Here is a 56,190-nt window from a genome sequence, read left to right as displayed (position 1 = left end):
CTGCAGGCTCACCTCACCACTGCAGCATGTGTGCTATATATATATATATGAAGTATGAAAAATCAAACAGAAATAATGAGAAAAAAACAAAGACTTCCCAGAAAACGCTCAGATACCATATGCCATTATTCCTTCCTGAGTCTTCAGCGAGTTCCTCTTGTTTAATTTGCAACATCGATCTAGCAATTGAGCACAGGCATTTGTATAGTTTCAGTTCATATAATGAGACCACAACGACCTGGCCGGCCGGTCACCCTGACACCGAATGCATTTTATATTTTTATTTCTGATCAACCATGCATACCACACCCTGACATTCCCATTCTTCATTTAATACATTTGATTCGTTGATGATTATGTAAGTAACTCCCTTGACCACCTTGAACCACCAACTGGTGTAGTAGTAGACTGAGGTGCTGCAGCGAGCGAACATTCTCCAGCTAGTGATAAGATACCACAAATGATGCAGCCACCTGTGTTTTTAGTGATATAGAGAAAATATACAAAGTGCTATTAACACTTTCGTACAAAATGCCATCGATAAACATGAGTTGTACAATATGCATTCTACCAGACAAGTGTATATCTTTACTTTCTGACATCACAATTACCAACTTTATCAAAAAAAGAACTAACCAATATATTTTTTTGAAAAAGTGTGGGTAAAAGACAAACTATCACCAATACTGAACTTTTAAAAAGTTGCATTCTTTAGTCATGGTATACCAACATGGTTTGTTCTTTTTCAAGCTATAGTTTCAAGAAAAACATCCATATATGAATTTCTAGAGGAATACAACCATTCCATTCAGCAATTTTCACAAAATCAGCAATATTCAAAAAAAAACTCTTCGTATATGAATATGTTAGAAAACTTATTTAAATACATTTTTCTATCTTATAGCAGTTAGTTATTTGTTTGTGCCCATGAATGGTTATAAAAAACCAGCCATCACCGAGCCACTAATTCCCAACCATGGACTCGTCCGCTACGAGACACATTCAGCAAGTGAAGTATGAGTACATAAAGTATAACTACGAGACACATGTTTTGCTAGTCAAACAAATTAACAAGATACAAATTTGCCACACAGCAAAAAGGTTCAAAGCTCCTTTCCTAAATAAACAAAACAATTTTGTCCACTCATCACATCACTCTAGCTACATCGTCACTCAAGCTATCTGGTGCCATAAATGTGCCTAGAGATCATATGCTCTTGCTTGTTACTTAGTGCCTGTTCGAATTAGCACGTTTGTTTAGCTAAATGAGACGAGTCATTAGTATAAGACTAGTTAAGTATTAACTATTATAAACTTCAAAATATTTTTGATTTATTTAAAAGAAAACTTTTATATAAAATTTTTTTTACATAAAACCCATACCGTTTAACTGGTTCGAAAGTGTTTTTAGTAAACAAGGCAGTTGAAAAAAATCTAAACGTCCTTGAGAACTCAGTCTTAATATACTAATAATATTCCTCCATTTGTTTTGCAATGAATATAGTGGTTTAGTCGTGTAATCTGAGATCAAACCAGATGTGCCATCATGGGAACTCCTTTACTAACTGGCTACGTACGCCGCTGCTGATTCTGCAGGCTCACGCACCAAACCCCTCAAAAAGAGAAATAATGGGAGAAAAGACAAATTTCTTCCCAGAAAACGCTCACATATCTTTTGCCATTATTCCTTATCCTGAGTCTTTTCACCGATCGAGTTCCTCTGTTGCTTCTAACATACATTCCTCGGTTTCATCGGAGCAGAGAGCGAATTCTCCCCAAATTAATCCTCAGTTCACGAAATATCGCCCCTCCTATAAACATAGGGGAGCCAAGGCTGATTAAAAGGAATCAATCAAAAGTGTTTTTTGCATTGGTCATATAAACATCCTCAAAAGTGTCTCTGCATTGGTTGAAATGTCTCAAGAAAATATCTTTTATATATTAGGCATAAAAGATGCCTCTATAAGATAGACTTAATAAAATATGCTAAAAACATCTCTAAAGTATATATACAGTAAAGTATTATATGTAAATTTTAAATTGTTTGTACTAAGTGTCTCTACACATTATAACTCGTAATTTTAGAGGCAATATGAAAATTGTCAAAAACAAAAATGGATGATATGAAAATTGCCAAAAATAAAAATGCATCTTCATGGTGAGGTGAGCATAGCTTAACTGGTTAAGTTTCTTCTGCCGGAACCAACCCACCCAAGTTTGAGTCCTAGATTTGACACAGGTGCTCGCATTTACAGCTAATTATTCTTTTGGTGGTAGGCGACCCGTCGACAGCGAGACGTCTATATATGTTGACTTTATCTGTCTTAAGATATGCTGGCCCATATGGGTAAAGTGTTTTTTCATAGAGGTGAGTGTACGTGTATTATAAATGCCTGCATTTGTACTATATTTAAAGAAAATGTTTTTACATGGGGTTGTTTTTAGTGCCTGCATCCTCCGAGATATGCATCTTGCACGACACTTAATGTAGTAATACTTCATATCTTTTGTATTGAATGTAGTGGTTTAATCACATAATCCGAGATCAACCAGATGTGTCATTATGGACAACCATCGAAACATCAGTTACAGTCCTTTAAGAACTGGCTACGCCGCTGATTCTGAAGGCTCACCTCACCACTGCAGCATGTGTTATGAAGTATGAAAAAACAAACAGAAATAATGAGAAAAAAAAAGACAAAGATTTCCCACAAATGATGCAGCCACCTGTGTTTTTAGTGATATAGAGAAATTATACAAAATGTTATCAACACTTTGCTCATACAAAATGCTATCGATAAACATGAGTTGTACAATATACATGCTATCAGACAAGTGTATATATTTACTTTTTGACATCACCATTACCAAATTTATCAAAAAACATTAACCAATTTTTTTTTGTGAAAAGTATGGGTAAAAGACAAACCATCACAAATACCGAACTTTTAAAAGTTGTATTCTTTTAGTCATGGTATACCAACATGGTTTGTTCTTTTGCAAACTATAGTTACAAAAACCTTCCATATTCGAATATCTAAAGGAATAGAACCATTCAATTCAGCAATTTTCAAAAAAAAAAAAAGAACTTTCCGTATATGAATTTCTTAGAAAACTTATTTAAATACATTTTTCTATCTTATAACAGTTAGTTTATTTGTTTGTGCCCATGAATAGTTTATCAAAAACCAACTATCTATGGAGCCTGGTTTGCAGTATAAATCATGCACGGATCCACCAGATCCACTAATTCTCAAACATGGACTCGTCCGCTAAGACACATGCAGCAAGTTAAGTATGAGTACATAAAGTATGATTGCGAGACACATGTTTTGCTAGTGAAACAACAAGATACAAACTTGCCACACAGCAAAAAGTTCAAAGCTCCTTTCCCATATAAACAAAACAATTTTGTCCATACTTATCGCATAAAATGACACACTTGCTCAGTGTTGCCCGGTCGCTCTGTCCCGGGGGCGACGCGGGCGGCGAACAAGTTGTGCCATCCCCGCCCTTCTCTTCCCCTCCCTAGCCTCGCCGCCGCCTGAGCCGCCGTCGGCAAAGCCAGGCGGCTGCAAGGACGGCGGCGGCGGGGCTCTCTCTCCCTCGCTCGCGGTCAAGACGATCGGGACATCGGCACGGCAGGAGCTCAGGGCATGGCGTCGGCGCCGACCAGCAGCGTCCAAATCCGGTGCCGTGGTTCCCAGATCCGGTCCCCCAGCGACAGGCGGCGGTGTCCTGGTAGCTCGGCGGCGAGGTTTGGCGGTGGGTTTGGGCAGCGGCGACCTGGCGACGACGACCTGGCGGGAGACGCTGCCGGAGCTGGCTCTAGTAGCCGAGCACGGAGGCATGGCCAGACGACGGGTGTGGCGGTGGAGGTGCCGCGAGAGCCGGTGGTGACGTCGGTGATGCGGGAGGAGGCAACGACGCCTCTAGCCAGATCTGGCTGGCGGCGGCTGCGGCTGCCGACGGCGACAGTGACGGCGGCGGCGGCTGCTGCTGCCGATGGCGACAGTGACGGCGGCGGCGGTTGTGGCGACATCGACTACGGCGGCTGGCTGGCGAGGCAGCGGCCGTCGTGGTCGAGGCGTCATGGAGGCGGTCGTGCAGCCTCTTGGGTGGCGAGGCCTGCCGTGCAGGCGTCGTGGAGGGCAGCGGTGTGAGGAGGAGACAGCCGGCGGCAACAGCGGGTGCTTGTGGCGACGGCGGACGGCTTGTGGCGATGAATGTGGCGACCGTGGACGTGGCTGCGGCGGAGGATGTGAGGATGGCGACGGCGAGGTGGCTGGGCGTTCGGCAGCAGCGGCTGCGGTGGCGGTGACCGCGGTCACCGGAGGCATGGCGGCTTCGGACGGCTAGCCGAGGGCGTGGCAGACAGCTGCTTCTGGCCGGTGTGGCATCGTTTGGAGGAGGGGTCGGAGACCGGCTTGGCGTAGAGAGGCACAACCGATGGTAGCGGAAGCTGGCTCGGCACGAGAGGCGCGGGCGGCGGAGATGGAGGCCGGCTTGGCGCGAGAGGTGCAGCCGATGGAGGGAGGCCTAATTGGCGCGAGAGACGCGTCCAGTGGAGGAGGCTGGCTTGGCGCGAGAGGCACGGCCGGCGGTGGAGGAGGTGACCTCGGTGTGAGGAGGAGCTGCCGAGGTGGGTGTGGCTTTGGCACGAAGGCTGGCCGGCAGGGGACGCCGGTGCTGGGTCCCACATGTCGGCAGAGCTTGAGTTGTGGTGGAGCATCGGTGCGTCAGCCGTGGATTCGCAGGTGGTGAGCGGCGGGTGAAAACCTAGCCTGGCCTTAGCCGGACCGACAACGATTGTTCATTCCCCCTCCTAAGGGCGTTGTCGTGCTGTCTCACCCCTCAAGAGTGGTTGCCGGGCGAAAGCCTAGTCTTGGCTCCTTTGAGCCCGACAGACGGCGGCAACGGTTTTTCCGTCGCTTCTCTTCTTGAAGACGTCGTTTTGGCATCCCCTAGAGGGCGATGTCATCTGTGTTCCTTTGTTGGTCTAGCGGCGGCCGGTTCCATGCTAGCCTTCTCCCGGGTTGTGTGTTGACGCTGTCAGTGTGTGGGTGGTGGTATATTTTTTTCATTTTTCCTTGTTACGACCCGCCAGGGTTATAATCTTATAATTTTTTTCCTGCTCTGTCAATAGAACTTCGTACCGTCTCGTGCGAGTCATTAAAAAAAATACTAATCACATCACTCTAGCTACATCGTCACTCTAGCTATGTGGTGCCATAAATGTGCCCGGAGATATGCTCTTGCTTGTTACTTAGTGCCCGTTCGAACTAGCACGTTCGGTTAGCTAAATGACCATATGCAAAACGAGAGGAATCACTAGCAAATAACTAATTAAGTATTAATTTTTATAAACTTAAAAAATAGGTCTATATTTGAATTTTTTAAAAAAAAACTTTTATATAAATTTTTTCTTTTTAAGAAAACACATCGTTTATAGGTTTCCAGTAAACGAGGCAGTTGATAAAAAATCCTCATCAATATGTTTTGTAATGAATCTGGTGGTTTATTCGTGTCATCATGGCAGGGTTTTAAATTTCGAAAGCAGCAGTTATGCCGCTGCTGAGCGATAGAACCGAAATTTCTGAAATTTCAGAAAAATTTCGTAGGATATTTTTTGAATTTTTGACGGATTTTGAATAAATTTGAATAAAATTTGACCAAATTCATAAAAAATTGCAAAAAATCGAAATTTTCAGGCGATATGTTAGCATTTCGGTGGGGGCCGAAATTTCAAACACTGCATCATGGAACCATCGGAAGTTCGGAACATCAGTTACGTAAACTCCTTTACTAACTGGCTACGTACGCCGCTGATTCAGCAGCAGGCTCTCACGCACCTCACCCCTCAGAGCATGCGATGAAGAATCAAAAAGCAAAGACAAAAAATGGGAGAAAAGACAAATTTCTTCCCACAAAACGCTCACATATATCTTTTGCCATTATTACTTTTCCTGACTCTTTTCACCGATCGAGTTCCTCTCTTGCATACATTCCTCGGTTTCATCGGAGCTGAGAGATCGAATTCTCCCCAAATCCGTGTTTCTCAGGTTGCGTAGTCTCTCACTCAGCCAAATTCTTGCTCGTACGTGAATCCGTTTGTTCGAGCGCTGAATCTCCTTTTTGCATCATCAAATCGAATCCCCTTTCTGCATCCTCCTGAATCCGTTTGTTTGAGCTGAATCCCCTTTCTGCATCTTCTTGGGCATCATCAGTTTCTTGCTCCTCGTCCTCGTCCATGGCTGCGCTTGCTGAGAAGAGATCGGAGCCGGACTGGAGCTCGGGCCTCCCACGGAAGCTGCTCGAGAGCATCGCCAAGAAGCTGCCGTCCGGGCGCGACGCCGCCTCCTTCCGCCTGGTCTGCTCGCCGTGGTGCGCCGCGCTGCCGCTGGGGACGTTCTACCCGATGCTGATGCTCCCCTTCGATCCGGACTCACCGGACGACGACGCCGCCGTCATCACCTTCTACTGCGCCATGGACGACGACGACGAGGCCACCATCGACCTCCGCCTCCCCGAGGTACGCGGCAAGGTCGCCTGCGGCGTGTCCCACGGGTGGCTGGCGCTCATGGACGGCGCCGCGGCCGTCACGCTGCTGAACCCGTTCACCGGCGCCGCCGTCGCACTCCCGCCGGCCGACAGGAACGTCGCCATGGCGTCCTACAAGACGGTGTCCATGGTCGACGGGGCGTGGATTCTGCACTACATTTCTGGAGCCACCAAGCCCATCAAGTTGAGCAACATGAGGGATGTTTTTTTCCGTGAGATCGTGTTGTCTGCGTCGCCGATGAACTCCAGAGGTGTCGATTGCATGGCCATGGCCGTGCTCGCGAGCTCGACGTTGGTCGCCTTCTGCCGGGTCGGGGACACCAGATGGACACTGGTAGATTCCAAGCTAGAGTACCCAGTGACTTGTGTGGTGCACTGCCAGGACAGGTTTGTCGCGATTGGCTCCCTCGGAGAGATCTCAATCTTTAGTGTCGATAACACTGATGGTGCAGCTCCTCTCACGGCGAGCTTGTTGCTCTTGATGCCTCCGCCGGCACATATCTGCCAGCGTAGCTACATGGACATAAATGGCGAGTTGTACCTCGTCGGCGCCATTTTACGGATCACTACCTGGACAAGGTATGAGATAGTGGTCTACAAGTGTAACCTCCTCGATGAGAATCCGTTGTGGTCCAAGGTTGAAGATTCCGAGGACATTGCATTTTTCGTGTCGAAGTACTTCAACACTGGTTTTGGTGTAGCAAGCACCTCCAACATTAGATGGAGCTGTGTTTACTTATCTGAACCGAGGTTGTGTACTCATGAAGATCAAAAAGGCACAGTCGACAGTTATCTGGAAATGGTCGATATTAACACTAATGAATCAGCATTGCAAGCTTACCGCCCCAGTATTCAGGGTTTAGGGGCTCTATGTTGGATTCGTCCGAATCTCTGGAGTTGAGGTATGTTATCAAATTAAATGTGGACATATTTGCCTTTTTTTTTTCTAAAGGAAAATTGCTCTATGAGATGGATATGTTTGCTTCATGAATTTAAATTCAGTTGATCGCTGCTTAACTAAATCAACTATTTTAGCATCATGGGAGCGTGGACAGAAGAAAAATATAGAAATGGAATTCATCTTCTAGGATTGTGTTCATGATCAGCACAAAACACATTTTTCAGACATAAATTCCTGAAATATTGAGTTTACTGGTGTATCGCGGACTTCTCAGGCGGTAGGGTGTTTTCTGCCCAAGCCCAAATTAAAATCATTTTTTTAATCTAGCAAAAGAATAATTATATTTATCAAAATCTGTTCTGAAATTCCAGACTTTAAATATTCTTATTGTTTACAGGAATCCTCATCAAAATATATTTTGTGGATTAATTTGTTGTTTTCTGATTATGTGCAGGTGAGTGATGCTGAAAACAGCGAAAGATCAGAAGAGAAGCATGCATTCGCAGTCTGAGACCGAGCACAATGAAGTCCAGGACTGAAATTATGCTATCCAATGGTAGATCATCGCTGCTTCATCGATCCAAGGCTCGGTTTGGAGGGCTCAGTTTCTCTTAATCGCACATTTCGTAATCCCTTTTAATAAACCAAACTTTTCCTTTTTATCATCATGAGAGGAGTATCCTTGATAGACAAATGGTGATTTCCAAGCATGCCTGTAAACATTTCCAGGGTCTATTTAATTTTGGTACCAATAGGGTTTGTACATTTTCAAGATTGCTATACAACTTTTTTCAGCAGAATTTTGCTGCCAGCAGATTACATTGTGTTTTGTCTGAAATGCATTTGATTTTCCATTGTTTTGGAAAAGTGCATATTGTGATTGAGCTGTATACCAAGGACTGCCCAGAATTTGTGCTTCACCTGGGCATATCTCAAAAGCTTAATTAATAGTTTTACTCGAGAAGAAAGAATGCACACTGTCCTTTGTCTATGTCATTTTGAATGTGTTCCATATAGAGAATAGCTGTTTATTCAGCGGAGGAAGGGTCTCAAAGATAAAGTGGATTTTTGTATGGTGAGCAGTAAGATTGAATATTGTATATTGTCCAGAGATGGTTGTTGATATTGCCCTTTATGATACATCAGATGTGCTACTTTATCACCCAATGTAAAACATGCAGGGGAGACTCTATGTGGATTTAACCCTATCTCCGGAGATGAGGTGCGTGACCGGTTATTCCATGTGGTTTGCAGGTCTTAGGGTTTATGCATGAGCGTAATCGAATGTACACTTGTTTGATTTATATTCACAAGCCGGCGGCCTGCCATAAAGTCAGACATGCCATTTTGGTTGGATCGACCATTAGACCCACCACCCCCCCCCCCCCCCAATTCGGAATTTAATTTATAGGTATTCACATATTATAGTTAATGTGAGCCAACTATGAAATATGAATATAGAGAACGTAGGTGAATGCTTGACAAAGGATTGGCATTTATCTGGCCAACATGAAGCACAACACATATTCCCTTATAAACGTTCACGGTGCTTTTTCTCATTAGGCTCAAGTTTTTCTTTTAATTCTGCACTTCGGTGTTCAGAATTTGCAAAGAAATTTCAGTTCACCTCCACACAGGTTGCTACTAACAAAATTGGCTACTGTGGCATCCTCACACGTGCATAAGGGCTTAACAATTCAATGAAGAAACATAAATCGTCTATATATCATGTCTCCATTGTTTGTTTGTAGCAAGTGAATAAACAGCCACTTTAAAGGTTCTGTTCAGGACCAGAATTAACACACCAACGAAGTCACATTGATATCCTGTAAAGTGTTCATTTTTATATTTTCGTTTGTGATTAATCATGTAGACCAACACCTTGACAACGGCATATGCATATATATTTTGAGTTTTTTTTCTCATCCTTTAACTATGCATGTATAACCTCCTCCTACTTCAGATATAACTCTCCATATATAAAGAGATGTACCAAAACTAATTTTATAGGTTGGAATATGATTGGAATTTCATCTTTTATATATATATGTGATCTGTGGGTTTTTGTTCCATTTTTTTAGGCACGGATATTTGTATTATTCAAGAGGTATACACCTTTAGGATGGAGGTATATATCTCCTGACTACCACTATGGATATATTATATACCTCTCAAAGACTAGAAAAATCTTGACATTGTCATGATAAACATGAGTAAAACTGATTTTTTTTACCTCTCAATTAGTTGGGAGTTATACACCTCTCCAAGCTAGGGACAAGGGAAAGCCTCATATTATTCATTTCTTATGATTTACAAGTGTTCTTCCCATCATTTTTTAGGTGGCTTAGTTAATCGATGATTATGTGTAGGGGGGAGGGGGGCATCACTGATCAACAAGAAATTATCAGAAGAGAAGTAATTCCCAGTCTGTGATGGTGCTAAGCTAAATAAGAGATCAAAGACTGGTATAATACATGCAATGGAGGGCTGTTAGAGATCTGCCTTGCGTCATCCAAGTTTCGATTTTGCTTATATAGTTTTATTTAACTGCACATTCCTCAATCCTTCTTAATAAACCAAACTTTTCCATTATATCTCTGTGACCGAAGTGGATGAAAGCCAAGACATTGATTTCAATGGCATGATTTGCAAGTTAGCTAGATAACATTTTCAGACGGATTTTGATTTGCTCAAAATTGCATTATGTTTGCTCTGAAATGCATTTGTTTTCCCATTTTGTTGGGACAAGAGAATTAATGCACCCTATGCTCCGCACCGGAGTCACATGTATCCAATCACGAAGTACCAAATATTGCCAAAAACAAAAAAAAAGAATAAAACTCTAAAACACATATGGTACTTCTTACCAATAAATATCGATTTAAGATTAATCGAGGAAATGAACTTTCAATTTTGTGAAGAAGGTTGCGAAAGTTTTCACCAATTAAAGCTTAAAATACAGTCAAATTTGAAACTTACTGTTCTCTCATTGAATTACTGAAAATTTGTATTATGGTAGTATATGTGTCAAAGAATTCCAAGGACATTGCATTTTTCATGTCAAAGAATTTCAATACAGTTTTTGGTGTAGCAAGCACCTCCAACATTAGATGAAACAGCGTTTACTTATTTGAACCTAGGTTGTGTACTCATCAAGATAAAAAAGGCACAACCGACTATTATCTGGAAATGGTTGATATTAACACTAATGAATTAGAATCGCAAGCTTTCCACCCCAGTATTCAGGATATAGGGGCTCTATATGCTAGATTCATCCGAATCTCAATTGAGGTATGTTATCAAATCAAATGTGGACTTGTTTGCCTTTAATTCTAAAGGAAAATTGCACTAGGAAATGGACATGTTTGCTCCATGCAGTTAAATTCAGTTGATCTGCTTCCACGCATAGGTAGAAACAAAATTAGCTATTTTAGCATCATGAGGGCATGGCTTGAAGATAAATGAGAAATGGAAATCATCTTCTAGGGTTGTGTTCATGATCAGCACAAAACACATTTCAGACATAAATTCCTGAAATGTTGAGTTTAATGGTGTATTGCGGGCTTCTCAGGTGGTAGGGTGTTTTCCACCCAAGCCCAAATTAAAATCAATTTTTAATCTAGCAAAATAGATAACTATACTAATCAAAATCTTTTCTAAAATTCTAGAATTTAAACATTCTTATTGTTTATAGGAGTCCTCATCAAAATATTTGTGGATTAATTTATTGCATTGTCAATGTCATTTTGAAAGTGTTCCATACAGAGAATAGCTGTTCATTCAGCGGAGAAAAGGTCTCAAAGATCAAGTGGAATTTTGTATGGTGACCAATAAGACTGAATATTATATATTGTCCAGAGATGGTTGACATTGCCCTTTATAATACGTCAGATATGCTACCTTATCACCCAATGTAAAACATGCAGGGGAAACTCTATGTGGATTTGACCCAATCTCCGGAGATGAGGTGCATGACCGGTTATTCCATGTGGTTTGCAGGTCTTAGGGTTTATGCGTGAGCGTAATCAAATGTACGCTTGTTTGATTCATATCCACAAGCCGGTGGCCTGCTATTAATTAAAGTCAGACATGCAATTTTGGTTGGATCGACCATTATACCTGATTTGGAATTTAATTTATAGGTATTCACTTAACATATTATAATTAATGTGAGCCGACTATGAAATATGAATATAGAGAACATAGGTGAATGCTTGACAAAGGTTTGGCATTTATCTGGCCAACATGAAGCACAAGACATATTCCAATATAAACGTTCACAGTTCTTTTCCTCATTAGGCTCAAGTTTTTCTTTTAATTCTGCACTTCGGTGTTCAGAGTTTGCAAAGAAAATTCAGTTCATCTATTCATCGCCACATAAGTATAACTGCTAACAAAATTGGCTACTGTGGCATCATCGCACGTGCATAAGGGCTTAACAATTAATGAAGAAACAGAAATCGTCTATATATCATGTCTACCTTTTTAGTTTGTACTTCTTCTGTTTCACAATGTAAGTCATTCTAATATTTCCCACATTCATATTGATGTTAATGAATCAATATAGATATATATGTCTAGATTCATTAACATCAATATGAATATGGGAAATGCTAAAATGACTTACATTGTGAAATGGAGGGAGTAGCAACTAAATAAAACAGCCAATTTAAAGGTTCTGTTCAGGATCAGAATTAAACACAGCAACGAAGTCACATTGACATCCTGTGCAGTGTTCATGTATATATGTTCGTTTGTGATCAATCATGTAGCAGACCAACACCTTGACATGGCATATGCATATATATTTTGAGGTTTTTTCTCATACTTGAATATGTATTACCTCATATGTCATACTTCAGATATACCTCTCCATGAATAAAGAGATGTACCAAAACTAATTTTATAGGTTGGAATATGGTTAGAATTTCATCAAAATATTTGTGGATTAACTTGTTCTACGGATTTTGTTCCATTCTTTAAGGCACGGATATTTGTATTATTCAATTAGAGATATACATCTTTAGGATAGAGGTATATATCTCCTGACTGTCACTATGAATATAGTATATACCTCCCAATGACTAGAAAAATCTTGACATTGTCATGATAAACATGTCTTTAATCAGTACAATTGATTTTTCTTTTACATCTCAATTAGTTGGGAGTTATATATACCTCTCCAAGCTAGGAACGAGGGAAAGCCTCATATTATTTATTTCTTATAGTTTACAAGTGTTCTTCCCATCATTTTTTTAAGGGGGACGGGGGACATTGCTGATCAACAAGAAATTATCAATTAAAGAGAAGTAATTCCCAGTCTGTGATGGTGCTAAGCTCAATACAAGTTAAAGGCTGGTATAATACATCCAATGGAAGGTGTTAGAGATCTCCCTTGCTTCACCAAGTTTTGATTTTGGACGGCTTATATAGTTTTATTTAACCGCATCTTCGTCCATAATCCTTTTCAATAAACCAAACTTTTGCATTATATCTCCGTGACAGAAGTGGATGAGCCAAGACATGGATGAATCATTGGCATGATTTGCAAGCTAGCTAGGCAACATTTTCCAGATGGACTTTGATTAATTGCTCTGAAATGCATTTGGTTTCCCATTGTGTTGGGACAGCAAAATTAATGCACCCTATGCTCTGTACCGGAGTCACATGTATCCAATCACCAAATACCAAATAATGCCAAAAAAACAAAAAAAAATCTCTAAAACACATAGGGTAGTTCTAACCAGTAAATATCGATTTTAAATTAATAAAGGAAAGAAATTTTCAATTTTCGGATTAAAGCTTAAAATACAGTCAAATTTGAAAGTTATTGCTCTCTTATTGAATTATTAAAATATTGTATGATGGTGGTACCATAGTTGTTGAATTAGCAGTATTAGAGACAGTATTGCATGGATTCCAGAAATTTTTGGTTCACCTCAATCAGAGTTAAAAATAATTTTATGTGATTTTTCAAAATTTCAGCCTTTTACAGTACAGAAGTAATACACATTAATCTTTTACTCAGGTTTTTTATTTCATTCCTTCTTTGTAACAGAGAGTTACCCATTTTCTTACCACATCTTCCAAATGCAGACATGTATTTCTAGTTATCGTCGGTCCAGATTTTTGAAAACCTATGTGTAGCTACAAATTGGCTTGAGGTCTCACTGTTTCAGTATTTTTGTATTAGTTAAATGACATATTGTTCGGGTTGTTCCATTAGAGTTTTAGATTTCTGGCTTGTCATATACTAGTATTAATAAGATTATATTCCGCTAACGGGTTTTGGCGAGTCTATGTGCTGTCTGTGCAAATTAGTAATGGGTTTTTTCATGCTCAATTATAATGGTTTTGTCAATTGCAAATGGCTCCGTTGTCAGGCTAATAGATTATTTTGATTTCTGAATAGTTTTATCATGCGCACCTTTGTTTTCTAATGCCCACTCATTTTGAAGGTTTTATGTGCTTACAATCATATTTGTCTACCTCAATATCTCCATACTTTTTTCAAATAGTTTAATTTTCTCTAGCATTCATTTCATTACTGCTTACTCATTCGAATGTTTTGTTGTGCATATATAGACTAAAGTTGATATGCTCATTTAGTTATGGTTTTTGTCAATGGCGAATGTAGGATTATTGTCAACCTCAATTAATACTTGTACCCAGTTTTATTGGTACCTATAGTTTTGTCTATACAACTTTATTTCCTGATGCTTACTGAATCAAAGGTTTTGCGTGCTTAAAGTTTTCGATTGTCGATGGAAAATACTAGGTTTTTCAGCATTTGTCAGCCTTGATATCTCAAATATTTTTCCTCATTAGTTTTGTCAGCTCAGTTATATGAGATATGTTTCCTACAATATTTCAATTTCAATTCAGAATATACTTGGTCTTTTTCTCCTTGGCTTTTTGAGTATTGTTTTATTTCCTGGGTCAATTAACACTAACTCGTACCGAAGATTTTGTGATGCACATTTGGCATGGTTTTCTCATTTGAGAATGGTAGGTTTGTTAGCCTTAAAGATTTTTGCTGACACCACCTCATTTTTTTAAGGCAGACTAAAAGATCGTCTGTATGCACAAATATACTGAAGGCCCAATAGAAACCTACGTGAGAAAATCCATTTTCGTAAACGAACCAGATCCGTCTACGAAAATAGGTTTATTTTTGTTGATGGTCCTATTACGAGATCTGCATATAAAATATCTTTCACAGCCTCACTTCCACTCCTTCTGTTTTTATTAAATCCTCCCTCCTCACCCAGAGGGGCGTGGCGGTGGACTTCAAGCGGTGGTGTCAGTCTTCAGGAGGCGTCGAGGAGCTTAGGAACGGTGGACTCCCTGGCGACAGCAATAGGAACGGTGGATCTGGTGATGGCAATTGGTGACCTCAGGTGGGGCCTCAAGGCTCTGTGCGGCTGCTGCTGCGGTGGCAGGGTCCATCGACCTCGACCATGACGACAACGGCGGGGCTGCGGCCAGGGTTAGCATGTTCTAGATCTGAATATATAGGGTAGGATTTTAAGATTCCTTTTCTTTTTGGGGGAAAAAGGTTTGCAGGGAGATGACTTGATATATGCACTTGGGAAATAAGAAAACTAGGTTTGCTATCATCAGATTTATTACAGTTGGCCAAATGGACAGCACGGCCTAGGCCTTCATCGGCATGCTCACACGTAAACCCGCGTGCGTAGGATCCTGAGGAAAATGCCGGGCGACCGACCGGGGGGGAGCCGGATCGGGCGCTCCCTCCCTCCCTAACACGAAGTATCTCTCCTCATGGCCCCACCATGTATAACCCCACATATTTTGGAAACCCTATATTAAGGGCATTTGGTTTATTTTTTATTCCACCAAAAATGTTTCACCTAGTATACTCACAATTTTTCACTATGTATAGATCTAATGTTGCAGTGAACTGAAATATTCCATTGCAACAAAAAAAAACCCACATATTTTGGAAACCCCCTATTAAGGGAATTCATTTATTTTTTGTTCCACCGAAAAATGTTTCACCTAGTGCACTTATAATGTTTCACTATGTACGGATCAAATGTTGCAATGAACTGAAACATTCTTTCGCTATTTGCTGAAACACTGTTTTTATATAAGGTGAAACAACACCCGATTTAAACAAGTGAAACATTTTCGATCTACTTGGTGAAACAATTCCGATATACCTGGTGGAACATCGTGCAATATTTAAAATAATTCAATAATAAGCTAAACAAATTTTTTCATCGGAATATATCCATGTATGGTCTTATTTTGAAGATTTAATTGCAACGAATTTAATGGTGCAATCGGATCATGATTTGGATAAGTAATCTAAGAGAAAAATCAGTTTAAAATAGTTTTGCACGTAAATCGGGTGCTGACGTCAGCACCCGATTTTTCTCCAAATCGATCGGACGTCCGACCCATAGACTCGTCCAAAAAAAGGAAAAAATCAGCAAAAAGGAGAGAAGTCGGAAGGGGAAATGGGTTGGATGGGCCTGCAGCAGTACATGCATGCTTGGGCCGGGACAGGTCAGCACGGCCCATTGGACACTAATAACCTTATTTGTTCTTAGAATATAGAGGAAAGCTTACTGACCATCTCCCGTTGGAACCGCCTACGCATCACTAAGAAAAAATCACACGACAGACATGTATCAAAACCGCCTATGCATCACTCGGGTGATTTTTGAGAAAAAATCACCCAGATTTTTTCTTCTGTTGGATTTGCATCCAATGAACTATAAAATAAAATAACTAATATAAATTTACTTACACAATATTTTTATCAAAATTACAGTGCACTTACATATCATATCAACTAAATTTACATATGTAATTTTAGTTATATAAGACTGTAATTTTATATTTGAAATAAAATAACTAATACAAATTTACTTACACAATATTTTTATTAAAATTACAGTGCACTTACATATCATATTAACTAAATTTACATATGTAATTTTAGTTATATAGGACTGTAATTTTATATTTGAAATAAAATAACTAATACAAATTTACTTACACAATATTTTTATCAAAATTACAGTGCACTTACATATCATATCAACTAAATTTACATATGTAATTTTAGTTATATAGGACTGTAATTTTATATTTTAAATAAAATAACTAATATAAATTTACTTACACAACATTTTTATTAAAATTATAGTGCACTTACATGTCATATCAACTAAATTTACATTTGTAATTTTATTTATATAGAACTGTAATTTTATATTTTAGTTTCAAATGTCTTAATTTTTTAACCGTTAAAGAAATCAATTTTTATTTAGAAAAGAACTGGGCCTAAGCATCCAACGCACAGCCTATCCATGCATGCAGCCCCACCAATTCTTGCATAAATCTTGGCCCACATATGGTGCGACTAAAAAAACGTGAAATGCCTAAGAAAAAATCACACGACAGACGTGTAGCAAAATCGTCTCCCGTTATTATTGAGTTGAACATCCCTATTGGGTTGTATAGGTTGGAACAGATTCCGATTATATGGATGCAATGCTATGGTAATTAACAAAAGTCACAGGACTCATTTCGTATGAATCATTATGATATTTTGTTATGCTAACTGATCCTAGTGTTTATAATCAACTCAGAACAACGATGGGACTTGCAGAGTTCATATATGCCCAACCTGACATCAAGGGCAACCAACCCAGGTAACGTACATATGACCGTTGCTCTGTTAACCCAACTAGGAAGTTAGCCCGCGCGGATGCGCAGGCATCTTATTTATTATGTTTATATAAATAATGTTAAGAGAATTAAGTCATATCTCACCATACGTCCATACGCATATAAGAAATTGTATATTTTACCTCATAATAATAAAAATCTATGTCGTGAAATATACTGCAGACTTTAATATAAATGAAAAGAATGTTTCTTATATTAAAACAAATCGCTTTTGTCCAAATTATGTAAACTCACCTATTGTCTCCATTGCTTATTATCATTGTTGCTAGATGCCTTTTTAATAAATGTAACTGCATCTGTACCACCAAAATAAGCCTAATACATTATTAATACATAAAACATTTGTCTCCACTTCATACCTAAATGTTTATGTTAACACTTATTTCTAAATCTATAAGTAAATATTCTTAAAATGATGCTTCTATTGGTTAATGGGATATTACCGTTAACAATTAGACATGAATGTCCTCTCTAATAGGTCGAGCTACCAACTCTTTATTTCTTTGTTGCCTTTAAATATGGGTTCCGTATCGGCATACTTGTGCTTCTCAAGGCCAGCGTATAATGTAATTTTAAGGCTTAATTCACTATCAGCACCCTCAAAGACGATTGCATCGGTAAGTAGTAGGAAGTTGAGCACTATTATCAACGGTATCAACGGTGGTCTCCACTGGGGATACCTCAACTCAACCATATGTATGCCCCTATTATATTTGTAAAAGCTGCTTAATGCCCTTTAGAGAAAGCAAGAAAAGATGGATGTAATGAGAATAATTCTTCACATAAAAATAGTTGATTTTACATTTTGTGTAGTCATAATTTGTTTATAGTATTAATCAGTACTGCCCAAATTTTTATGGTATAGATACAATATTCTCTTTTGAAATGAGTGAGATTGATCATTAAAAAATATATCGCTAAACAGATATATGACCGTAACCATCTTCAAAGTATCATATTATTATATCATTGTTTATATTTTGACAAAGATCTATATTTTAGCGTCTAGTTTGTTTTTGTCACTTGTTGTTCATAATTGCATCAAACACCTTTACTCATTTTAAAATTTATTTACTTTTCAAAATTATTTACAACAACTAATTTATTGTAGTGCGCTTGTAGTCACGTCAGTGGGGTGTATATGACATACATCTATCAATTATCACTTATGCCCGATATATTAGAATTAATCGAGTATAAAAAAAAATATATCATGAGTAGTTTAATCCACATGTTATATGATTGTTCGTTTTTTACCAAACCAATTCGATAAAGGGAAAATGTATGGATTAAGGGGGTCGTATTATAGCAAAATCATTGTCTAGAAATACCAATGAAATAGTTTTGAAAAATCTGAAACAAAACATTTGAGAATCTTAGTCTCCATCAATTAAAATTAAATCATATATAACTGACAAAACATAGCGTTGTTTCGCTTTCACCCATGTAGCGTTATTAAATTATATATTTGCCAAGTGATATTTGACACCACAAAATATGATGTGAAATTATTCAAAGATTATGATGAAATTAATTATTATATGTCGCCTAAATTATTTGAAAATTACTATAGTATTAATTATTATATATTATCTCCATGTGTTGTAATGTATTTAGCATCGTAATACAACTATGATAAGTCATCAACATTTGAATACAATGGATTATAATTTGATCTTATAATTTAAAAATGGGTGTTTAAATACCTTTGATTTGATATTTATATTGATCTAGTTTAACTTGAATATTTCTGGAGTAATAAATTTGGTTTTATAGTATAGAAAATCCTATCTTGAGGACTGTCTATATTTTTTTCCTATGGTTATACGAACACACATATGTATTTTTATTGGGTTTTATAGCTTGTTTAATGGTATGTACGTATGTTATTTTGGTTCTATTAATCGAATATCCGGTAAATAGTTTCTCTCATATAAAAAGGAGATTAAAAGGAAGCGAGCTAATGTAATGGTATAAAATAACGGGTCCATTAATTTAAATAAAAATCGATGGTGAAATTAAATAGTGTCACATGGCGGTTTATGAGTGCTTGTAGAAGCACCAAATGACCATGTTTGTAGAGTAATAAATTTTGTTTTATAGTATATAAGATTTTATTTTAAAAAGGCCTGAATGGTTATATAACACTGTACATATATTTTCCTTTAGAGTTTTAATCGTGTGTACATGATACATATCCTTTGTTTTTTCTCAGGTGAACAGTACATATTAATTTTTGTTTTTGTTTTTATAATTTTTTTATCGTATTAAATACTACGTTCTTTGTTATTTATGTTTTTATATAGTTTTTTTATCGTATTAATTACTACGTTCTTTGTTATTATTGTTATTCTTTTTTTTCATTCAACTTACGTACATAAATATTTTTGGTAAATGGATTATCTCGGATATAGAAAGCATAAACTTTTTAAATAGATCTAATCTAACGGTGTAAAATAATGGATCCACCGATTTAAATGAAAATACACATGGCGGTCTAGGAGCACAAAGACATCGGCGGGTAAAAATTAGTTATATGATTTCAATATCGTTGTTACTTTAATTTTGTTAATATAAAATTTTTCTTTAAAAAGGAATGGTGGGATACAGAAGGAGGGAATAGAAGGAAGTGAAGGTACGTATATATAACGTACGTATCTATACATATTTAATGTACGTACGCGCGACCAAGATGCTCGGTGGGGCTGGATCGATTTAGGAGGTGGACTTTTTTTAAAATATAAATCTAATGGTTATAAATGATGGGCCCACCAAATTTAATGAAAATCAACGGTTATTTGTTAGAGTGCCACATGGCGGTTTAGGAGTGTTTATAGGATGCCACATGGCGATTTAAGAGTGTTTGTAGGAAGTTTAATGGACTTTTAGTATATAATAGATAGAAGATATAGATATATTAATCAGATAGTTTGTACTACCTCCGTATTTTAATGTATGACGTTATTGACTTTTTGTCCAACGTTCGACCATTCGTCTTATTCAAAAAATTTACGTAATTATTATTTATTTTATTGTGACTTGACTCATCATCAAATGTTCTTTAAACATAACATAAATATTTTCATATTTACACAAATTTTGAATAAAACGAATGGTCAAATGTTGGTCGAAAAGTCAACGTCGTTATACACCGTAGTTTTCTAATCAGAACTCGGTAGTCGGATCGATGCAGTGAAACATCCAGCGTAGGCGTAGCAGGTGGAAAATGGAGTAAGCCAAACCAAGATTACCAGTGAAATATCATCCTACTGTGATAAAGCTGATTTACATTGTCCAAAAGAGGAGAAAAGAGAAACAATCTCGCCGCAAAATCCTACAAATTGAAAATAGCCATCTCACCAGAAATCAACTGACCATATCCTAAAGACGACTTAAGAGGTGGTATGGATGAAAATTCCCCATCCCAGAGATGCATGCAATTTGCGAACACCAGAACGACACACTTCCTGCTTGATTGATCCAGAGGCCCTTGCAACAGCAACTTGAGATTGTCATGCACTTGAAGCACCTTCTATTGCCCCCTCTCTTGTAGAAGCATCATCAATTCCTTTCAAAAATACAGGGAAAAAGAAAAGAAATTGCATCAGTTACAGCAGAAATGCAGAGAGAGAAAGAAAATCACATCAACAGGGTGATCGATGAACACTTTGCCCTTAAGCCGTATTAGTAGGAACAACAATGTACGAGGACCATATAATTATAACAATCTGCTAATTGTATGAGAAAATGGTAAATTTACAACTTATACTAATCCCAAAGCAACTAGAGTGCCATCAATGAACAACTCTGTTTTTTTGAGCTAGCACTGATACCTTCTCCATGCAAGTCTGTTGCTAACACTTGGAGTACTATTTACTTACAATCCAGACATTAACAAATCATATTGCATAGATAAAGAGTGATTTTACTGTTCTTGAGGAAGTAACTGTAGAGTAACCTTTTTACTGTTCTTGAGGAAGTAACTGTAGAGTAACTTTTAAACTAGAAAATGTGCTATCTGTCAGTACCTTCTCAAGAATTGTAGTCAGCTAGTTAGCTAAAGGATTTATAATTAACGGAGCAGCACACATTGACATAAGCAGCAGATTTTTTTTATTATTTTTTTAAAAAAAATAAATAAGCAGCAGATACTTAGCTATATATACCTGGAATGCAGAAGCTTGTGTAGGGAACAACTGAAGTGCATTTGTCAAACACCTTCCTGGACCTCCTTGAATTGAGTTGGACCATATAGACAGCAGCAGGGTGATCAGGCGAGTGTGTGCCCACAAAGATGACATCGGTGCCCTCCACGGCGCCGAGCAATTGCACACTACTGGGAATCCATGGAGTTTGGAGGGCGCCATCGGGGAGTAGCGGCTCGAGCTCAATTGCCCTTCCCCTGATCCACTGCGCGACTCCGTTGTCGTCCACATTCCTCGACCACAGGCGTAATCGAAGACGGAGGCACAATTTCTCGTCCTCCGGCTCCACCTCGACGCATCGCAGCACGGCGTCGTCACCCATGGACATCATGAAAATGGGGGAACTGCTTTCGATCAATGGCGGCGGGCGTGGCGGGCCGTAGACGATCGACAGCCGCCGCTGCGCGCCGCCAAGCCGGAGCTCGAAGGCGTGCGTGGAGCTCCAGGTGAAGTAGAGCGTGTCCCCGACGAGGACGCTGCGGCACGGCAATGGCGACCTGTCCTCGAGGTAGTTGAACACGTCATGGTGTTCGACGGTGGTCGTGTCGCTCCACTCCACCGTGTCGGAGGAGTAGACACGAGCGGAGGTGGCACCTGGTAGGTGCGGGAGGAACGGGCTAGGGCTGTGGCTCCAGATCAGGGCCACGTGGAATGGGCCGCCATGGCAGCTGCGCTGGTCGCAGCCCCCGCCGGCGGCGGCGGCGCAGAGCACCGCGGCGTTGAAGCCGCGGCCGGTGATTGCGGGTGGCGGCGACGGCCGCGGCAGGAGGCGGTGCTCGTTCGTGAAGGGGTCCCAGACGACGAGGTCGTGGCCTAGGCTGGTGGTGGCGGCGGCGCCGCGGCGTGGGCATGGCGTGGCGAAGAGGGCGCGGCCGTGGCGGCAGTCGAGGACGAGCCACAGCGGGAGGTCGCGGCTGCCGGCGGCGGGGCGGCGGGAGGAGGCGGCGCCGTTGTTGGGGGTGTAGCGGGAGCCGTAGCGCATGTCCCCCTCTCCCATGCCGATGCGGAGGAAACCGACGACGGGGGGAGCACGGTGGAGGCGGCGGCGGAGTGCGCGGTCGGCGAGGATGCGGCGCCAGGCCTTGCAGGCGAGGGAGGCGCGGAGGAGGCAGGCGGGGTCGTCGGGCGGGAGGCGGACGAGGATCTCGCCGACGAGCTCGTCGGAGAGATCCCGCAGCGACGGCGACGGCGGCGGCATGGGTTTTGGGAATGGATTGCGACGGTTTGGGGTATGGAATTTTGCTACTTCTCAACAAAACAAAAAAAATAAAATCGATAGTACTTAACAAAGAAAGAAGAAGAGATCGATATTTACCGAACAAACAAATTACTAGCATTAAGCCCTTAACAATAGGAATGAGAATCGGTATCTCCAATCAGATCAATACTTTCCATCAGTGTATACTTTCTCCGTTTCACAACGTAAGACTTTCTAGCATTACCCACATTTATTTAGATGTTAATGAATCTAGACATATATATGTGTTTAGATTCATTAACATCTATATGTATGTGAACAATGCTAGAAAGTATTACATTGTGAAACGGATGGATTATTACATTCATGCTATCCTTATTATCATGACAAGCTTAATTGTTAAAACTCTAATTGGATATTGAGGTTTTGTTTTAGGGCAGATCGTAGAAACAGTTCAGGGTGTTCTTAAAAGCTACTTTCTCCGTTTCACAATATAAGACTTTCTAACATTGCCCACATTTATTTAGATGCTAATGAATCTAGACATATGTATGTGTTTAGATTCCTTAACATTTATAACATTTATATGTATGTGAGTAATGCTAGAAAGTCTTATATTATAAAACGGAGGAAGTAAGCGCTAGTGTAACGTATATGCCAAAGTCAAAAAAAAATTAAAAAAATTAATTTTGGAGTTGGTTTTAAGGGTTTTCTTTTATCGTATTTTCTATTTCAACATTACCATTTTAAGTCATTTAGAGCACATAGGTAAAAGTTTTAACTATAAATTATTTTCTTATCGCTAATACGCTGATTAATTGGCCAACCGATGGCAGCCTACACATAACGCTTGTGAATTTACTGGGCTTATCGGAGAGTTAGTACCAAAGTCTATTCGAAAAGCCGAAAACGCTCCCTTAAAGTTGTCTATTTCCCATGAATTAAAATTTTAAATTGGAATTCGAATATGAAACCAAATCATCCTCCAAATCAATCCAATATTAAAGAGAGTGGTTTATTCCTACTCGACGCCTGGGCTGATGAAAGCCTTTCTCTCCCTCCTCCAGCATGGCCCAGCCCATAATAGCAGCACGGGCCGGTTTTTCTATTGTGGGCTTCCTCCAGCAGCCCACAATAGCACCAAAGGCCCTGTACGTCGCTGCCGACGCTGTCATCACCGTGCCTGTTACTTGTATGAGACCTTAAATTTTTTTAAGAAAATGTTTTGGCTGGAACATTAAAATTTCACGGTAGTTTTGTAAGTTATGGGTAGATTAGGGAATGTAGTAGACTGACGCTGAAAGTTTTGGAAATTTAGAACTTCTTTTTTCCAAAAACAAGATAATTAGTAAATACTAAAACTATACTAAATCTTTTGGTTTCTTTTTTTTTTAAAACTAAATCGGCAGGCAGAGGCTGCCAATTATATTTTCAATAAACAGGAGTAAAAACCCAGACGGGTTACGAGAAAAAGAAAACAAAGGACGCTATTGTTGTCGGCCGAACAAGTTCACAACACGCACAACAACTCAATGCTACAACCCACTCAAAATAGACCATCGACGGAGCCCAAACACGAGTCATCGTTGCCAAGCTTGCGCAATAGCGACGTAGCAGCTCCGACCTTCAATTGAAAGCATGTCATCGTTGCCAAGCTTGCCAAAGCAAAGCAGCTCCGACTTCACGGCAAACTTGTGTCGTCGTTGCCAAGCTCATCACAGAAACGACCAAGCAGCTCCGACTTCCCATGGCGAACATCAGCCAAAGCCATCGTATCACCGCTTCCTGCTTGTTGTTGGCACCAACACACCTAGAGAGAGACTGCAACGTGTTATCGTTACCGAGCTTCATCACACCCATCAACAAAGCAGCTCCAACTCCACCTAGCAGAAACAAACAAGGTCGTTGGCCACCTGCTACAAAGCAAGAAGCAGATCCAACAAGGCAAAGGCCTCGTCGAACATTCCCAACCTATTGAGCGTCGGTGTGAAGGTAGAAGCCCAGGAGCTAACGCCAATTCCACAATCGGGCATGTGCATGAAAGGTTCTCCAAACGGCACTCCCAACAGAGACGCGATGTGAATCGTCATTGCCGCTTGCCCGGAACGGGGCAAGGTTTTCACCTGGAGCACAGTGGTAAAAGAAGAAGAGGGAACATGTCGTAACGATGCCTCAAAGGAGGGGAACGGCGCCGAAGGCGTCGCCATCGTCAAGCCGGCCATAAGACACGGCAAGGCTTTCGTCTACAGTTCCCTATCCTCTTGTACACAATGAACCAAATCGCACACGACCGTCGAAGAATGCCGCACTGCCCCGATTCACCGACCCTCCAACAAGCCGACGACCGAGCACCCCGGAGCTACCTCACCGACGGGCACAGCCAACCACCTCGACCATCAGCACTGGGCGCCGGCGCCGTCCTCGCCTGACGCCACCACCACCAAACACACCGGCGGCATTCGTCAGCCGCTAGCCTCACCGCCGGCCGGCCGCGTCGTCACCTGCATCTCCCGCGCCAGTTGCCGCCGCCACCCGCTCCAGACGCCGTCGTCGCCCGCGCCGTCGTCGGCACCGGCCAGATCCGGCGGCGACGGGCCGGAACCAGCCGTGGGGGAGCCAAATCCGGCGGCGGCGGCGCCGGATCCGCAGCCACGCGCCGTGCCGCCGCGCGGCCCTCCCAGCGCGCCGTGCCGCCTCCTCGCGCCGGAGACGGGCTGTCGCCGGGGTTGTGGCCCCGCCGCCGCCATCCCGGTGGGCCGCGCGGTTTCCGGCGGCGGCGAGGCGGGGGAGAGGAGGGGAGGGTGGCGGCGGCCGAGGGTTAGGTTTCGCCCCCGGTCGCCCGCACCCCGGTCGCCCGCGCGTGGACAACAGTGGGCCGCTTGCGCCGTCTGATCTGATTTCCAGTTTTCTCTGTTTCAACCTTTTGGTTTCTTCCTTATTATATATTTGTTGAGTCGTTAAAGATAGTACAAACGCAAATGCTTAAAATATAGGCACACTTATATCTATGAACGCGCATACATATTCTACCTTTATAAGTATCTTAAAAGACTTAATCTATAATCTTGATATTAATGAACTTATTACTGCGGGCTACTTACTCTGTCCTGAATATAAGTATGAAGTAATTATTCCGTACTATTAATAAGTGCTCTTTGCGACAAAAGCTTTGTAAGAAAATTTGTAGGACGTAAATCCTTTGGAAGATTTCCTTTGCTCTTTTGGAACAAAGGAATGAGCCCTATGAAATTCATATGGGATTGCTAAATTAGGGCCCCTTTGAATCAAAAGATTTACGGAGAAATTTAATAGGATTTAAATCCTATAGAAAATTTTCATATTTAGCCCTTTGATTGAAAGGATTGAAGCTTTCCAATTCCTATGAAATGGCGCATTGTATGTGGATTTTGGAGGAAATATAGCAAGAGCTCCAATCTCTTGGAAAATTTCCTTTGAGTCTATCTCTCTCATCTGATTCCTGTGTTTTTCTTGTGCTCCAATCAAACGGCCATTCCTGTGTTTTTACTATATTTTGCAATCATCTGTTTTACACTTCAATTTCTATCAGAATCCTGTGTTTTTCCTATTCCTCCATTTTTTTCAACCTTGCGATTCAAAGGGGCCCTTAGTGATTTTGAAGAAAATCTAACATAATCTTGAAATCTTTTCCCTTGGAATCATCTTTCCAAATTACTATATTTTTTCCATGTGGAACATCCAACCATCGCACAATAAGCAATTCCTATATTTTTCTTATTTTTAGGATAATGCCACCCAAATTCATTATTACTGCGCTTTTTAAACTTATGAATTACAAAGAAGCCCTAAAGCTAGTCACAATCTATGTATGCATACCATATTTACCATGGGACTACCTATTCTTACTCATGAAATGTCTGGGAAAATTCAGTCCCCACTAAAAAATCAGATTTTTTTTTCTTCATTGCTTCATTCTGCACTAAAGATTTTCTCTTTAAAAAAAAACTTTGCAGCATCTTCACTGGCAACTACTTCCTCCGTTTTATATTATAAGGCATTTGACTTTTTCCTAGTCAAACTTGATTAAGTTTGACCAAGTTTATAGTAAAATTTAGCAACATCTAAAATATCAAATTAGTTTTATTAAATCTAACATTAAATATATTTTGATAATATATTTATTTTGTGTTGAAAATACTACTATATTTTTCTTTAAACTTAATTAAACTCGAATAAATTTGACCTGGGCAAAAGTGAAATGACTTACAATATGAAACGTAGAGAGCAGTAATATTGAAGTGTTTTGAAGGTCCAGATTGTTTCTTCCCTACCGCCTAACGATGAAAACGATTAATCCGCCTAATTTTTAATGGCGGAATGCAATAGCATATGCATAAAACCGATCGAATCTATCGAAGAAATGCTTAACTCTTTAACTTTTCAAGGAATCCTTAATCAGTGTACGCATACGTCTCGATAATGAATCATGTTAAAGTTCATTTACACATGACTGTACTTAAAGTCTGAAACCAAAGAAAAGAAGATCGAGATAGCCAAATCAATCTTTGCAAGACATAAACAGCCATAGTACATATATAAGGGTTGATATGTCTGATTCACACCATGTCTCTTCTGTCGCGTATGCGCAGATAACCCTTCCTTCCTGCCTAACTTAAGCTCTTCTTCCCTTCTATACACTACTACACAAAGCGTTTTCCCAGACAGTCAATATGACTTTTACGTACGAAGCTTCGGCCCGTCTGTAACAAATCGCCTGGGAAAATCACGATTTTCGCGTGCAGTGGCACCCGCACATGAAAATCAGATTTTCGCGTGCAGTTGCTTATGCCACCCGCACAGAAAAACAAAACACCGAAAAATAAAATAAAATTTCAAAAAAAAAAAAACCCTAGATCGGGTCGTCGTCGTCGTCGTCGGCGTCGCCGCTCACCGGATCCGTGGCGGAGGGTGGGCGGCCGGCCGCCTGATCCGTGTGGGGAAGGCCGCTGCCAGCCCGCCCGCCAGATCCGCCGCCTGCGCGCTCCCGTCCGCCGGGGAGGGAAGGGGACGGGAGGGGAGGGCAACCGGTTCCCACGCCGGATCCGTCCGAGGACGGCCGATGCCTGCCGGATCCCGCGCCTCCACCACCGCGCCATCGTCGCTGGCGCCGCACCGCCACCGCCGCCACCATCGATGTCGCCGCCTCTGCCTCCCTTACCGAGGGCGCCGGCATCGCCGAGGAGGAAGAGGGAGATGGGAGGATGGATGGAGAGGTGGTGGGGAGGGCGAGCGCATGGGGAGAGGATAAGGGTGAGCGTGTGTGGTGGGCTATTTTCGTGTGCAGGCCACTTAACAGGCCCGCACGTGAAAATAGGCTTATTTTCGCGTGCGGGCCTGTTAAGTGGCTTGCACACGAAAATATATTTTCCTGTGCGGGCGACGTCCTGATGCCCCTTTTTCATTTTTCTGTGCGGTTGCACTTATGGACCGCCTAGAAATAAACTAGTCTGGTGTCCAGGAAAATCTTTAGTGTAGTAGTGAGAGTGAAGGTGTACAATTAAACCGTTAAGTAGCGGATCCAGAAATTTAGATCGTTGGTGTCATAATGTATCTATCGATGTTATAGCATGCTAATTATATTTAGAATATAGTGTTACAATATATGCATAAGCAGTTTAAGCATGGGTTTTACCGAAAGTTGTCGGTGTCGCCTGACACCGGTGGTAAAACTATAGATCCGCCCATAAACCCTTTGGTTTCTCAAGTCGATAACCAAAGAACCAATTGTTCAGGAAAAAAGAAAGTAATTTCCTGAATAATACTCCTACCTTCATCCCTAAATAAACGTAGCCCAGGAATTTACTAATTTCATACTGGTCACCTAAAGCTCTTTAATACTTCTATGTCCTTTTCTTTTCATTTTTAGTTATTCAACCAATAGAATTTTCTCCTCCTCATTTTCTCTCTCTCTCTTCTTATTTTCTCTTCATGTTTATGAAGGGTATAGTATACAGTTTTTATCTTCTTCTAATATATCTTTGACCAGTTAAAACTATATGTATTTTAGTACAGTGGGAGTAACCTGTACTTCCTTCAAAATGTAGCTATTTCTAATACAGTAGCTTGTCTTAAAATAAAGCTATTTCTTCACCTACCTCCTACTCTCAACCAATCAGAAGCATTCTTCTTCACATACTTTCTCTGTTCAACCAATCACACACTTCCTCCAATCATTCTCTGATTCTCACATACTTTCTTAATACACATGCTAACCTTAAAAATGTTTACATTTTGAGACGGGGGAAGTATGAAATTATCAAATGATGAACCTTCTTTTGTTTGACTTTCGAGAAGCACATTCAGAAACAAAGGTTCTCTGGAACACAAAAAACTGAGAGAGTTTTTTAGAAATTAGCTCAAAGTTCTTTTTTAAAAAAACCTCGGAGGCAATAAGAGAAGGGAGTAGCTAAATCTCAGACGCCTACAAAATTTCAAATTCCAGCATACATTTCTGAGTGTAAAATTATAGTAGTGTGCAAATAGCCAAATATGCAATTTGTTACTTCTTTTTAACTGTAATTTTGTTGTTATATAGTATGGCTTTACTTTATATTATATCAAAGTTTTACTATTTTCCATGTAATTTTGTAAATGTCATGGATTGTAATTTTTTTTCATATAATTGTATTGCCATCTAAGTAGAGAGAAAAATGACCGAATTTTCCTGAAATCTACATTTCCTTTAAAAATGTTTAGCTACGAGGGAGAAAAAAAATAAACTCAATACTAAAATGATTTTTACAAGTGGGTAGAAGAAGACAAAGAGGCAGCAGAGAAGAATTGAAGATGCTCCTAGGACAGTAGCCTGTAGCCACCTCATCACCTCATCTCCTGTTTTGTTTGCTTTTTTTTTTCTTTTTTTTAGGGAGCCTCTCTTGTTTTATTTGCTCTGCATTATCATCTCTTTCTTACCCCAGTCGTCCATTCCATCCATCCATCTATACTTAGCTGCACACTGCCCGAGGCAACGCCACCACACGCCTCCCCTTCCATGCTCCCGGTCCACCATGAGCCAACCCAGAAATTTATCTCCATGTCAAAATATAAAGGATTTTCACTGAATTTCACACATACATTTATTACATTTATTATATTACAATGTGTCACAACCATTCAAAATCTCTTATATTTTAAAACAGAGGAAGTAAAATATAAACAAGTTTATTTTTATTTCTTTCTGTTTGTCCTTAAATAAATTTATTTTTAATATTTATTATATCAAAGTTTGTAAAATTATTAAGATAAATATATTTTGATAACAAGAGAAATAATTACATTATAATTTGATAAAGTAATGGCATTCTAATTTTTTTAATATGTGGAATTAGTTAAAACGATAAACTTATTTTAGGACGAAACAAGTAAAAGGAAAGTACCCATGTCCAGTGCAACAGGTTCACCATCTGTCCTGCAGTATTCCCTTGCCAGTGGGCTACTTGCACAGCTACCAATGCAGTGGACCATGGACCATGGCGCATGCACTACGCGTGGGTCCACGGTAGACTAGTTCCATACGCCAGCGTGCATGCACGGAATTCCAGGACACAGCCCTCGTGCCTCCTTTTTATGCAAAAAAAAAATAGAAAAGAAAAGAAAGTGCAGCGATCTAAACTTATTTAATTATTACCACCACCATCAGAGATCTTGAGACAGGGTGATAGAAAGTCATTTGCATCAAGTTGACCAATAATTCATCATAGCTTCACACTGTACTAGCACTAGTATTTTATCTCCATCCAATAATTGAGATTGGTCAGTTGCTGACACTGTGTGAACTTGGGGTTACATAAACTCAATTACAGGTAAAAAGTAAAAAGAATTACTCATCAAATGCACCTCTAATTATCTTCTTTTCTGTTCATCTCTCTCAAGACTAGATTAATTTTAACCACATAGGAACAACATCTAATTTCTTGAGATCTACACACTGAGGGTTTTGTGAAGCAGGCTAGGAGCGGTACAGGGTCTTGAGCCTCTTTGCTGCCTGGATGAAGCCCAGAATCACCTGCAACTCATCCAATTGCTGCTTTTTGTTTAGCATTTGGAAGAGATTGGAGCCAGAGGTTAAGACTTAAAAACTGATTGTGTAATCACAGGTTATACAATACAAACTGCCTATCTAAAAGATATAAGTAGGTCTGTAGCTACCTGAGACTGAAAATGCTGCTGGACCCCATGGAAGAGCTGTTCCTTTGATGGATTGGGGTTCATGCTTACCTGTGCATAGTTTTTCATCATTAAGCGCACATTAGACCATGGAATGATGGAAATGAAAAGATAAGGTTTGCTAATCAATAAATGGGATGATCCAGGCTGCTTACAAGATTGAAATGCTTCCAGTATCTCCACAGCGTAGGAGTTCCAAGTTTTGTCAGGTTTACTCTCTGCAAACAAAATGTAAAATATACTTCGATCAGAACACCCGTCAAAAAAAAAAAAACCTTTGAACAATGGCACATGATGTGCAAAAGACAGATTAAAATCCTAGCAGATTTCGTAGCAAACTGAATGAATTGTCAATGAAATTGATTTCGCCATGTCCACAATAAGGCATGCAAAATGCATTGGCTAAAACAGCAGAATGGTCTATGACAACAACAGATCCTACCTAACCATGGGCCAAGCCACGTGATCCAAGGGTCACACTGGCTTTAATTCTTGATGGCACGGTCAGATATCTCAAAAGTATTACTCATTCTGTATACTTATTGCGATAGCGATTAGTAATTACCGTTCGCAGCTTTGTACTGGGGTGAAAATTGCCTCGGTTGCTGGATTTTATACAGGAAGACCAGGGCCTTGTATGCCGAACTCTTGGCTTTGTTGGTTTGTGGTACTCTATGCTCGCTACTTGCGAAAACAGAAGAAAATTGTTAGTTGATCACACTACTAATAGTTTAAAGCAATTGGCTAAATTGCAATTATCGCAGAATGGTCTTACAATAGTCCATGTCTTTGTCTCCCATGTCGGAACTGCTACAGAACGAATTGTTGCCATCAATATCATCATCGTCTTCGTTACCAGTTGGAGGTTCCAATACACTCAAAGCATTCCTTTGCAGCTTCACCTCTACACCATTCTTTAGAACCTGCATTTGCAACAATATCTCAGGTCCAGGTCTTGTTTTTCATTATGTCATATCACCTCTCCTTTTTCTTTCAAGAGGATATCACCTCAAATAATGGTGGGTATAGATTATGACGGTATTATTAACACAGATGATCTTTTAAAAACATGTCGAGAACTGCTTGCCTTGCTACTTTCTAAAACAATAAAAGTCAATACTATTTTGTTCATTAGTTAAACAAGCATTTTCAAGATAGAAAACCACAATTGAGTAAAGTTTAAGTGGGATACTAAATAATTCAGCGGGAGACTCACCAGCCAGTGCCAACCTCCAAGACCAACAGCCTTCTTGACAACACCTTGTAGGCCAACCAAGACGGACTTTGTTCGGTTGTTCCCAGTGACGATGACCTTCGTGTGCCGAGGAAGCACCGAGAGCTCCTCATCGCCACTCTCGTACCGAGGCGGAGACAGAACCCGGGAGGAGCATAGCTCAGTCTCCATCATCATGCTGATTCTCTGCCCTGATCTCTCCCTGATTCAAGGTTTGGCAGCAAATCAATCAGTACACAACAAACTCAATACAGTGGAGTGTTCTATGATTGACTATCAACAGCAAACAATAAATAGCACTATCAACCCAGTGCCAGAAAATTTTCCTAGATTAGCGCAATGTTCAAGATTTATTGCACGGTGCAAGAACCAAGTAACTCTGCATCTCAAATCTGCAGGATTGGTGAACTTTGCTAAAAACAGTGCTGCTCCAAAATTAAAAAAAATATACCAGCTATTATTAGGCATAGCAGGATTTCAGAAACTAGCTCAACATAAAAAAAAAAAAAAAGCTTGACCCTGCATAAAGGGAATCTGAAATTCAAAATCGATTCTTGAGTCCTAAGTTCCACAGGAAATTCATATTTATATTTTTTTTTTGCGTACATTAATTTCCATGGGGGGCACGAGTGAAGCCTGAAAGCGATTTACATGATGTGACACCTCCATGCAACTCGATCCGGATCAGACTGATGCGGTTGCAAATTACAAACAGACTGGAGAGCATTAGTGACCCCCAACCACTAACCATGATGGTGATGAATCGGCAGAGACACTCACCAGGACCCACTACCAGCTAGCTAGCTGCAAGAATTGCTCGTTACTTGCTGGAGTAGCAATCGTGACAGTGATGTGTCTAAGGAATATGTACAAAAGCAGTGCATGGGATTGCCAGGTAGTAAATCAGAAATGAAATGGTGTAAGCAATCAATTTTGGCTTAAGCAATTTGCTTAGCTAGGTGCTTGGCATTAATTATGGGAACTGGATCTACTAAAAAATTATGTGGAGTAACCACAAGAATTTAATAGTTGGGGCAGGTAAACAATCTTGTGTTCATGCTTTCAGTAAATTCGCATTTAAAGCGGAGTTATGGAGATTGCAGACTACAGTAATGAACAGAACAGTACAATCTCGTGATGCATTTTCCCCCAACTAATACCCTGATGTGCCCGATTCTAATAAAATAATTTCATATATTTTTTTCCAGTGCAATCTGCACTGCAAAAATTCTGAATCAAGTATAGATTCGAATTTACTGTAAAATTTCACAGAACAGCTCAGAAACCCGATCTAAATCACTTTAGAGATCGCCTAGCTTCAAGATCTTAATTAAATGCAGGATGAATTGGGAAATGCTACCCGGTGTATTAGAAGAAAAATCGCATGCAAATCCAGAATTCTTCATAGTATAGAACAAAATGCAATCAAATTCTTGATATGAACTTCTGTTGACTGAAGATCACAGCTGCAACAGTGTATTTTTCTATAGAGACACAGGATCCTAGTAGATAAGCAATTAAGGATATCTGTACTCGCGCTGCAAAGTCTACTGTAATTTTGAATTTGAGAAAGGAGACGCGAATTCAAAATGCGAAAGACTGTCTTTTTAAAGCGCAATCCGAGCTCGAATTATTCAAAATTCAGAGCAAGAAGGGAGATTCAACCACGGGTTTAATACTCGCAGATTCAGATAATGCAACTTCGATTTGCGATTACGGACCTAATCACGGAATCAGAAATCGAATCCATCCCAATCGAGCACCAGGAATCCAAATCAAATCAAATCAAATCAAAGCTAGTACAAAAACCCTGCAACCGAGCAGCGCAAAACCCGCTGAATTCCCTCCGAGCTCAAACCACCATTTACTCCCAATCCATCAAAACCACAATTCATTCCGCCCAAAAATTCAACTCCCCAGAAGACAAACCAACTAGGTAAAATGCGGATCAAAAAAGGAAAAATTCAAGAGGGCAAGCCGAGGGGGGTTTTCTTGGCTCACCTGCTCCGATCTCGCCGCAATGGCCACCGAATCAGCCCGGGAAACGATCGAGCCGGCGGTGTCGCGGATCAGGGACCCGATTCCGAGCCCGAATTGTGCGCCGAGGCGACGGATCGATGCGCGAGAGAGGGAAATCCGAGCATGAAGAAGAGGAGAGAGAAAGTGAAGGAGAAGGAGAGAGAGAAGAGCACTGAATGCTTTCCAACTGCACAGAAAAGAGCAAACGGATGAGCCGGCTTTAACGCGCAAACTCGGCTCGGCTCGGGCTTGATCTCGGCTTGGCTCCGCTCGGCTCGTGGAGATATGGCTGCGATCTACTGTGACGTGGGGGTTGCCTGGACCCAAATATAATAAATCGGTGGTGTACCAAGCAGGATCATGAGTAGAGAGACTGACGCGTGGGGTCAGTTAGGTCGCAGAAGTAGGTGGGACCAGAAGTCAGTGACTGTGACTCAAACAATGGTGGTTTGTGGGGATGTTTCCTAAACGACAAGATAGGGGCAAAAGAAAAAAAAAGAAGGCAGATGATGATTTCTATTTTTATTTAAAGAGTAAATTTCATAAAATTACATATACTTTACACGATCTATCACAAAACTATATATTTAAGAACTTATTTCACAAAACTACAGATTCAATGTTTTCGTTTATCATAAAACTACAGGTACTTTGCACAATATATCACAAAACTATATATTTAAGATCTTGATTCACAAAACTATATATTTAATATCTTTATTTATCACAAAACTATAGGTTTAGTGTCTTCATTATCACAAAACTACAGGTTTTGAAGACACTAAATTTATAGTTTTATGATAAATGAAGACACTAAATGTGTAGTTCTGTGATAAACGAAAACACTAAATCTATAGTTTTGTGAAACAAGTTCTTAAATCTGTAGTTTTGTGATAGATTATACAAAGTACCTATAGTTTTGTGATAAATGGACATATTAAATCTGAAAACAAGCTCTTTTGTGATAAATTATGCAAAATACCTATAGTTTTGTGAAATTTACTCTTATTTAAAAAATGAAATAAAATAAAATCGCGCCGCTGCCTGGTTTCTCTTTCTCCTCGATGCCGACGACCACCTTTCTCCTCCTTGGCCGTCAGCGACTACCGCCCCCATTCCGGCCGGCACCGGCGCCTCTCATCTGCCATATTCCTGTCCCAATCCGCCCACACGAGCTGGCTGAAAAGTGGAAGCGGCGATAGGCGGCGGCGAGCGAGACGAGAAAGAGAACGATTTTAGAGGAAATGATTCAAAACAATATTATCAATCCCTACGAATATACTCCCTTCTCCTCTGGGTTTTTTTTTTTTTTGAAGCGTATGAATGTTAGAGAATTTTCATTTTCATAAGAAACAGTTTAATTCCTTTAAAGTTCATGTAAAATTCATCCAAACCGGAAAGGTCCTAAGGCTGTGTTCAGGAGGTAAGTTCACCTCCCACGCACGTAAAATGGAGCAATGCATTTTCTTATGATTAATTAAGTGTTTACTATTTTTCTAAAAAAATAAATTAATATTATTTTTTAAAACAACTCTTGTACATAATTTTTTTTTCAAAAAACACATCATTTAGCAGTTTGAAAAGTGTGCATGCAAAAGACGAGGGAGGTGAGTTGGGAAAGTTGGAGAAAGAACTCAACTTGTGTCATTTTGACTTTTTTATTCATTTTTTTTAAGTTGAACCAAATTTATAGAAAAAATATAGCTGCATTTTCAATAAAACAACATATTGCTAAATTTGATGTTAAAAGTGTCTTCTAGTTTGAGGACAAATTCCAATTTACTAATGCCTTGTATTATTATCTACCTTATAGTTCACTAATACAGTCTTATATTCCTCATTTCTAATTAATAGGTCAGGATTATCTCACTTAAAATCTACGCCCGTGATTTTCTCATCTTTCTATCCTTTCGGCGTCGCTCCCTCTTGCCGCTAGCGTCACCCCTTCTCCTGAATCTTGATAGCGGTCGCCAAGAGCGCCGCCCCTTCGCCCTCCCGACCTTGAAGGTGAAGTAGCGTCCTGCCTCAAACTACACCCTAACCCCGATCCCCCAAAACCCTAGCTGCAATTGCACCATCTTCAGGTCGTCGTTCGATCTCCGTCACGCTGCCTCGCCCTCTCAACAACACACATTCTCCGCCTGCCATTCTCCGTCGTGTCACCATAAAGTTGTCGTCGATCCCTCGCCATCCGATCTACGGTGCCTGGTTCACATATCACATCAAGTGTTTTGCGTTTGCTAGCCTTGTAGGCTCAAGGCTGCCGGCGGCTCTAGGAAGCGGAAGAAGGCTGCTGCTAGTGGCAAGCACAAGCACCCGCCATCTGTTTTCTTCGTCTTCATGTGAGTTTCTCGCTCCTTCGCCCACCACACTATCAGGACGTGCAGGCGGACGGGTGGGAGCGGTCGGATTTCCCCATCATCTACGAGTCTGGTCCTCTCTCGACGAAACGCATGGTATCCTAACCTCGCCTTGAACCCTAATGCTCTCTGAATAATTTGGTTCATGGTTGGTGTGACAGCCATGAAGGTGGCGGCGGGATTTAGTGCCCGCACAGTAATCTATACTCCCTCTGTTTTATAATATAAGTTGTTTGACTTTTTTCTAGTCCAATTTTGTTAAATTTGATCAAAGTTATAGAAAAATTTATCAACATCTAAAATATCAAATCAATTTTATTAAATATAACGTTGAATGTATTTTGATAATATATTTGTTTTGTATTGAAAATACTACTATATATTTTATAAACTTAGTTAAATTTAGAAAAAGTCAAACGAGTTATAATATGAAATGGTGGGAGTATTGGTTTGATGTGATTTCTGTTTGTGTATCGGACACGTGGGAGATCGGGGACAAACCTAGGTGTTTGTTTTGGTCGGCGTGCGTTGTAGGCTTGCAGCCCTTTCGTTCTTGTAGCTGCACCGCTGTAACAAACTAACAATTTTACTACTGCTGTAACAGTTTTACTACGAAAAAAATCCGAGTTGCTCTGGGATGAAGTTAACTTCTTCATTTTCATGTCAGCCAGTGTAATTAGAGAAATTGATGCTATCTGTGTTTGCAATAATGTCCGTGTGATTAATGGTTTGTGCAATTTGTCTCGTAGATAACAGAACAAGAAATTATCAAAGCATAGAACTATGAATTAGGGGTCGAAGAAAAATGTTATAGACATCAGATATTTACCACCTCGATCAAATTATCCTTGTTTTCTCCGTCCCTTTCCTTCAATTTTTTTTATGTGGTCAGAAGATTCAGTGGCTTCCTCGCCTGTACTATACTCCACCATCCCAAAATACAAGAAGATTTTATTGAGATGTGACACATTCTAATACTACGAATTTGAATAATTAGTATATTTACATTCAAAGTATTAGAATGTGTTCCATCTAATCAAAACTATTTATCTTTCGGACGGGGAGAGTGGCAGTTAAGAAAAAAAAAACAATACGTGTATATCTTTTTATTGGCTTCAATGGCTACCTGGTCGGGATGCGTACAAGAAGACAGAAATATGCCAGACATGTTGCCAACTGAAAAAAGTCTGCCTGGTCTGCCTGCTAGATCTTGAAAATTTGTGAGAACTGAGACTGTTCCTTCTGCAATGGGGTTTAATTGTTCCTGCACATGGTTTGGGCATGATTATCATCTCTTTTTTTAATCATTTGCTGTACTGAAATTTGGTTTGGGATTTATAACATGTGAACAACAATCTCTTTGCCACTATAGGATCTAACATTCATATGTTAGCAGCCCAACGATAGATCGACACTATTAATTTTTATGTCCTTAATCTCAACAAGATTGTGCCTTTGAGTTTCAGGATAAGGCGTTCCAATATTTCTTCCGCTACGTACAAGTCCCTTTAAAGCCATTCAGACATTATTTGGTTCTAATATATTTTTTTTACATCAAGGCCTCTATTCTGTTTTACCAATTTCTGAATTTTGGCCATAGAATGTCTCAGAAACTGGCAGCATGTCAATTCTGAGCAGGTTGTTAATGCCTTTTACTTTTAGCACTCAATTACTGTAGCAAAAATATAGAGTACAAGGAAGCAATTTGTCATCCACATTAGGAGCTGTGATATTCACATCTGGTCTCACTTGGATTAATACATGCAGTTAAGATGCCAATGGGCTTCCAAGCAACCACATCTACACATGTGTCAGCAGTTGGGCTACATCTTGTCAAGATAAGATTAGTGCTTATTGTTAGTATATTGAATGGTGTTTCTTCCTCTTACTTGTTCTGTTGTTATTCGTCCAGTTCCATATGTGAACTGCAAGTTTATTTGGAAACTTTTCCAGCCATTGGGTTTTAAGGCAGATGACACAAAGCTAAAGTGTGTAGGATTGGATTATTAGCTTTATGCCTGTATATTATGTTTTTATTCCAGGAATGCCAGTATCCTCTCTTCCTAAATCCTTAAACAAATAAATATTTTAGTGCCATATTTGACTTGGATCTTTTACTGTAAATCTATAAATTTTAGCGGACTCTGCATGAGACAGGGGTTACACTTTCGATTTCGGCGATTTCGGTAGGACTGAAATTTACGAAATTTCGTGATTTTCGGCACATTTCGGACCAAAGTTTTTTGAAATTTTGACAGATTTTAATAGTTTTTGAATAAACTTTGACTAACTTCAACAAAAATTTGAGAAAACCTGAAAAATTCGGTCGATATATTGATTTGCCAGTGGGGTCCGAAATTTCGAACCGAAAATGCAATCACTGGCATCAGATGAGAGGACAACACAGGAAAGGGATGCTATAATTGAAGCTTGATTTATAAGAAAATAGTAGTCAATTTGATGGAGTTATATCTACAAAAGATTAGGCAGAAAAGGCATTCATATTTTATTTCCTTCTCTTCGATGAAATAACTAACTGTACCTTATTTCAGTCGTTTACGTATGGGTGGATCAAAGCCTGCCAGATCGTGTAAATCACCCTGGTAAATCGGGAGCAACCAGGTTGTGCTGGATTAGTGGATCGAGCTGCAAGAGGAGAAAAAACTTACTACTTCTCATGACCCTCCAATTGTATTTGGTATAGCTTGGATAATGAATTCGGAAGAAGGTTCTGTTATCTAATTCATCTTTGTCCAGGCTTGTTCCAGTATGCAGCTAGCCATGCTCCTTTGAGAATTGAAGATCTTGCTGCCTACATTCAGTCAAACAATATGGAGCTTGAAACTACACGTTGAAATTAATGAAAGGTTTGGGCGAGGAAAATCCATCACATCAGACAATGCAAGAGGATACATGGGCTAATCTATCTATTAACTTATTAAAGAAATAGAAAAAAGAACATCATGTTCGCTCTCACAGCATAGAAATTCTCATATTAATCAGAGAAAAAGAAAAACAGAGTCCATATAGAAATACAATTTAGAAATACCTGAAATTCAGAATTAAAAAATAAGGAATATTGGAAGAGGAGACTAGAGTCCATATAGAAATACAATTAAGAAATAATAGAAATTCGGAATTAAAATTAAGGAATAATAGAAGCAGAGTATAGAGTCCATATAGAAATACAATTAAGAAATAATAGAAATTCGGAATTAAAAATAAGGAATAATAGAAGCAGAGTATAGAGTCCATATAGAAATACAATTAAGTAATAATAGAAATTCGGAATTAAAAATAAGGAATATTAGAAGTAGAGTATAGAGTACATATAAAAATACAATTAAGAAATAATAGAAATTCGGAATTATAAATAAGGAATATTAAAAGTATAGTATAGAATCCATATAAGAATTTAAAACTAAGTAAAATTTGAAATAAACATAATAAAATTAAAAGTAGAGTTTAGAGTTCATATAAAAATACAATTTACAAATAACTAAAATTCGAAATTAAAAAAATGGGGAGAAAAGTCTAATTTACTAAGTTACTTTTATAATTTATATAAATTATTTTTAGACTTTATTAAATTTACGATTTACTTTCGTAAATGTATTTACTTGAAGATCTTCTCTACGCTTTGGTTATGAATCACATAGTTTCATACTTCAACTCGGTTATAATGTAATTACTTCTAATGGTATACATAGTTACTTCTATTGCATATCTAAGTTACTTATAATATTTTAATAAATTACTTTTAAATTAATAAAATATTTGAATATATTTAACATGATCTTGTTTTGTCACATATTTTTAGTAAAGTACAATGATGCAAATAGATCTTAAAAATAATACTCCCTCCGTCCCATAATATAAGGGATTTTGAGTTTTTGCTTATAATGTTTGACCACTCGTCTTATTTTAAAAATTTGTGCAAATATAAAAAATAAAAAATTGTGCTTAAAATACTTTATATAATAAAGTAAGTAAAAAAATAAATAATAATTCCTAAATTTTTTGAATAAGGCGAATGATCAAACAGTGCAAGCAAAAACGTAAAATCTCTTATATTATGGGACGGAGGGAGTATGTGATTTAAAAAATATAAGTCATTAAAGATGTTAAGAAAAGACATGCACCATAGCCTAAAGGGGAATTTATATATTTGATAGAGTGGTCTCCGGTTAGGACTAACGTACTACCGTGCACTTGTAGTTACATCTAATAAAATAATATGTTTTATGTTCAACAGCTAACTATCATATATTTTTATGATGTTTTATAGCATATTCGCGTTCTTTCTGAGTTCGAAGTTAATGGCATCCAAAACTAAAGAAAGGTCATCGATGATTTTCAACAATAGAAAAAAAAAGCGCAAGAAACGGAATTAATCAAAGGCCTGAGCAGATTTGATCAACGGATAGGCAAGATATAGATAGATACTCCTATCAATCAGAGATCTGCGGCTGTGCGCCCGTGGACCCAGCTCACATGCCTCTCTCGTGCCTGAGCCGACGAGCCGCTTAGCCGAGCCGAAGCGCCAACCTAGCTCATCCCTACGAGCCGAGCCAAGCCAAGCCTAACATAAAAAAGGATTAATACTAGTAGCACTAAAGTTCTCGGCTCCGTACCAGGTGGGTCCCATGCGAGGCGACACGCGTCCGTTCCAGCTGTCGGTCCCAGCCACCAACGCATCCCCCGCACCCCCACTCCCACCCACCGACACGTGGGCCACTACGTGGTTCGGGCCCACCCTGTCAGTGAAACGGGTACGTAGCACCCCGGTGCGTCTGGTTTTCGCGCCGGGGGGGGGACGGGTTTATTGTTTGGGGCTCAAGTCCATGAGGCGCCCTGGTCACAAGTCCGCAGCCTTTTCTCACGCGTCACGTGTTTACCCCTGCCTCACTGACAGATCGGCCCGGGTGATGGCGGGACCCAGTCGTCAGTGGATGCGAGGTGGGTTTTGTGTGGGGTGTGCGATCCCCGCGCGCGTGCTCCTTCCCGCGCCGGTTTTGAGGTTTCGCGGGTCTCCGTTCGAAACAGCGCCGGATTTTGCTCAGCTAAATATGCCGTCATGTATTTTCTTCTATCTACCTTTTCCCTTTTGGCCTTTTCTTTTGGGACTGACGATGGGTTGACCATAGCATCAATGCATCATCATTTTATTCATTTTAGTATGAAAAACATATAAGTGGTGTTTTTGATATAGGTGGTGTTTGGATAGGTTAAGATGAAAATGAAGTCAATACTCATAAAATGAAAATGAAAATCATTAAGGCTGTGTTTAGTTCCACGCCAAAATAAAAGTTCGAAGAAATTGGTACGATGTGACGAAAAAGTTGAAAGTTTGAAGAAAAAAAATTGAAATCTAAACAGGGCCTAAGTAGGAGTAATTGAGTGTTAATTATTATAAATTTGAGAAATACATTTATTTAGTACTTAAAACAACTTTTATAAAGAAAGTTTTTGCAGGAAACATATCGTTTAGCAGTTTGAAAAGTGTGCTAACAAAATTTGAGGTAAAACCTATCTTAGGCTGTGTTTAGATCCAGGGGTAAAAAGTTTTAGCATGTCACATCGGATATACGGACACACATTTGAAGTATTAAACATAGACTAATAACAAAATAAATTACACTTTACACAAATAAATTACAGATTCCGTGTGTAAACTGCAAGATGAATTTATTAAGCCTAATTAATCCGTCATTATCAAATGTTTACTGTAACACCACATTATCAGATCATAGAGCAATTAGGCTTAAAAGATTCGTCTTGCAATTTACACGTAATATGTGTAATTAGTTTTTTTTTGCATATATTTAATACTCTATATATGTATCCAAACATTCGATGTGGCAGAGTAACAAATTTTGCCGGAAGATCTAAACGTGCCCTAGGCTGTGTTGTTGTGTTCTTAGGTGAGGATTGGAAAACACATAAGAGAGTTGGTGTTTGGAACACAAAAATAGCAAATAATTCCTTTCTTATTCCTGTATTTTATCTTTCTTACTTCGTTTCAAACAAGTCTTCAGACTTTAAATTTTGTTGTAAAACAAACCAACTTTATATTCTTGTCTAACATCAGTTTAGAAATTTTATTTCTTCAAAACCCTTATCTACCCATCTACCAATACAACTTTTGTATTAATTAAAAATATTTTGGTCATTTGTGTTCCTTCTTAAGTCCTTTATTAGGATGCGAAGATATAATTTTTTTTAATAGAGTAGGTTGTGTATGAAATATGATTAAGCTAGTTTTGATTGATTTGAATACCCTGGACTCTCTCACTATATTTAACTTCATGACCACTCCGCTTACTCAGAATGCTTACTTAAAGGGACAATTACTAATTTAGCCTCGTTTTGAAGCCTAATTATCAATCTAATCTTACTTTTACAAGTTTGCTCATTTGACTTTATTTTTTAAAATTAAAGTTGTCATCTGACCCTGTTTTCTCTACACCGTTAGGGTTCCATTTCATCTTGGGGTGTGTTTAGTTCACGCTAAAATTGAAAGTTTAGTTGAAATTGAAACGATGTGATGAAAAAGTTAGAAGTTTATGTGTGTAGAAAATTTTTGTTGTGATGGAAAAGTTGAAAGTTTGAAGAAAAAGTTTGAAACTAAAATGCCTTGGTTAAAATGACCAAAATACCCAGGAGTACACCTCAACACCATCTCCTTGACTCCTTCCCATTCTCTGTCTGCCCCATTCGCTCGTGAACCACGTCTCGCCTCCCCATCCGCGCACAGAGGCAGAGAGGGTGGCGGCGGCGTGTGGAGGAAACGGCAGCGGCGGCGCACGGGAGCCTCGACGTGCGCCGCGCGGAGGGTGCGGCGGCGGCGACGCGTGGAGGGAGTGGCGGCGGCGGCGGCGGCTGCGCGCGGAGGAAGCAGCGGGCGTCGGCGCCACGGGAGCTCCGGCGGCACGCGGGAACCTCGAGATGCGGCGCGCGGTGGTGGTGGCGCACGGATGAAGCTGTGGCGACGGCGCGCGAAGAAAGCTGTGGCGCCAACCCAGTCCTCCGCCCCAGGCGCTTCTCCTTCCTGGTCCTCAGCCGTGCAGCTCAACTCGTCTCAGCCTACTCCGTGCCATCATCTTCGTCACGATGCCAACAATAAGCTCATGGAGTTGTGCACAAATTATGCTGTTGCACATGGATTTGTGCTTTGGGATGTCTTTGTTAGACATGAATTAACTTATGTTCTTTATCTTTTGACAAATATTGGTCAAATTTAACAAAAATATGATAAATCTAGGTCAAATCTTTCTCGATAGTTATATTTCTAAATCTGAAAAATTTATTTTTGATAGACATATTTTAATCCAACAACCTACTTCCTACGTTTCACAATATAAGTCATTCTAGCATTTCCCACATTCATATATGTCTAGTTTCATTAGCATCAATATGAATGTGAGAAATGCTAGAATGACTTACATTATGAAACGGAGGGAGTATCATCTTAATGACTTTCTCGGATTTAATGCGTGATTATCTATTCTTCCACACAAGATTGTCTACATGAGCATCGAGAAATGTAAATATTAATGAATCGCTTGTTTACGAGGAATGACTAGTAGCATATTTAAATAGATGATAAGTAGAATATGACTATCAAAAGTAGATGGAGGGAGTATTTCACAAATCTTTCTCGATATTTCCAATATACAAAACCAGCTCAAACTAACTAAAAGCTTTGATAAAATAGGATCAAATGAGCAAGGGTAAACAAGGCATTTTGTGCTATATATAGTTAACACCGTTACCTCACCTTAACATAATAGGGTCAGGCTATATCTTCGATTTTTGAAAAGAATGGTCAAATAAGCAAAGTTAGTAATAGAGGGTTAAATTGGTAGTTAGCCTTCAAAATAGGGTTAGATGCACAATTACCCCTTACTTAAATCGTCAAGTTTTTGTTTAAAAAAGAGTTCATTTGTAACTTGTTAGGTACCCTCGAAAGTTTTATCTCTTGACTACTATTGTGACATCCTAGCCCAATTAAGATAATGCATGTGTGGCATATATGAGCTATGTGCACATATTTAGTACTCCCTCCGTTTTAGGTTATAAGAAGTTTTGACTTTGGTCAATAAAATCAAATTGCTTCAACTTTGACCAAGTTTATAGATAAATATAGTAATAATTACATTATCAAATTAGTTTTATTAAATTAATAATTAAATATATTTTTATAATAAATTTATCTTGGGTCAAAAATATTACTATTTTTTCTATAAACTTGGTCAAACTTAAAACAGTTGGACTTTGACCAAAGTCAAAGCATCTTATAACCTGAAACGGAGGGAGTACCGTCTTGCTAGTTTAGCATCAGTGGAACCAACTTATAAGGCCTATTCCAACCATATCACTTTAGGGTTAACCCTTTTACACGAAGCAAGGACGAAAGTGTAAGTGGGCCCGCTCGTCAGATGGGTTGGCTACGCGGTTCTAGAGGAAGGGTTGTTACAAATGGTATCAGAGCCGACCCTCGTGCTTGCACGAAGCGAGGACGGAATTGTAAGTGGGCGGAGTGGTATGTGTAAGTGGGCCCACCTGCAAGATGGGTTGGCTATATATGTGCAGCCGTGGATATTCGTGTCCAATGTTTGACCGTCCGTCTTATTTGAACAATGTTTGTCCAAAATTTACATATATCTCATCTGCTTTTATAAACTATAACACATATATGTAAATTTTGTGACAATGTTACTTAACACTTTGTCGGATGAAGAAATGACAAAGATAAAAGTTATAGATCTTGGTGAGTTATACAACTTCATTGTTGATGACTTTTTTTAAGTTGAAATCATTTAGTATTTGAAAATGTTGTTTGAAGTTGTCATATTTTCAAATTTAAATTCAAACCGCTCAAAAAAAGTTATTTAAAAAAATGACCAAAATAAAAGTTATAGATCTTGGTGAGTTATATAACTTTGTTGTTGATGACTTTTTTAGTCCAATCTTCGTAAGTTATACAACTTTGTTGTTGATAATTTTTCTATTTGAAATCATTTAGTATTTAAAAATGTTGTTTGAAGTTGTCATATTTTCAAATTTAAATTCAATCTGTTTTAAAAAAAGGTATATAAAAAAATAACCAAATTAAAAGTTGTAAATCTTTATAAGTTATACAACTTTGTTATTGAGAATTTTTCCATTTGAAATTATTTACTACCCGAAAAATTATTTTGAATAATAAAATGAAGTATTATAGTGTAGTAAATTATTTTGCTACAGGTCAACTCACAAATATAAATATTTTATATGACAAATGGAAAAAAAATTCTAAGTCATCTCAATCGGGCATTAGTATAGAGTCCATCACGGATGAGTCATCCGTGACGGGCCTAGTTGTTACCGATTGAGATATGGTCACACAGGCCTGAGTTTTATGCACATCTAACATGTCTATGCGACCATATCTCAATCGGGCAATTTTTCGGCCTGTTACAGATGACTCATCCATGACGGCCCACTAATTACAGGTATGATAGAGAAGGTTATGTACTAGTGGTATTATCTGTACTATTATTATCGATCTGTGGAGAAAATCATCAAATTACGCACAACCCCATAGTTGATAGATGCATACCTTAGCAAATGAATCAAATTTCACATAGTGTGGATCTTCAAATTTCACATGGCCAGTTTTATTCGTAAGCATATAGAGGAAAGTTCAGGCATGCATTGTAGGACATTTAACATCTCGATCACTGTTTATTTTTTATTGGAAGAGTAGTGTCTAATATTAGTATCTTAATGATGTGAATTTTATGAAAACTATGTCTAGTGTCTTGAGTTGTAAATTACCTTATTTAACCATTATGATATGGAAGTGAGCGAAACCGCCACATCTGGAAGTATAACTCTATATGAACTAAATTTGCTGAGCTTGAAATTAGACATGGTGAAATGCACTTGTATTAATTGCATTTTGCATATAATGTAGAAGGAAAAAAAATAGCGAATTCGGATTTACTCTGATCTGTAGGCCTTGGCTGCAAACATTGCAACTAAAATTTTTTAATTCACTTCATCTGCATCAAAAAGGTTTTGCTGGAAACTTATCACTGAGAATTGAGACTGTCACTGCTGGAGAAATTATAAAGTTACATAGCCTGATCTTCTCCTCGCTGGCGCAAAAGAAGCCAAGGACGCTCGTCCATGCTGTTTCCGTCAAGTTCGGTATGCAATTCCTTGGCCCCACTCTCCTCTCCCATTTCCAATGTCTCACGTTGGATACATCGCCTCCGCTCTTGCCCCCGAACCACATAGGCTGTCTTTCTTGCCACCGATCCTACACAACGCCCTCTTCATTCATACAGCTCTAATGGTGCTCCGACCCTACACAACATCCTCTTCATCCATATGGCTCTAATCCATCTACATCTATATCTACATCAATGACTTGATGAATAGAAATAGAAAGAAAAAAGATTTTTTATCAGAATTGCTAAATATCATTCAACAGAAATTTAGGTATGAAATCTTATAGATTTTGGACAGTTGGATCCACGCCAAGATTCGCGCGTCAACTTCTTCTCCTCCAATTCCGGTAGGCTTCCCTTCTTCTTCGGCGCCAGCGACACCCCCAACTTTGACAAGGAGCATACGGGTTAGTGTTTGGGATTGGGGTTATGATAGGAGGGGGGTTGGAGGAGGGAGGAGGGGGTTCCTCAGGACTTAGAGGGATGGTTGTGGGCGGTTGGTGGTGGACACGAGCGGGTTGCGAGGCGCCGGCAGAGCCAAAGTCACGGGATTGGCAGCGGGTGGAGGGCCGGCTTTGGCGGCGGGAGAAAACAACGAGACTGGTTAGGAGGCGGCGGCCAGTGATATCCGACGGTGGGGAGCCGCTGGAGACGAGGAAGATGGTGGGGCGGGGGCACTCAGCACCACAACCTTGGGGGAGGCCTCGCCAGGGCCGTTAACCCGGCAGGGTAGCAGCGACTATGCAGGAGGTGGAGCACTGCTCGTCGCGTGCGTGAGCGTGAAGCGGCAGCGGTTGGCGGACTAAGAAGGGAAGGAGGAAAAGTAGGGTTGAGGTATGTTGCACAAATCTCAAAATATCAAATGGTCCTGAATTTGGAATATTTGGGGAGTTTTTTCCTTGTCAAAATCCACCTAGAAAGTCCTTTTTTATAGTTAGACTGACATTCACTTTGATGAAGTTTATAGGAGCTAGGATGTCATCGAATGATAATGATTCGAGAAAAGTTTAGTTGCTTTGGACAAGGCCAATGTTTGTGCCACCATGAGCAATAGGAGTGGGGTACACTGGAAAGAGCCACAACTATGTCCAAATGTACAATGCTTATGACTGGTAAGAAAATAAAGTGGGCCTCGCTGGGTTCCACCAAAAGAAAGAAAATGGCAAAAGGTCCCGCATGGCAGCCAAATGACTACAAATAAACAATTTAATGCAATTTTGTATTTCATTAGTATGAATAGCAAACCCTATATTTTATTGTCTTGTGACCACACCTTAAGCTTAGGCCAGGTGCATCTTATCTTGGTGATGCTTATGGTGTATCTCCACAATGGCAAATGTGCAAAACTTAGTAGCATTAAATGCTTAATGTGACCTTTTTTCAACATTGTGGATGCCCTTGGAGCAGGTACAATAGCAGACTATAAGTAAACTATAAACACATATCGAGAAGATAAAAGAAGAGAGAGAAAAGCAGCGGGCTACAAATTTATAGCCAGCTGCAACACGAACTTCAAGATACAATGTGTGTATGATAGCTGGGGTCTGTTGGTATTTCTTAACGACATTGATAGAAATATAATTCCCAGCAATGATGCAGAAATACTTCTGGTACATTATTGTTACAAAGTTCATCTGCAAGCGCACGGATATACCATTGTAGCATTTCACCCGAGAGTATTCCAAGGGTATCATATTTGTTTAATCCTGTGGGAAGATTATAATAGAGAGAACTGTAGTAATAATTTATATATTACTTATAATAATCCAAAGTCTAAGCAGGGGTTAATATAATTTGGTAGAGTGACATTAAGCAGAAGCATTCATACTCTCATTTATAATTACCTAAGCTAAGTGGAAAGAATATAGAAAGATCATATTCCTATACTTCTATTATGCAAACATATTATGCATACATCCTAGTTATATCATTACTTAGCTAATGCCCTCTTTCCGATGTCCTCTTGGTGTTTCGAGAAGCCACCCCTGATTGCAGAGTTTCTTACGACAATCCGTCATGACCATCCAACCAGGGTTAAATACAGAGGAGTACCCTCCCCAGGAAATTAACTTAGGACTATATACACGTGCGGAGGAAAACCGGTACTGAGCTGTCACCATCAGCGGCCCACCTCGCTTCCACAACATATAACCCCAAATAATAATATCCAGTAATATAAACACCACGCTTAAATTACCAAATACTACTCTAATATCGTCGTCATAACATAGAGTCATCGTATACACGATCATTATACGCACACCATTGCATCTCCCAGATAAGCTAGCATCATAACAAATATGACTCGGATATATAATAAATTTGGTATTCATATACTCGGAAAGTAATACAATACCAAAGTGGTATAAAGAAGAATATTCTAAATAAAGTACAAGTCTTACAAAAGAAAGAAAAGCTATTAGAGCCGTACCCGAATTATTCCGAAGACTCCGAGGACTGAAGATTATACTCTATTTCTGTTCCACTATACTCTAGAGACTATACTAAACTTATACTAAACTTGAGAGATGAAATGAACTTCTTGCTTGAGGTGTGTCTTGAAATGGAGAGACTGAGGGGGTTTATATAGGCTGGTAATGACGGTTGGAAAGGTCGGTAATACCCACCAACCGTCATTGGAGATCAATCCCAGCCGTCTAGCCAAACCCTGCAACCATCGGCGCTGCGGCTGGTTCGGCCAAACCCTGGGCTGGCCCAACCGGCCCAGTTCCTAGCAGGCGGCCTCCTCTCCTGTTGCTCACTTCGGACTTGTGAATTTTGGTCCAATTAATCGTGTCATTTCTGAGTTCTTGGTCCATCCTTCCAAGTCTGATTCTTGACATCGTCCGATTGATTGACCATCTATTTTTATGTCGATTCTCCTCTATTTTATGTTTATTCTTTGCAAGAGATTAGTAATCCTAATGCTAGTGGAATATATATTATTTAAATACAAATATGCATTGCGAGCATAACTAGTTCTTATTTCGGTAATATTGACGGGCGAGACTGATTGCTAACGACCGTCAACAGGGCTATGTATTAGTAGTGTAGTATATGACTATATATGATTTGAATAGTAGTTAGCTATACTATTAAACTTGCTTTTAGGAGTCTTCATCGTCTCACTCAATTGGCATCTCCTCTTAGGCCTGGTTCTTTCCAAAAACGTTATATCGAATCTTTGGATATATACACGGAATATTAAATATAGATAAAAATAAAAACTAATTACACGGTTTGCATGAAAATCGCTTGACGAATCTTTTGAGTCTAATTAGTCCATGATTAGCTATAAGTGCTACATTAACCCACATGTGCTAATGACAGCTTAATTATGCTCAAAAGATTCGTCTTATGGTTTCCAAGCGAGTTATGAAATTAGTTTTTTTTATTTATGTCCAAAAATCTCTTCGGACATCCAGTCAAACATCCGATGTGACACCCAAAAATTTTCTTTTCGCGAAATAAACTCATCTTTACTAAACCATGGACCTTATCCATCTACAATTCTACATCATATTTATTTAATGACCGATGAACAGAAATAGAAAAAGAAAGAATTTTTTTAAACTAACATTCGATATTTAGAAAATTATAATGGCATGGTTACAGTTTTTTTTTTTTTTATGGTTAGACTAACATTCACTCCGCACCTACCGAACACACCAGAAAGATCCAAACCCAAAATAAACAACGAAACTCGCACAAAAAAGGGAAAAAGAATGCGCCACCGTGGCCCACCGCCGTGACCTCGCCGCCGGCGAGGCCTCCCCTGCCCATGGACTCCGCCGGCGTCGTCCTCTCCATCCTCAGCAAGCTGCAGTCTCTCGGCTTCTGCGCCCATCTCCGGATCGGCGACGCCGCGGCCTCCGGCCCCCCCTCGGACCTGTTCGACACCGTCCTCGCCGCGTTCCTCCGCGAGGTCTACCCGGGCGGCCGCGAGGTGCGCCCTCTCCCGGCGAAGCTCGGCGACGGGAGCCGCGTCGACCTGCTCCGCCTCTTCTCCGCCATCCGCGCCGCCGGCGGCTACGCCGCGACGTCGTCGTCCCCCGCCGTCTGGGCCTCCGCCGCCGAGTCCGTTTGCCTCGACGCCACCCTCGCCGCGCCCGTCAAGCTAATCTACCACAAGTACCTCGCCGCCCTGGACCGCTGGATCCAGAGGCTCGTGGAGGCGCATGGACCCTTCCTGGATGGCAACGACGGGAGGAAGAAGCCAGAGCCATTCTTCGATTCCAATGGAAGGGAGAATGAAGAACCACTCTTGGAATGCAATGGGGGAGATCTGCAGCATCCAATCTTGAAGAGGAAGAGGGAGGACATGGTTGGGATGTTGGATTGGGTCAGGGAGCTTGCCGAGAATGGCGGTGAGGCAGGCACCATGGCTAACGGCTCGGCGAATGGGTACTACTCGTTGGCGTTGGCAGCGAGGAAGGCGGTGTTCGCGAAGAGGGCTCGCCGCTCGAGCCTGACGATGAATGGTGCACTCATGCAGGTTATTCCAATACCTTCAGTAGCACTTTATCAAAATGTTTGGCATCATTCATGTTGTTTAATCGTATTTTGATGTACTAACTGAATTGAGGTTAGCTTAACTATGATGATTCACCGATTGTATTAAGGCCTTGTTTAGTTGGGGAAAATTTTTGGGTTTGGTTGTCACATCGGATATACGGACGCACATTTGAAGTATGAAACGTAGTCTAATAACAAAACAAATTACAAATTCTGCCAGGAAACTGCGAGACGAATTTATTAAGCCTAATTAATCCATCATTAGCAAATGTTTACTGTAGCACCACATTGTCAAATCATGGCACAATTGGGCTTAAAAGATTCGTCTCGCAATTTATACGCAATCTGTGTAATTTTTTTTTGCCTACATTTAATACTCCATGCATGTGTCTAAACATTCGATGTGACAGCGTGAATTTTTTTGTTTTGGGAATTAAACAGGGCCTAAATCTTTTTGCTCAAATCCAATTGATAATGCTTGTTGAGAATAGACCAACTTATTGACGCATCTTTGTGATATTTGGCATTTTAGTGTAATTTGGAGAGTACATTTGTATTTCTTAGAGATTACACTGATATGATTGTTTGGAAGATAGTATAATGCCAACAGAAAGCCTAGGCGAAAACATTATTTCCGTCAATTCCTCCCTTCTGAGCCATAGTTAGATACTCGACATAAGTTGCTACCTGAGTCGGGAGTTGGCTATAATTGTTGATACATGCTAAAATGATCATTCTAATCGTACCTCCAATACTTGATTATTTGATATCTATTTATATGTTCTATAGTAATCTTGATAAGAAGATGCATACCTTTTCGCTCTTTGATAACTTGATACCTTCACAATAATAAAATTTAGAGGAGTTTAAAGGTTTTCTTTGGGTTCTGATTGATTCATAAATTCAATTGAGTTTGTGAGAATGGTTAAGTGTCTGAATTTCAAAGGATATGCATTGCATAAAAAACAAATAAATCCAAGTTTTTTTTACATCAAAACGAGTTGTGGAAAACAGCAATAAGCAGCACTCCAAATTCTATTTTGGAAGCTTTTTCTGATGGGAAAACTATCAATGATACTTTTAAAGCTTTTTTAGTTATAATGAAATGAAATTGTGGAAACTCCCATAGATAGGCAACTTATAATTCACATGCTATATCTTTCTTAGGTATTCAATCTTAGCTAAGCTTTTCTTGAATTTCTCTGCTTCTTATCTTTCTCTGGCATTCATCACTGTGGAATTTACAGAACAGTACAGAATTCAGCTTGAACCATGTTTCGCACAGGCAACAGCAATACTCTGGGTCGATCTGCAATATTATTAAAGATAACTTTGAGGAATAATAATAGCATTCGGCTGCTATACAGAAAGTTCTTTTTTATGACTAACTCATACTAACTAATTCTCTCTCCTAGGCAGATGGATTATATTTTTGACTCCACCTAAGACTGATCATATGATTCCTTGTTTTTGTTCCAGCTTCTAGGGTTTCCTCTTGTATAATCTCATTTATATACTGTAATCAATGTATTCATTTATGATCTTTTAGCTTAGGAATTGAGGCCTATGGGGGTCTCATATAATTATTGCTTTGAATATTTGTGTTGGTGGCTGTAATGATTTGTTCAAACAAAACTGTTTTTGCTACAACTCACTGACACATCGTAATGCTGTTACAAATAATTTGGGGCCTATCCTTTTATAATTTTCATGGCACTGAAACATACTCTTTCCTTACATCTTGCTATTACTAGACTTCTATTTCTGCAAAAATGGTGCAGACTGCAGCGTAATCCACAGACTCTGACCCCTCCACTACCAACTTTGGTTCACTATTCAATTTGGGGATACTGTTCAGTTTAGCAACAGTACTTAGGAACCATATTTATTTTTGTAGATTACTGATCCAAATGCCATCATGGATACAAATTACAGATTATATCAGATTAATGGTAATTATATCCTCTGAATGTTTTGGTTTATGGCAAAACCAACTCCTACTGCATAGCAAATCCTTCTGCACACTCTGATTTCCCAAAAGCTTTGTTTGAATCATCATCTTGGATGATCAAGAACTTCGATATCTACTGACAAAGAAGTATAAAGGCTCTTAAATTTAGTCTACATTGACCATCATACCTAAAACTCCTAGTTTATGCATAAATCCTTCTGCATCCTACAATTTCCTTAAATCTTCAAATAGAATTAGATTTTAATTAGAATGGAACCACAAATTTAGTTTTTGTTTGGTTTCCAAAGGAACTACAGTATATAAATCGATTTGTAAGCCAATTCTAAGGGTCAATTTGTGTTTGCTGATTTACTGTGCTGCGCTGTTGTTCTTTTGTTTTTAGCATGGAAATGCAGATGTAAAAAATATTGTAGTTTACTTTGTAAATCAAATTAAGTTTAGTTAAATTTTGTTATCAAACTATTAATTTCTCGAACTCATTCAGTTTTTGGTTGCCAAAGGAAATGCAAAATCCGAAAACACCATTGCATAGATGACGTTGTGATTTTCGTGCATGATATTGTCCTAGCACCTAATATACCCCTTTTTTGTTTTCTGTCGTTTGCAGGAAATATTTCCAATGGATTGCAAGTGCTGCATGAGTTCCAGCACTACTGGAATTGACAAACAAGAAAAATGCAGTAAAAAGATTCAACTTGTCATTCCACAGGCTGGTTCAGATATTAATGAATTGATAAATGTTGTAGAAAACATAAATGTGCCTTCAATTGGAATGGAGCAAGAGAACAACATTATTGGACAAGCGAAATATGAGAGTAGGAAACATCATAACTCTGACAACTGGCTTTTTACGAGTCAGCAGAGGAACAAAACACCAGTGGGCTCTGAGTTCCAAGCACAAGTACCACAATGGACTGGTGAGTTGCCTGTAAGCTATGATAATGCAGAAACCAGGAAATGGTTGGGCACAAAGGTCTGGCCTCTGGAAAATGGTAACAGGAAATTATCATATTTTTGTAACCCTGTTGGAAAAGGTAGAGAAGGTGTTTGTGGCTGCAACCTTCCAGGATCTGTAGAATGTGTTAGGTTTCATGTTGCAGAAAGGAGACTTCAGCTGCGACGTGAACTTGATTCAGCTTTCTATGCATGGGGATTTGATCGTATGGGAGAGGAAATCGCACTTTCCTGGACAGATAAAGAGGAAGCAAATTTCAAGGCTTGCGTGCAGCTTAATGCCCCATCTTCAGGAAGGAATTTCTGGAAGCGTCTCCATATGCTTTTTCAGTCAAAGGGTAGGAAAGAACTTGTGAGCTACTATTTTAATTGTTTTCTACTTAGACGGAGGTGTTATCAGAATAGGATGACTCCAAATAACATAGATAGTGATGATGAGGATGAGACAGAATTTGGATTCTTGGGTAACCGCCTCGGTCATAATGCAACTAAGTATGACAGTTCCAAGTATACCCTTTGTATCGAAAGTACACACTGCATGGATCTCAACCAATAGTTTCTGATCAGCATTAATGAAGATGATTGAAGTTTAGTAGTTCACTTCTCTTGCTGTTGAGTGTCTTGGATAAGGTTTAAATAGGCGGATTGGAGTTTTGGTGTTTAACTTCTCTCATTGCCAATGGTTTCTGCGCGATATAAAGAAGCTTACTGAAATTTGGCAATTAATTTCTTCCATTGCCAATGGTTTCTGATCAGATATAGAGAAGCCGATTGAGTTTGATAATACACTTCTCTCTTTGCGAAAAGTTTCTGATCAGATGAATGCTTTCATCCACTGATTTCTTATGCAGACGGAAATGTAAATGCTTAAGTGCAAGCCAATCATTTGAACAAGTTGCTTACCGCTGCGGAAGATTGACCGAAGCTTGCGATTGAAGTTGGGAGGCAAGTTTTGATAGAGTGTAGTGGCACTGATATGTGAACAATCACATGGATTCATTATATCCACAAGGTGAAAAAGAGAACAGCGGTAGCATTTTTACCGATGCTTCCTTGAAGGTATCACATGTACCATTTTCTAGTTTTATCCTTTGTGTAAAGTAGTTTTGCATACATTGCACAGTAGTATGATTAACTGCTCCTTGCTCTAGGCTCCCTTTTCGTAGTATTTATCTAGACTAAGGGTTAGATCCTTAAAAAGCTATGAGCATGTATGTAGAGGTTAGTCTTCGGAAACTATCACCTTTTTAGATAATGGAAGCTTTATTAAGACTCAATCAAATACACCAAGATGATACATTCCAACTGAGCCCACTCCTGGCCTCTGCATAAAATGCACACAACCAATAAAAGGACAAAACTAAACCCCCATCATGAAACATAGATATTAGTGACTATCAATTCGTAGACTAGATCGCCACCCATGCTCCTGGGTAAAAACATCCCGTGCCACCTGGTCTAAACGTCGAGATACCACCGCAATAGTATCCTGCAATCCTGGTTTGTGGAGGATAGCCCAGGTACATAGCCACCGGGTAACTAGAGTAATAACCTGTAGAGGAGAAGACACTAACTTGTTATCAAAATTAACCCCGTTTCTGTTTAGCCAAATGGACCAACAAAGAGCTGTTGCACCCATCAAAAGCAGATTTCTCATTTCTTTAGGAACACATGAAAGCCAATGCCCAAACATATGAGTAACATTTTGAGGAGGTTGAAAGTTAGAGGCCATATGAATAACGGACCATACCAAACAAGATAGATGAAATTGGAAAACAAATGTTGAATGGTTTCATCCTTATGACAAAAGCAACATTTTTTTACTACCTTTCCAATTTCGCTTAGCTAGGTTATCCATGGTTAGAATTACTCCCTGATGTAAGTACCAAAGGAAAACTTTTACTTTTAACGGTACTTTAATCTTCCAAATACGTCTATTAATATTCGGGACGCCTGTATGAACAAGAGCTATGTAATGTGAATTGACCGAGAAGACCCCATTGGGGGTGAGATTCCAGCGAAATTCATCTTGCTCTTGTGTCAACACCAAATCAGCTATGCGAGGCAATAAATTATGCCAAGCAGCTAATTTTGCTCCAATTAAATCTCGTCTCCATGAA

General features: G+C 39.6%; 4 protein-coding genes and 1 pseudogene across 5 annotated transcripts in view; 2 read left to right on the top strand and 3 right to left on the bottom strand.

Annotated features, from left to right (window-relative positions):
• Nucleotides 1-4,005: 4,005 nt before the first annotated feature.
• On the top strand, nt 4,006-11,296 carry LOC127770204 (uncharacterized; annotated as a pseudogene).
• A 9,119-nt stretch (nt 11,297-20,415) lies between these two features.
• On the bottom strand, nt 20,416-22,630 carry LOC127771517 (uncharacterized). Its single transcript, XM_052297438.1, has 2 exons — nt 21,355-22,630; nt 20,416-20,756 (listed from the first exon to the last, which is right to left on the bottom strand). Exons 1-2 carry the CDS (start codon nt 22,589-22,591, stop codon nt 20,701-20,703), a joined length of 1,293 nt encoding a protein of 430 aa, XP_052153398.1. The 5' UTR covers nt 22,592-22,630; the 3' UTR covers nt 20,416-20,700.
• A 7,694-nt stretch (nt 22,631-30,324) lies between these two features.
• LOC127769451 (uncharacterized) lies at nt 30,325-34,227 on the bottom strand. 2 transcript variants are annotated; one of them, XM_052295035.1, is made up of 7 exons: nt 34,032-34,227; nt 32,013-32,232; nt 31,572-31,719; nt 31,362-31,480; nt 30,952-31,014; nt 30,779-30,847; nt 30,325-30,653 (listed from the first exon to the last, which is right to left on the bottom strand). In XM_052295035.1, exons 2-7 carry the CDS (start codon nt 32,205-32,207, stop codon nt 30,579-30,581), a joined length of 669 nt encoding a protein of 222 aa, XP_052150995.1. In that variant the 5' UTR covers nt 32,208-32,232; nt 34,032-34,227; the 3' UTR covers nt 30,325-30,578. The 2 variants fall into 2 exon arrangements, with proteins under 2 accessions (XP_052150995.1, XP_052150996.1); XM_052295036.1 differs by having other exon boundaries at nt 31,362-31,477.
• A 16,037-nt stretch (nt 34,228-50,264) lies between these two features.
• On the top strand, nt 50,265-55,351 carry LOC127771671 (AT-rich interactive domain-containing protein 2-like). The gene is made up of 2 exons (XM_052297596.1): nt 50,265-51,124; nt 53,724-55,351. The coding sequence occupies exons 1-2, from the start codon at nt 50,411-50,413 to the stop codon at nt 54,624-54,626; spliced, it is 1,617 nt and encodes a 538-aa protein (XP_052153556.1). The 5' UTR covers nt 50,265-50,410; the 3' UTR covers nt 54,627-55,351.
• Nucleotides 55,352-55,479: 128 nt separating this feature from the next.
• LOC127771672 (uncharacterized) overlaps nt 55,480-56,190 on the bottom strand; it is a 4,911-nt gene continuing 4,200 nt past the window's right edge. Inside the window, exon 2 of the mRNA XM_052297597.1 lies at nt 55,480-55,622. Coding sequence (XP_052153557.1) covers nt 55,480-55,622 — 143 coding nt within the window. The remainder of the gene's footprint in view (nt 55,623-56,190) is intronic.

Source organism: Oryza glaberrima, chromosome 4 (assembly GCF_000147395.1).
Source record: "Oryza glaberrima chromosome 4, OglaRS2, whole genome shotgun sequence".
NCBI classification, from domain to species: Eukaryota; Viridiplantae; Streptophyta; class Magnoliopsida; order Poales; family Poaceae; genus Oryza; species Oryza glaberrima.
This window is presented reverse-complemented; position numbering and strand designations above follow the sequence as displayed.

Excerpts from the sequence above, each read along its gene's own strand:
- LOC127771517 (XM_052297438.1), bottom strand. The coding sequence starts at position 22,591 with ATGCCGCCGCCGTCGCCGTCGCTGCGGGATCTCTCCGACGAGCTCGTC. Across the intron at positions 20,757-21,354 it reads CACAAGCTTCTGCATTCCAG|GAATTGATGATGCTTCTACA; the intron begins GTATATATAGCT and ends TATTTTTGAAAG.
- LOC127769451 (XM_052295035.1), bottom strand. The coding sequence starts at position 32,207 with ATGATGATGGAGACTGAGCTATGCTCCTCCCGGGTTCTGTCTCCGCCT. Across the intron at positions 31,720-32,012 it reads TTGGAGGTTGGCACTGGCTG|GTTCTAAAGAATGGTGTAGA; the intron begins GTGAGTCTCCCG and ends TTGCAAATGCAG. Across the intron at positions 30,654-30,778 it reads AGCAGCATTTTCAGTCTCAG|CAATTGGATGAGTTGCAGGT; the intron begins GTAGCTACAGAC and ends AACAAAAAGCAG.
- LOC127771671 (XM_052297596.1), top strand. The coding sequence starts at position 50,411 with ATGGACTCCGCCGGCGTCGTCCTCTCCATCCTCAGCAAGCTGCAGTCT. Across the intron at positions 51,125-53,723 it reads TGAATGGTGCACTCATGCAG|GAAATATTTCCAATGGATTG; the intron begins GTTATTCCAATA and ends TGTCGTTTGCAG.